Source organism: Homo sapiens (genome assembly GCF_000001405.40).
Source record: "Homo sapiens chromosome 16 unlocalized genomic scaffold, GRCh38.p14 Primary Assembly HSCHR16_RANDOM_CTG1".
Taxonomy (NCBI): Eukaryota; Metazoa; Chordata; class Mammalia; order Primates; family Hominidae; genus Homo; species Homo sapiens.
Genome location: NT_187383.1, coordinates 898,509 through 970,597, shown reverse-complemented (window position 1 = coordinate 970,597; position 72,089 = coordinate 898,509). Strand labels below are relative to the sequence as shown.

The 72,089-nt window shown below is 40.7% G+C and overlaps 1 protein-coding gene and 2 long non-coding RNA genes across 7 annotated transcripts; 2 read left to right on the top strand and 1 right to left on the bottom strand.

The window, feature by feature from the left end:
* Positions 1–15,948: 15,948 nt before the first annotated feature.
* On the top strand, positions 15,949–16,563 carry LOC105379537 (uncharacterized). The gene is made up of 3 exons (XR_951349.4): positions 15,949–16,110; positions 16,193–16,313; positions 16,417–16,563. It is a non-coding gene; the product is annotated as an uncharacterized LOC105379537 (long non-coding RNA).
* A 15,864-nt stretch (positions 16,564–32,427) lies between these two features.
* On the top strand, positions 32,428–36,737 carry LOC102723713 (TP53-target gene 3 protein). Of its 5 annotated transcripts, none has more exons than XM_017030127.2 (4): positions 32,428–34,523; positions 34,629–34,795; positions 35,202–35,491; positions 35,712–36,737. In XM_017030127.2, the coding sequence occupies exons 1-2, from the start codon at positions 34,162–34,164 to the stop codon at positions 34,663–34,665; spliced, it is 399 nt and encodes a 132-aa protein (XP_016885616.1). In that variant the 5' UTR covers positions 32,428–34,161; the 3' UTR covers positions 34,666–34,795; positions 35,202–35,491; positions 35,712–36,737. The 5 variants fall into 5 exon arrangements, with proteins under 5 accessions (XP_016885616.1, XP_016885615.1, XP_011544540.1 ...); XM_017030126.2 differs by having other exon boundaries at positions 35,704–36,737; XM_011546238.2 differs by lacking the exon at positions 35,202–35,491.
* A 22,489-nt stretch (positions 36,738–59,226) lies between these two features.
* Positions 59,227–61,300, bottom strand: LOC105379533 (translation initiation factor IF-2). The gene is made up of 4 exons (XR_005647092.1): positions 61,284–61,300; positions 60,395–60,471; positions 59,578–60,298; positions 59,227–59,539 (listed from the first exon to the last, which is right to left on the bottom strand). It is a non-coding gene; the product is annotated as a translation initiation factor IF-2 (long non-coding RNA).
* Between the last annotated feature and the right edge of the window lie 10,789 nt (positions 61,301–72,089).

Here is a 72,089-nt window from a genome sequence, read left to right as displayed (position 1 = left end):
TGAGCATATACGCAGCAATATTTACAAAAGACAAATACATGAATGCTCAGAGAAGCACCGTTCAAAATAACCACGAATTGAACATTATATTTGTATAATGGTATAGTATATAGCAATGAGAACTAACAAGTTACAACTATATGCAAAAAGATTGACAAATCTTATAAACTAAATATTGAATGAAAGAAGCAAGATACAGAACATATTCTATGATCTAATCCACTAAAAATTGTAAAACTAATCAGTTATGTTCCAAATTACCATAGGAGCTACCCTATGAAATAGTGTCTAGAAGAAGTAATAATATAAAATTTCATGATTTGAGTACTGGATACGCAGAAGGGCTAAGTTTGTTTAAAAACAAAAAAAGTATTGGGCTGTACAGTTAAGATTTGGGTATTTTACTGTTTGCACATATTTTCAGCCTTAGAAAATTATGTTAAAAAGTCTTTATGCTCTTTTTCTTAATATATTTACCATAGACAAATTTTCATTAAGCCACAGTATAAATAAAAAAGACCCACACCAGTATTTTTAACATGACGTGGATGAAGTGGTTCTGTCATCATTAAATGAGTACTTTCGGATCCAAGTCTGACATAAAAACTTACTTCCCTGAAGACTTTAATTTTGCATGCAAAATACACTGTTTCTAAATTAAATTTTTTTGTAACAAAGAGTTTTTGAGTTCCCCTCATGAAATTTTAATAAATCATTAATTTCTTCTTTTTCTCTTTAATGCACAAGCAATGGATAAAACATTTCAAAGATCCCTACAGATGTTTCTTCACTTGAAATATTGTTCACATTACAATGAGAAGGATGGAATAAAACATAAAAAAGATAGGCAGTTTTGTTTTGTTTTGTTTTGTTTTGTTTTTAAGATGGAGTCTTGCTCTGTCGCCCAGCCCGGAGTGCAGTGGCGCGATCTCGGCTCACTGCAAGCTCCGCCTCCCGGGTTCAAGCTATTCTCTTGCCTCAGCCTCCAAAATAGCTGGGACTACAGGCGTCTGCCACCACGCCCAGCTAAGTTTCTGTATTTTTAGTGGAGACGAGGTTTCACCGTGTTAGCCAGGATGATCTCGATCTTCTGACCTTGTGATCCGCCTGCCTTGGTCTCCCAAAGTGCTGGGATTACAGGCGTGAGCCACCGCGCCCAGCCAACAGGCAAATTTTTCGTTGGGGAAGTAGTAGACCAACCATCTGTGCTTATTTCTTCTAAACAGAGCTAAGAATGAGTGACAGCAGTTGAACGGGAATACTTGCTCCCCAAGCGCGACTTGTTTTTCATGAACAAGGAAAAAAGGCAAAAGCCCTGCTACATTTCCATTCACAAAATTGTTTTCAAATGATGATTAACAAGATCTTAGTTCCCTCTCTGTTGAACACATAACATATTAAAAGGCAGTGCTAATAAATCTATATACGGCACGTAAGGAGGAAGGAGGAAGTCATTTCTCCTGACCTGACCAACTTGTCTTATTTGAAACTGATACCAGGCCCTATTGGCTGACAGGAATTTCACTTTATTTGGAATACAACAGAATTTGGCTCAGATTCACACTAAAAGTATAGTATTTTGATGTCATTAACATTACTTTAATAAAGGTATTATCATGCTTTGTACAGCAACCAACACGAAAATGTTAACATACCACTGCAATAAATAGAATAAAAACATGTTCAGAAAGACTTAGAAACTCATTAAAGAATGGATATTAATCACTTTTCACCCTAACTCCTCATTTGGCGAGGTATGAATCTATGCATTCCAGTTTAGTCAGGTGGCAAGTAAGTAGTCCCATTGCATTTCATAAAATAAGCTGCTGTGTGAATTTGAAAGATAATATTTCCACATGAAAAACTAATGACTGCACATGTAAAATCAGTAGTGTTTAGGAAGCTGTCATTAAAAAAAAAAAAAAAAAACTACCTAATTAAAAAGTAGCACAAATGAACTTTTGCCTATGTAAAAAAATAGAACATTGCTTAGCCTTTTCTTAAATCTCTCCCCAATTCTTACCAAGAAAGGATAAATACCTTTATTATAGTCAAAGCTCTGTTTTTATGGTTTTAAATTTTTTAATCTAAAATTCAAAGCAAATAATAAATCCTTAATTTATAATTATCCCAATTGGATTCAAAGTGATGGTCCAAACATAAAATGATCAATCATAACTATAATCAATCAGATAATGCTATATGAGTTTGAAATGTTAATCTAACTTGCCTTTTCCAGGTATGCATTTTAAAATTAAACTCTTCTCAGTAAGATCAACGCTATCCTTCATGGATTTATGATGTTTGATAATCACCACGTTGTACTGATTTGCTGTCTCACTTCACTGTTTGATATCAACATATGAAAGTAAAAATGCTATTGAGGGGATAACTATTATCTGAGCACTAATAAATTAAATGCTATTTTAAGCCAACAACAAAATTGTGTAGGGTACAATTTTTATTTAACCAACTTTCCATTATAAACATTATAAAATTCTGAAAGATCCTAGAATCTTATATAGCTATTTTGTATTTTTTTAAATGTAATTGACACCAGCAAGAATTAAATTTCATATTTAAAAAGCTTCTGACTACATTACAACATACTTAAAAATGACTTGCAAGATATGATAATTCTAAGATTACCAACATATCATGCAAATGAAACACCCAGGTACTTCCTACCAACACATGATATAATAAAATCCAGAAGAACTTCTGAATTAGAGTGTAGTAGTTGCCTAGGACCATCATACCTAATTATCACACACTTGGTGGGTTAAGAGGACAGAAATATATTCTCTCATAGTTCTGAAGCCTGGACCTCTGAAACTAAGATGTTGGTGGGGCCATACTCCCTCTGAAGACCCTAGGGAGGAATTCTCCCTCGCTTCTTCCTGGCTTCCAGTGGCTCCTGGCAATCCTTGGCCTTCTTTGATTTATGACTGCATAACTCCAATTTCTGTCTCCATCTTCACATGACCTTCTCTGCGTGTGTCTTTTCTTGTATCTTATAAGGACATTTACATTGGATTTAGGGCCCACCTTCATCCAGGATGACCTCATCTCAATCATTGGGTTAATTATATCTGCAAAGACCCTACTTCCAAATAAAGTCGCATTCTAAAGTTACTAGTGGACATAAATTTTGGAGGTACGGTATTTAAATCACTACACAGAACATGTAAAGACAAAAATCTGGAAGCTACCTAAATGAAAATGGATATTCCCTTGAACTTCAACAAAATCATACTCTATTTTTCCGTGAGAAACATTCTATTACTATAAAACAATATTCATATTTCACAAGTACACCTCTTAAATTATAGCTTGGCCTTAAGAGAAATAATTAGCTTTGAAAATTATCAGTACGTGATATCTAGTATTTCCTGTATTTTTGATAACTTCTACCTCCTAGCAAAAATAAACAATGCAATGGACAATTTCTGTGTTCTAAATTCACACACACAAACAGGAAAGGCACTTTAAAAAATGATTTGTTCTCTTTGAAAGCAGAAGTCCAACCACCTGCTCTGAATCTAAAAGTTTCCTGAAAGCAATGAAGGGCTAGTTTATTATGAAGTTGTTGATAGCTGATTCTGTGGAGACTCACAAAGAAACAAAGAATAAATTTTAATCACACTGAATGCTAATGTGATAGTAAGGTTGTGATGATATTCAAATATGACTAATTTCATTAAATTAACTACACTCAGGCTTAGCTTTGTTGTCCAAATTTATTACAAATAGCTCAAAATAAATAATTCAACTCTTCTGTTTCTATTTATTTTTGTTGATCCTTAAGAGTAAAAAGGTATTTCAACTGAATTTTTTTTTTTTTAGAAATCAGTTCTCTTGTTTTATCACCATAAGACTGTAAACGGCCGAACAGGTCACTGCCTTCAACAAGAAATGCACCTAGAGCAGGAATATAGTACTTGGCACTCATCTCTAGACCTATAACCTAATAGATTTTTTTTTTTTGTCTTTGGTGACAGTAACGTAAATTTAGAGCTGGAAAGGACCTTAGAGGTCATCTAGTCCCACTCAAGTATCTTTTAAAACAAAATAAAGAAGTATGTTGGCCTGGTGCGGTGGCTCACACCTGTAATCCCAGCACTTTGGGAGGCCAAGGCAGGCAGATCACAAGGTCAGGAGATCGAGACCATCCTGGATAACACGGTGAAACCCCCTCTCTACTAAAAATACAAAAAATTAGCCGGACATGGTGGCAGGTGCCTGTAGTCCCAGCTACTCAGGAGGCTGAGGCAGGAGAATGGAGTGAACCCGGGAGGTGGAGCTTGCAGTGAGCCGAGATCCTGCCACTGCACTCCAGTCTGGGCAACAGAGGGAGACTCCGTCTTAAAAAAAAAGAAAAAAAAAAAAAGAAGCATGTTTATTTCATCATTTTGTACTTATACACTGTGTGTTTCCAGAAAAGCCTCTGAGACAGCTTAGAATGAAAGGCACAGACGCTATAAAACAAGGGCAAAATGACAGAATAATGAAGAGAAGGAGGTGACAATTACATGGGACAACCTAGGGAAGGAAACACTACCCTTCAGCCTAAAATTTAGTCCTAAGCCTCTTGTTCTTTAGGGCCAAAAGGAAAACCAGAATTCAAATAGGTGTCGTTAGTTAATAAAATAGTATCTGCATATGTCAGCAGCTATTTTTTGGTAACTCTAAACTCTTAAGCAAAATATATAAGTCTTTAAGCAACAGACAATGGACAATACAATAAAAATAATCTTCAATAGTAATTTCAAAACTTTTAAAGATGTAAGTACAAATGACCTTTTCTTACAGGATGCTTTTGAAAGCTGCCCGCATGATGGTATTTTAAATTACATGATGTTACATTGCCTCCATGATGGTATTTTATTGGGACCTGGTTATATGACTTGGTGAAGAATGTAACCTTTGAGAACTTAGAAGAGTGAATGGTTAATATTTCTCTGAATTTTTTTGTTTTTAATTGACATTTTATTTTATCCCTCATAGACAATATATGTTCTGGGAAATATACTGAAGTATAGTAAAAAAGAATCTCAGGGTTAAAGTGTTGAGGTAAATGAGAAAGCAGAGGTTGTGTCTGAAGAACCGTGTGGTCGCACTGCACCACACAGCAAACAAATATGCGTGAGCACAGGCCGGGCGCGGTGGCTCACGCCTGTAATCCCAGCACTTTGGGAGGCCGAGGAGGGCGGATCACGAGGTCAGGAGATCCAGACCATCCTGGCCAACAATGGTGAAACCCCGTCTCTGTTAAAAATACAAAAAATTAGCCAGGCGCAGTGGCGGGCGCCTGTAGTCCCAGCTACCGCAGGAGGGAGGCTGCCGCAGGAGAATGGCGTGAACCCGGGAGGCGGAGCTTGCAGCGAGCCGAGATAGTGCCACTGCACTGTACTCAGGCCTGGGCGAAAGAGCGAGACTCTGTCTCGAAAAAAAAAAAAAAAAAAAATGAGTGAGCACTTTACCAGCAAATAAACACCAATGAGAGAGGGAACAGCAGTCACAAGATGTGTTTTAACAGAGATAGTTAATTAAATATTTTCTAATACACTTATTGAACCTAGATTTAATGGAATTTTTTTCCTTTCCTGACTTTGGCAAATGTGTGTATTTTTATAGAGAACATGGTTTTACATATGCAATTTTCAGACTTTAAGTCAGGCCCATCACCAACGCTCTATGAGTTGAGTGGCCTTGATATGTGGTCCATGTATTTTTGAATCAGGGGTGGGAGGCTATCAAATGAGTCAAAAGCTGATTTTCCTAGCTTTCATTATGAACACCTCTCTGGCTGCTCTTCTTTTTGACTTTACCAAACAAATTAGTTAGTATTCCTAAATGCAAGGTATATTAACATAAGAACTAAATAAATTTTTAAAATAAACACACACACAGACACACACACACACACACAGCACTCTCCATATTTACTTCTACTTTGAATAGCAAACAAGCTGTGTTCCTGGGCCTGTGGAAGAAATATGAAGCTTGAAAAGATTTTTAAATAACTTTTTCTTAATGAAAATAACTCTGTAGTAATTACTGTTTTAAAAAGCCATTAGAATTTGAGCATAACACAGTTTCAATCTTGTCTCTATTCCAACTTAAAGTCCTGTCCAACAATCTCATTTTATGTTCTGTTGAATCACAAAATAAAAATTTGTATATTTTAAAGTATTTGATGGAGGAGGAGGAGGGAAGAAAGAAGAGGAGGAGGAGGAAGAGCATGCCAAATGCAGCTGGAGAAGGCCATGAAAAGAGAATTCTCACGCACATATGCCTGATAACAAGAACTATCACGAAAGACTGCAAAAACCACAATCTTGCCATTGCAACCTTGTAAAAAAACACTTCTGCAAGGACATATGTCCAGCAAATGCCTGTCCAACCTTGGACTGGCACCACCCTTGTTATTGATCCTTGTAATCAAGGATAACTATGTCAAAACAATTGTGTAATCCTCCACATTTTTTCTTTAAATACCTTTGTCTTCCTTTACCTCCCTGAATGCATACATAGTTGACTATGGCACATGTATTCCTACTGAAATACCCTATCCCCAACCCAGTGTTCTTTACAGAGTCTCTCTCTGTTCGTTATTTAGGTTGACACCTTGCACCTATTGATTGATAACATTTATTTTCCAGGATGCACTTATCATTGTTGTAATTAAGTATTAATTGTGCAATCATTTGCTTAATGCTCATAACTTCCTTCTTGACTGTACATTTGTTGAGGTCAAGTAGTATGTCTGTTTAAATCATTCCCTAGTTCCAGGGCTTGGCAAATTCCTTGGACCAGATGAGCTCAATACATATTTGTTATGTGAGTGAATATATGACTGATACTAAAGTAACTTAAAAAATAATTTATACCAATGATTTATCTCTCTCAGAGTTGGTCCTTATAAATGCTATATGAATCACTCCAAAACAGTACCGACTCTCGTAACAAATCCCATGAATGTGTAATTTCATTTTAATGCTGAATTGGCCCAATTTTAAACAGCATCTGGATGATCCTTTGTAATGGAGTCCCATCTAAGTTCCTATTAAAAAAGAAAGAAAAAAAAATCAGTAAAACAAAGCAAACAATGTAAACTTAAAACAACACTAATTAGTAAAACTGACACCCAATATGCAGACTAATCTAGAAGGAATTTTTACTAACTATAAGAACAATTAAGTTAAACTGGCCCATCCATATTTTGTTTTATGAAATGGAAGAATTTCCTCAATATAAAACTCATGTAAGACGGTAGTTGCCTCTTCCCAGCCTGTCCCTGAGTCAGACTCTCGGAGTGTCCCAGAAAATGGACACTTACTCCTTTACGGCTCCATTCTTACTTTTTGAGGGGACAGGTCCTAGCCACTCTCACATATCTTACATACTAAGCTCCTAGAAAGATAGAGGATACAATAAAAACCAACCAACCAACCAACCATGTGTCAGGTGCCTGTCAGGCCTGGGCACACAGTTCACTCAAGAAAAGCCCTGGGAGGGGAGGCAGCAGAATTGCCAGTCTAGCAATTTGTAACTCCAGTGGCCCAGGTCTTAGCCACATGACCTGGCTGGCATTGTTCTCTCCCTTCTTGCTTCCCTCCAAGCATGAACTCAGCCTCTTTTCTTTCCTTCCCTCCCTATGTTACATTGTTATTTCATACAATGGGATTTTAATAAGTTTGGGGAGCCAGTAGAGAGGGATTATAAAGCAAAACAGGAAACTACTGATAAGCAACTTGCATCATACCAACTGGCCATTGAAGATTATTTTTCGAGTAAAATACAGCCTTCCTTTAGAACCTCTACCCAGAAAGCAGTAACATCAATAATCTATAAAGTAGCACTCATTCTTGCCACCACCAGCACGCTGCATTATCCGTGCATGCTAGGTATTGTGTATGTCTTGTACGACAAGCCAAACAAAATACTAGAGGTCTCCACTTTAGCTTAGCTGAGCTATTCCAATAAATACTTGCTCACTACTGAGAGGAGCTGTGCATCCCCTGCAGATCAGAGAAAGGGCCTTAGCCAATTTCTCAAAGGTAGAAGAATCATTTAAAAAATGATCATTTCCTGTTAGATATTAATGATATGGTTTTGCTGTGTCCCTACCCAAATTTAATCTTGAATTGTAGTTCCCATGATCTCCATGTGTCCTGGGAGGGCCCAAGTGGAGGTAATTGAATCATCAGGCTGGGTTTTTCTATGTGCTGTTCTTGTGATAGTGAGTAAGTTTCACAAGATCTGATGGTTTTATACGGGGCAGAAAGGGAAGTTCCCCTGAACACACTCTTGCCTGCCACCATATGAGACATGCCTTTGCTCCTCCTTCGCCTTCGGCCGTGATTGTGAGACCTCCCCAGCTACCTGGAACTGTGCGTCCATTAAACCTCTTTTTCTTTGTAAATTACCCAGTCTCGGATATTTCTTCATAGCAGTATAAAAATACACTAAGACAATAATTGGTACTGGCAGAGTAGGGTACTGCTATTAAGATATCCAAAAATGTGGAAGCGACATTGGAGCTGGGTAACAAGCAGAGGTTGGAACAGTTTGGAAGGCTCAGAAGAAGACAGAAAAATGTGGGAAAGTTTGGAACTTCCTAGAGACTTGGAGGGCTCAGAAGACAGGACAATGTGGGAAATTTTTGAACTTCCTAGACATGTTGAATGGCTTTGACCCAAATGCTGATAGTGATATAAACCCTAATATCTGGGCCGGAGATGGAGATGAGGATCTTGTTGGGAACTAGAGCAAAGGTGACTCTTGTTAAGCTTTAGCAAAAAAGACTAGTGGCATTTTGCTTCTGCTCCAGAGATCTATGGAACTTTGAACTTGAGAGAGATGATTTAGGGTATCTGGTGAAAGAAATTTCTAAGTGGGAAAGTGTTCAAGAGGAAGTAGAGCATAAAAGTTTGGAAAATTTGCAGCCTGATAATGCAATAGAAAAGAAAAACCCTTGGCCGGGCGCAGTGGCTCACGCCTGTAATCCTAGCACTTTGGGAGGCTGAGGCGGGCGGATTGCCTGAGCTCAGGAGTTCGAGACCAGCTGGAGCAACATGGTGAAACCTCATCTTTACTAAAATGCAAACAATTAGCCAGGTGTGGTGACGTGCACCTGTAGTCCCAGCTACTCGAGAGGCTGAGGCAGGAGAATTGCTTGAACCCAGGAGGCAGAAGTTGCAGTGAGTCGAGATTGCGCCACTGCACTCCAGCCTGGGCAACAGAGTGAGACTCCGTCAACAAAAAAAAAAAAAAAAGAAAAGAAAAAAGAAAAACCGACTTTCATTAAAGCCTCCTGCAGAAATTCGCATAAGTAACGAGGAGCCAAATGTTAATCACCAAGACAATGGGGAAAATGTCTCCAGGACATGAAAGACCTTCACATCTTCACAGCAGCTCTTTCCACCACAGGCTCAAAAGCCTAGTATGGAAAAATCATTTCCTGGAGCAGGGCCAGGTCCCCCTGCTGTGTGCAGCCTAGAGACGTGATGCCCTGCATTCCAGCCACTCCAGCCATGGCTTGGGTGGGAGACACCATGGTACAGCTCAGGCCATGTCTTCGGAGGTTGCAAGTCGCAAGCCTTGGCAGCTTCCACAAGCTGTGGAGCCTGCAGATGCACAGAAGTCAAGAATTCAGGTTTGGGACCCTCCACCTACATTTCAGAGAATGTATGGAAACACCTGCATGTCCAGGCAGAAGTTTGCTTTGGCAGGGCGGGGGGCAGGGGCGGGCGCAGGGGCTCATGAACAACTTCTTTTAGGGTAGTAGAGGTGTGAAATGTGGGTTCTGTCCCCCATACAGAGTCCCTACTGGGGCACTGCCCAGAAGAGCTGTGAGAAGAGGGCCACCATCCTCCAGACCCCAGAATGGTAGTTACACCATCCTCCAGACCCCAGAATGGTAGATCCACCAACAGTTTACACTGTGTACCTGGAAAAGCCATACAAAATGCCAGCTAGTGAAAGCAGCCAAGAGGGAGGCTGTGCCCTACAAAGCCACAGAGGCAGAGCTGCCTAAGGCCATGGGAGACCACCATTTGTGTCAGTGTGACCTGCATGTGAGACATGGAGTCAAAGGAGATCATTTTGGAACTTTAATGTTTAATGACTGCCCTGTTGGATTTCAGACTTGCATGGAGCCTGTAGCCCCTTTGTTTTGACCAATGTCTCCCATTTGGAACAGGTGTAAATACATTGGGGGTACCCAATACCTGTACCCCCATTGTATGTAGGAAGTGACCAACTTGCTCTTAGTTTTACAGGCTCATAGGTGGAAGGGACTTGTCTCAGATGAGACTTTGGACTATGGACTTTTCAGTTAATGCTGAAATGAGTTAAAACTTTGGGGGACTGTTGGGAAGGCATGATTGATTTTGAAATGTGAGAACATGAGATTCAGGAGGTGCCAGGGGAAGAATGATATGGTTTGGCCATGTCCCTACCCAAATCTCATCTTGAATTGTAGCTCCCATAATCCCCATATGTCATGGAAGGGACCCAGTTGGAGGAACTTGAATCATGGGGATGGGTTTTTCCCTGTGCTGCTCTTGTGAAACAGAATAAGTCTCACAAGATCTGATGGTTTTATAAAGGGGAGCTCCCCTGCACATGCTCTCTCTCTTGCCTGCCACCATGTAAGACATGTCTTTGCTCCTCCTTTGCCTTCTGCCATGATTGTGAGGCTTCCCCAGCCATGTGGAACTGTGAGTCCATTAAACCTTTTTTTCTTTATAAATTACCCAGTTTCAGGTATTTCTTCATAGCAGTATGAAAGTGGACTAACACAATATCAAGCCCTGGTTTGGGGTAATAATCACTACCTTCTAGGTAACCAGAATGCAAAAAATATAACAGAAAAAAAATCCTAAAAATCATCCTGCATACAAGAAAAATGAAACCGCCATTCTCCATTCTCAATTAACCAGGGACACAATGCACTGCAGAAAGCCTCAGGGACCTCTGCCCAAGAAAGCCTGGGTGTTGTCCAAGGTTTGCCCCCACTGAGATGGGATAGAAGTCTCTGACTTCTGAACTGGACACAGGAGTTCTCAAAATCACCAGACAAGGCAGTGAGATGGCATGGTAAATGGTAAGGGAGGTCTCTTTGCAGTTGAGATAAGAGGAATGCTTTGGTCTCCTGCTCATCCCTGGGAATGGAATGTCTCAGTGTAAAGCCGACCATTCCTATTCATTCTATTCTGAGATAGGAGAAAACCACCCTGTGGCTAGAGGTGAGATATGCTGGCAGCAATACTGCTCTGTTACTCTTTGCTAAACTGAGATGTTTGTGTAAAGAGGAACATAAATCTAGCCTATGTGCACATCTGGGCACAGTACCTTTCCTTGAACTTATTCATGATACAGATTCCTTTGCTCACATATTTCCCTGCTGACCTTTCCCCACCTGTTGCCCTGCTACACTCCCATCACTAACATAGTAAAAATAATGATCAATAAATACTGAGGGAACTCAGAGGCCAGCGCTGGTGCGAGTCCTCTGTATGCTGAGCACCGGTCCCCTGGGTCCACTGTTCTTTCTCTATACTTTGTTTCAGTGTCTTATTTCTTTTCTCAGTCTCTCCTCCCACCTGACGAGAAATACCCACAGGTGTGGAGGGGCTGGCCCCCTTCGATGTCTATTATGGTGGAGTGTTTCCAGTTCTGTCTTTCCTAATACTGCCCAATAGAAACTTGACTCCTAGAGTTTGTGTAATTTTAATATATTTTAGCCATTTCCCTGTCAATTTTTATACCATACAATAACAAGGAATTTGACTAAATCTCTTAGGGTTTTTTAAAAAATTATATGAGAAGCTAAAAAATTTATTTTTACTAAGGTAAAAGAAAAAGGAATAATCACAACAATAGCCATAATTCTTCTGTCTATGAAGAGCCCTTCAGGTGGTGACATCAGAACTCACAACAACAGCATAAGGGAAGTAGAACAAATGCAGCCAAAGTCCCCCGTACACCTCCCTTTTCTCTTCTAACCACAGAATTCAATCGTGTATCCGTTTACTCTGGAATGAAAGTATCTGTAGAAACCATGAATGTTTCATCTGTTTTTCTTTTCTTTTCTTTTCTTTTTGAGACGGAGTCTTGCTCTGTTGCCAAGGCTGGAGTGCTGGTTGCTCTGTTGCTCTGTTACTCTGTTGCCCAGGCTGGAGTGCAGCTTACATCTTTGCTTCCTGGGTTTAAGTGATTCTCCTGCCTCAGTCTCCCGAGTATCTGTGACTCCAGGTGTGTGCCACTATGCCTGGCTAATTTTTTGTATTTTTAGTAGAGACCATGTTTCACTCTGTTAGCCGGGATGGCCTCAATCTCTTGACCTTGTGATCCACCCGCCTCGGCCTCCCAAAGTGCTAGGATTACAGGCATGAGCCACCGTATCCAGCCTCATCTGTTTTTCTAATGTGTAGTGTCCAGCCCTACGGGGTTTAGCAGGTGTTCTCCCTGTGTGCGGAGACGAGAGATTATAATAAATAAAGACACAAGACAAAGACATAAAGAGAAAGCAGCTGGGCCCAGGGGACCACTACCACCAAGACGCAGAGACCACTAGTGACCCCGAACAGCTGGACGGGCTGATATTTATTGCATACAAGACAAGGGGGCAGCGTAAGGAGGGTGAATCTTCTAAGTGATTGACAAGGTGAAGCAAGTCATGTGATCACAGGACAGGGGGCCCTTCCCTCTAAGGTAGCCGAAGCAGACAGAGAGAAGGCAGCATACGTCAGCGTTTCCTTCTATGCACTTATAAGAAAGAACAAAGACTTTAAGACTTCCTTCTACCATTATCTACTATAGACTTCAAAGAGGAACCAGGAGTATGGGAAGAACATGAAAGTGGACAAGGAGTGTGACCATTGAAGCACAGCACCACAGGGAGGGGTTTAGGCCTCTGGATGACTGTGGGAAGGCCTGGATAATTTATCCAACCTCTCACAAGAAGCTGGTGGAGTAGAGTGTTCCCTGACTCCTCCAAGGAAAGGAGACTCCCTTTCATGGTCTGCTAAGTAATGAGTGTCTTCCCAGACACTGGCATTACCACTTGACCAAGGAGCCCTCAAGCGGCCCTTATGGGGGCATGAGAGAAGGCTCACCTCTTGCCTTCTAGGTCACTTCTCACAATGTCCCTTCAGCACCTGACCCTATACCCGCCGGTTATTCCTAGGTTATATTAGCAATGCAATAAAGAGTAATATTAAAAGCTAATGATTAATAATGTTTATAATAATGATTGATAATTGCCCATGATCATCTCTATATCTAATTTGTATTATGACTATTCTATTCTAACAATTTTCTTTATTATACTGAAACAGTTTGTTTCAGTCTCTTGCCTTGGCACCTTGGTGACCTTTCGCCCACACTAATGGTCATATAATATAGTTTAGATGTCTCCTCCAAATCTCATATTGAATTTTAATCCCTAATGTTACAGGTGGGGCATGGTGGTAGATGGTTGAATCATGGGGATAGATTTCTCATGGCTCTGTGCTGTCCTTGTCATAGTGAGTACTCACGAGATCTGGTGGTTTAAAAGTGAAGCATATCCCTCCCTGATCTTTCCTGTTTCAACTCCTACCATGTGAGATTCCTGCAGCTCTTTCATTTTTCATCATGATTATAAGCTACTTTAGATGTTAATATTGTTACAAAATTTCACTGAATTTTCTTGTAAAATTACCTGACAAAGTTTATGTTATTATACCATTAATGTGATAAATAAATATATTATGACATTACAACATATTATGATATCATAATTCATATGTATTATGACATCACAATATATTATGACATCATAATGCACACACAACATGACATCATAATATATTATGGCATCATAATTTATACTACAACATCACAATATATCATGACATCATAATGCACATGTATTATGACATCAAAATTCATAGGCATTATCACGTCACAGTATATTGTGACATCATCATCAGTATGTGTTATGACATCACAATATATTATGACATTATACTTCATATGTATTATGGCATCACAGTACATTATGACATCGTACTTTGTATATAATATGATGTATCATGAATTATTATGTAATTGATATGTATTACATATCTATTAGATGGCTCTGGATGTCTTGGGCTCTGTGGGGCAGGCTGGGGGTCAGAGGAGACACACATGCTGCAGATGGGGAGACTGGGGCACAGGGTCCTGGGGTTCCAGGAGCAGTGAGGAGGCCAGGATTGGCCTGTGGGGACTTTGATGTTGGCTCTGGGTGAGGTGGCTACTGTAGGTGTGAGCACAGCAGTGCTTGGGGGCTCAGGTGGCTGCCAAGGGGCAGATGGATGGAGGGGACAAAAGCTACAGCCCAGCAGGAGGGCAGGGTGGCCATGAGGGTTGTAAAAGTGATGCCAACAGCATTTGTGGGGGATTGGCTGTGGGTGTGAAACAGCAGCAGCGGAACAATTCCGTCATTCTGGCCTGGAACAGTGGCAGGTGAACTCTGCCCAGTTGTGGAGGGGTCTGTCAGGAAGATGGGGCTTCTGGTTTCAGAGGAGCCCAGAGATGTGCTCAGGCAGATGAGGGTCCTCATGGGATAGGCATGGGAGAGGCAGCTGCAACTTGGGGACCACTGGTGGTGGGCTGAGCCCCTGAGACCTCTGGAGTGAGCAGGAAAGAAAGTGAGGAGGAGCCAGCCAGGGAGCCAGAGGCAGAGGGAAGAGAGGAAAGTAGACCCCGGGAGGAGCAGACAGGAAAGGATGAAAATTTCCCCTCACCTGCCTCAACAGCCTCTGCCCCTGCCCACACACCCTTGTGCACTCCCCCTGAGTCCCTGCTCACCTCTGCCTACCCAGCCATCCCAGGATGGTGTGGGCTCAAGCTCTGGGGGTAACTGAAGAGCCACTTTAAGAAGGCACAGTCTAGAAGTGAGCAGCATTGAGTCACTGTTGTCTCCCAGTCCTGGGAACATCCTGTGCCACAGTTTGCTGAGCTGTCTTAATCACCAGTGGGTCCCCATCTCCCACCCCTGGAATCCCAGAGGACAGCTCAGAGTTGTGATTGGTGCCTCTTCCCAGCGTCTCTCTACACAGCTCCCGGCTGTGCTTCAGCATCCTCCACCGAAAGGTGGGCCTGTCGCTGCATGTGAATGGCAAGGAGGTCACTGTGGGGAAGCGGCTGCCTCCTTTCTCTTTCCTGGGCCCCTGGTGCCTCTCTCCTGGGGGTAAGGCAGTTGAGCCTACCCACAAGTCCAGGCAGGAAGGCAGCCCCACCCCAGCACCCAGAAATTAGAAAAACTAGCTGAGGTGTGAGAGGGGGAATGGTGACAGCCCTGGAAGTCAGGATAAAAAAGAGACGAAGCCTCCAGGCCGCCATCCTCACCAGTGCCCGCCGGGCCCTGAAGCTCTGCAGGGGGTGGCTTATGGGCTCAGAGGCTTGTGGACCAAGGCTTCTCAGCTGCTTCTGAGGCTCCCAGCTCTGCAAGGGGCTGGGTTTCTTCTCCTGGTAAACTGCTCCCAATGCCTGTCCTGACTCACTCACTTAGCTGGGCTACCTGCTGGGCCTCCTTCCTGGTGGGCCCTCCCCATGTGCCTCCCTGTGCAGGTGGGGTATCCCCTTGAGACTCCATTATTCTTTGAGGCTTTCAGGCCAGGATGAAGAACCCCAGCCTCTCAGCAGGAGCAGCCACTTGGGGGAAGCAGAGGGAATAGAAAGGCACACATTGCCAGCTCTGAGCATGACTGGGTGGGGACATTGTGTTGAAGCTCCTGGGAGCCTCATTCAGCCCAAGTAGATGTCCTTGAAATGTCAACACTCTCCCTACACAGGAGAAAAACATGAGACTCGGAGTGGGCAGGGTGATCTTGAATCGGGGGTCTGGTCAGATGGGTCTCTGTTCCTCACCTCAGCTATGGCCTTCATGTGTGCTTCCACCAGCAGAGACCCCTTCCTGGACTTTGCCCCAGTGGATGGACAGGAAACTGCCAGCCATGCTGGCCACCACAACCAACTTTCACTGCCTGGCTCCTAGCAACCCCACTCTCTCCATCTCCTGGCTGAAGAACCACAAGAGGTCTAAGGAGAGCATCACATCAGGATATTGAGGTGGGCCTGGAAGTTGGTGGGAGTGTGGGCTGGATGTGGAAGGTGGGACCTGTCTTTTGCTTACCTGTCCTTCCACCTGGAGCTATGGCACCAGAAGTAGACCCTGATCATGGAGTGTGGTGCCCTCAGACTGCTTTCATCCCACCTCTGTGATGAAGAACAAGTGCAGCAGCCTTCAGCAGACATGCATGCTGGACAGCTGGGTGAGGACTGTGGCCTGTGGGCAGGGTGCAGGGAGCTAGGCAGCCTCTGAGCTCCCATCTATTCTCTCAATGTGCCCTCCTGACCAACTCTTTCTACCTGCAGGACTGCTGACCAACCAGATGCAGTAAGGTGAAATTCCACTGCAAAGTGTATGGCAACTTAGTATGTGGAGGTGAACAACAGCAAGGTGGGTGTCAATGGCATGCCCTATGTGACTGTGCTTAGGTTAGCTGCTGCTGCTTGTCAGGAGCATGGGGATGGCATGCCGATGCTCCACTTCACTAAACTCTACCATCATTATAGAAGTTTTGGAGTAGCCTATGAAAGACAGAATCATGTCATTATCCAAGAGACAAAATCCTCTAGAGTAAGCAGTTCTCCTGGATATAAACTTGGTGCTGGTTCATTTAGCATTTGCTACGAACCAATGTCTAAAATTAGAGGCAGTTTCTCCTAAAGTGAGATGACATGAGTCAGTTGATAAAAGTGTGAAGCACTCCTGTGAGTATTGTCCCTCATAATTCATTCAAAAACATTTGCTTCTGTCTTTGCAACTTCATGCTCTCTGAATTCCCACACTGAGTAAAAACCTCCTTGGTGGGCTTATAATCAATCTCACGTATTTAACAATTTGGATTTTATCTTACGTTCCGCTATAAAATATGGAACAAAATCGGTTTGATTTACAGTAGATGTAAAATAGAAAAATTAGGATGGGCTATTCTGGACATGTAGAATTAGTTCCTTTTATGAGTTTTCTACAAACCTGTATTTATTACACTAAAATAATGCTAAAATATATTTTGTTTTATTGTGTGGAGTTTAAATGGATACACTGGATAATGGAATAACATTAACTAAATAAACATTGATGCCTATTTTTTTCAGTGTTTTAAAATTTTTTAACAAAGATTTCTTTTTACGGTAAAATTGCACTTCATTAAATCTACTCCTAAATATTTCTTTCTTTTTCATACATACACAAATGGATTGTTTTTTTAATTTTATTTTCAGGTTGATCATTGTTAGTACATAAAAGTACAATTGAACTTTGCATATTGATTTTGTATCTTGTGACCTTGCTGAACTCATGTATTGGTTTTAGTGGGTTTTAATGAGTTTTTTATAAACTTTTATATTCACTTATGTCCTCTGCAATGATAGACAATTCTAACATCTTATTTTCCCACATTGATGATTTTGTTTTTTTCTCTCATGTAATTTCTTTGGATGTTAACATTTTTGCCTTGTTCTAAAATGTCAAGACACAACAACCAGTATTTTACTATTATGGCGTTAGGTGTAAGTTTTTCATTGATGCTCTTTAGCAGATTTAGGAAGTTTGCTTGTACCCTTCCTTTCCAGGGAGATTGTGAATGAATATTGGATTGGTCAAATGCTCCCTGTGTCTGTTGAAAGGCTCTTTCTGTTAATTTCCTTTATCCTATTACTTTGTGTAAGGCACTGATTGATTATCGGATAGATCAATATTGCATCTGTAAAATAATTCCATTTGGTCATGGTGTACATTCATTTTGATATATTCTTGATTCATTTCACTTTTTTGAGAATTTCTCTGTGTGTATTCATCAGGGAAATTCATCCATACACATATTTACTTCTGATGCTTTTGTCTGCCTTTAGTATCAGGGTAATACTGGCCTCACAGAACAAATTGGGAAGTGTTCCCAATAACTGTCCCGTATTTTCTGGAAGGCCTTGTAAAGAGTTGGCATTAATTCTTCATTAAATGTTTAGTAGAATTTACCAGTTAAGCCATGTGGCTCTGGGCTTCTCTTTTTGTGAAGATTTTTAATTAATTGAATCTCTTTACTTGTTATATGTGTATTCATATATTCTGTTCCTTCTTGGATTTGCTTTTATAATTGGTGCCTATTGAGGTATTTATTTCTAATTTGTAGTATTTCATGTGTTTAGGTTTTCTAGACAGTTGGCACAGAAGATTCAAGAAGTTTAATGTAGGAGAATGTTTAATGTAGGAGAATGAGGCTTTGGTGTCATCAATGAATGACTTAAGTTTCTTATGTTGTAAAGAAAGATATGACCGTAACTGCCATAGTTAATATTTATTGTGCAAGTCAAATAAGAAGGCAGGAGGAAAGGACATCCATCACTCAATCACACACCAGTGTACTCATTAAAGCCTTTGAGAAGGACCCTCAACATTTTCCAAGAGAATTCCTTTCCTGGAATCACCATTATAGAGAAACTGGCTAAACAGACAGGCATTTCAGAGTCCAAAATTTACATTTGGTTTCAGAACCAAAGACCTCAGCTCCCAGGCCACAGCAGAAGCGGGCTTGTGAATTCCCTGGCAGCGGGTCCAAGACCAAGACCTCATCTGACTGTTTGGCTGGAACAAAACATGTGCACTACCCCAGGCAGGTCTCATCTTCTTCCTGCCTCCTATTCTGTCAGCAGCCACCTGTCATTTGTACCAGCTCTTCCTTCACCTCCCACAACCTGTGATTTTTTGGATCCCTCTGCAGGCTGTGTGAGCCAGGCACCAAGGGTCACGATGCACATAGCACCCTGGCTGTGCAGATGGGAGAGTTCTCTCAACCTCTTCTGGCACTTAGGAGTCATATGTCAATGGTACCAACTCTAGGAGGGAGGCTCTCCCATACACAGACTTGTTTCTGGCCTCAGTCGAAAGGAAAACTTTAGGATGACAAGAAAAATAAGACACTGGCCTGGAAGTTCTGCCTTAAAGGGACAGCCACAGCCTGGTCATCCTTAGCCACAATTTTAGAGTCTGGGTCAACAGGACACATCCCACCTTCACAAGTGGTGGAGCTTAGGCAACGGGTCCCAGGATGCCATGATTCAATGGCAACCTGGAGCAGGAGCACCTTAGTAGCCCATGCACATAGGTCTACCTGTGGCAGAAACAGGCACAAGCCATGAAAGAGCCATCTATCTGCTGGAGCAACCACACCAGTCATCTGCATGATCTTCTACAAGTCCCAGAGTTTCAGGAAAAGGCACAATCTTTTCGGAATGCAGATCCACAAGAGGAGGGCCCTCCGTGGTCTGAATCACCACTCAGTGAGAAAGAATTTCAGGCTCTGCTTAACAGGCTGCAGAGCTCACCAGGGGATCAGCTTTAGCAGGCAGGCATCCTTCTCAGCACTGCCATCCAGGACTCTTTCCCTTGGACACAAACAGCAAAATGCCAGGAAGACGGGACCAGGAACACAGTGTGGTCAGAAGCAAGACTGATGCAAGAAGCAACCACTTGGAAATCCAAAGGGAGCATTTTGGCCCTCTCCTGTGGGCAGCCCTCAACTTTGGTGCTCACTTCCTAACCTCAGTGACGGTTTCTGAGCTTCATCCTGCCTCTGGAGTCCACATGGGCTCCAGGTGGTGAACAGTTTCACTGAATCCTGATGCAGCAAAGCAGCATTCTCATGACAAACAGGACCTCTTCACTTTGATCATAAGCTCCTGGGCCATCTGGACAATGCACAAACTGGAAACCCAGCACGGGGAGGAAAGTAGCTCTAAGGGGGACACATTCCCACTTCTTTCCCTTCTAGCAAGTTTGAAAGCTAATTGTAAATGCAGGTGGATATGTAGAAAATGAGGGCATGCTATAACATCTCATCACATGAGGTTGTGACCAGGAGTTTTTAATCCTAGCTCTGAGAGCTGCAAATGGGAATTGGAAGTTTTTCCACTAAGCATCTATCAATGACTGATTGTGCAAGCTTATCTTCATCATGCTGAGGAGTCTTCACTGAGAATTTTCCTATTGAACAAATAAACATAGAGATAGTGACAAGTAGGCCAGGCATAGAGGCTCACGCCAGTAATCCCAGCATTTTGTGAGACCAAGGTGGGCAAATCAGTTGAGGCCAGGAGTTCGAGACCAGCCTGGGCAACATGTCAAAACCCCGTCTCCACTAAAAACACAAAAAACAGCTGGGCATGGTTACTCATGCTGGTAATTCCAGCTATTCGGGTGGCTGAAGCCTGAGAATCTTCTGAACCCAGGAGGCAGAGGCTGCAGTGTGTTGATATTTTGCCACTGTACTCCAGCTTGGGCAACAGAGCAAGACTCTGTCTCAAAAAAAAAAAAAAAAGAAGCAAGTGAGTAAGAGAGAGAAAACTATAAAATCACTGAACAAAGTGTAAAGATGTTAATTTTCCCACAACGTTAGAAATTTTGTGTATATTTACATGCATATCTACACATAAAGCTGATCTCCTTATATGTTAAATCAGTTACATGTTCAGTGAAAAATACATTATTTTCTCTGTTTTAACACTGAAGAGGGGTGCACGTGGTCCAGACATGTCCTGTTGGAGTTGAATGGGGCATGTTCTGGGAAAAGGGGAAAGGCAGAGTAAGGGCCTGGTGCATTTAGGTGGGGTAAAGTGGGACCCTAATAGAGAGGCATCCAGGGTCTGGGCCCTAGCAACACTGAGGCTCACGGGGGCTTCTGCAGGTGAGGGAAATGGTGCAGGGTGCTGAAGGCTAAAATATCCTGTAACAGGCGAAGATCTGGCCAGATCGTCCTGCATCCCAGCATCATTGCCAGCCAGGCCTAACTTGACCCTATATTGAAGACACCTGGGATGGACAGGCGTGAGCCTCCAGGCTTCAAAGAGCCCCCAAATGAGATCCGCCCTGCGGCAAGGGTCCAGACCGTTACGGCCAGGCCAATTTAAAAGAGCCCCATCTCCTCTGTTCTCAGAGGCTTAAGCGGGTGGAGAACAGATAAGAAGTGAACTGAAGTCTCCTTGAAAAAAACAAAGTCCCATGGGGTTTGCCGCCCCCTCCCCCCACCCACCTAAAACTGGAACCAGTCAGCCACCTCTGTCTCTTCTCCATGCCAAGAACCTCTGTTCAGGGCTCCTGGCAAACCCCTCCTCCCTGCTGCCTCCCCGCCACAGTACGCTTGCCAGGAATGCCCGAGATCTGGCACCTGAGCATGTTGCGTGGCAGGCGGGGGAGCAAGCGGGACAAGGGCGGCGATGTGTCCTGCACAAAGGCCCAGGCTGCAGACCAACTCGCCTCGCAGCAGGTAGCAGCTGTGTGCCCCCTGCCAGGCCACTCCCCCTCCCGGAGCAGCAGCTCCCGCTGCCACTTCTGTTTGTTGAACACAGGATGTATGAATGACGGCTAGGGGGCCAAGGATGGGGATGGTGGCGACATCTGGTACTGTTGTAGTAAAACTCCAGCCAAGGAACACGAAGAGACCTTTGGAGACCAAAGAGAACTTTATTTAATTCAGGCACCTGAGCCAACAGCAGGCTCATGCCCAAAATGGCTGCCGACCCCTGCAAAGAAAGCAGGCTTGCTTAAGTGCCGTTTGAGGCGGGAAAACAAGGCAGGTTACAGGTTTCAGACAAAGACAGTAAATTATCCAACCCGTGACAATTCGGAGAGAACTTACAATTTAGTTATTTTGTCCAGTCAACTTTGAAGCTGAACAGAGCTGGGGTAAGGGAAAACACGAATTACAGGAATATGCGGGGGTCTGGAGGCAGGCAATAAGCTTGGAAGATTGAGATAAGCTCGCAGCTGCAACTTGTTAGCAATGCTGGAATGGACTGCTGGAATTTCTTAGCCTATGTATAACTTCTAAGTAACCTATGCTGAATGTTAACTATTACCTATGTTAGGTTTATTATTTTAAACTTTATTATTACTTATTTTATTTTATTTTCTTTCCACAGTATCTCTTACCATCCGGCCCAGGCAGCAGCCAGCCCTGCCTGGGCCGCGGCCGCCGGCCTCATGAGCCTGGCATTCCTGTCGCCCCCTCTCCCCATAGCTTGCCTCCTCCTTCTCACAGTCGGGCGCCCGGCTCCTCGAGACGCAGGACCACCTCAGATCTCCAGTCCTGCACCTGCCGGCTGAGCAAACGAGGAGACGGGGAGAAAAGCTGTCTGTCGTTCCTGAAGGAACAGGACCTCCGCACTCCAAGAAGGAATCGGGCGCCCAGTGGGGGCTGCAGGAGCAGAGGACGGTGGCGGCAGTAGCAGGAGAGGCAGGAGTAGGAGCAGTGGCTTCTCTGGAGGTGGCACTGTCTGCCCCCTTGAGCCTCTTCCTAACGCAGTCTTGATTCAAAATCCCTGCTCACCACGGATGCACAGTCACAGCTGAAGATTGTAGTTATCTAGGAGGATTCTTTCTTAGTTGTAAATCTATGTTTTATATAGGAGTTTTTTCGTTGTTTCTCTCATTCTTTCTTGAAATTTCATATTACTATTTTTTTTTTCTTTTTTGGTAAGTTCCTTGACATTCGTGTTTTGTGAGTTTGGTTTTACCTACGTATTATGATTTTGGATGTAAATCTGCAACTCTATGTACATGTTAAGTCAATGTGATGTTTAATCAAAATATGAATCAGCCATATCTACCACCAATAAAATCGTGTGTTTGTTTGCCTCTGTAAGTATAGTCTATTTCTTCTTAATTATCTTGCATATTTCTCTTCTTGGCTGGTGTCAAAAGTTGTTTTATCTTGTTCAGGACAGTAGTCATATAAGTAGTCTTAACTTACCCACGTATTTATTGAACAAATCTATATTTTCTTTGTGTGAGGAAAACACATTTATAATTTGAAGGTAATTTTCCAAAAAGTTTGTAACTCGGTATCTCTTTTATGTATCACTTTACAATATTTTAACTGTAATAAAACACAACAAAATTTACCAGTCTATACATTTGTAATTGCATAATTTATTAGTGGTACACATATCCACATTGTTATGCAACAGGCTTCTAGAGCTTTTCCATTGCAAAACTAAAACTCAATACCCATATACGTCAACTGCCCATTTTACCCTCTCCTGAGCCCTTAACATTTTACTTTCCATTTCTGTGAGTTGGACTACTTAAGATATCTCATAAGTGGAATCACACAATCACTGTCACTTTGTTTCCTGGCACATTTCACTTAACATCATGCCCTAAAGGTTTATTGTCATTGCAGCATGTGATAAGATTTCCTTTTAAAATCATATTTCATTGTATGTATATATCATATTTACTTATTTATCTGTCAAGGGACATTCAAGTAGCTTCTACCTTTTGGATTTTTAGAATAATTCTGTCATAAACATGGGTATGTAAATGTTTCTTTCAGGTCCCGCTTTGCACATTTAGATAGATATCTAGAAATGGTATTGCCAGACCACATCATAATTCCAATTTTAATAATCTGAGGAAACTCTGTACTATTTTTCATAATGGCTGCATGATTATTTTTTCCACCACCCAGTGCACAAATATACCAATTTCTCTACATCCTTGAAAACACTTGTTATTTTCTCTTATTTGATAGTGGCCATCCTAATGAATGTGAGGTAATATCTCACTGGGGTTTTGCTTTTCATTTCTCTAAAGATTCATGATTTGCAGCATCTTTTAAAATTCCTCTTGGCCGTTTGTATATCTCCTTTGTAGAAACATGTGGGTGTGAAGGATTACCTAGGTGCCGAGGCAAGAGACTGAAGGTAAAAACTGTTGCAGTATAATAAAGAAAACAGTTAGAATAAAGAATAGTTATAACACAAATTAGATATAGAGATGATCATGGACATTATCCATCATTAGTATAAACATTATTAATCACTAGCTTTTAATATTACTCTTTGTTGTATTACTCATATAACCAAGGAATAACTGGTGGGTATAGGGTCAGGTGCTGAAGGGACATTGTGAGAAGTGACCTAGAAGGCAAGAGGTGAGCCCTCTGTCACACTCACATAAGGGCCGCTTGAGGGCTCCTTGGTCGAGCGGTAATGCCAGTGCCTGGGAAGGCACCTGTTACTTAGCAGACCATGAAAGGGAGTCTCCTTTCCTTGGAGAAGTCAGGGAACACTCTGCTCCACCAGCTTCTTGTGGGAGGCTGGATATTATCCAGGCCTGCCCGTAGTCATCCGGAGGCATAAACCCCTCCTTGTGGTGCTGTGCTTCAGTGGTCACGCTCCTTGTCCACTTTCACGTTCCTCCCATTCTCCTGGTTCCTCTTTGAAGTTCTTAGTAGATAGCGGTAGAAGGAATAGTGAAAGTCTTAAAGTCTTTGATCTTTCTTATAAATGCATAGAAGAAAACACTGATGTATGCTGCCTTCCCTCTCTGCTTTGGCTGCCTAAAAGGGAAGGGCCTCCTGTCCCATGATCACATGACTTGCTTGACTTTATCAATCACCTGGACGACTCACCCTCCTTACCCTGCCCCCTTGTCTTGTATGCAATAAATATCAGCGTGCCCAGCCATTCGGGGCCACTACTGGTCTCTGCGTCTTGGTGGTAGTGGTCCCCCAGGCCCAGCTGTTTTCTCTTTATCAGAAAGCTTATTACATTTGAGGTAGTCCCATTTTCCTGCTTTTTTCTTGTTACTTCTGCTTTTAATGTCATGTTAAAAAAATTATCAAGACAAATGTCATGATTTTTACCTTATATTTTAAGACTTTTATAGCGATCTTACTTACATTTAAGTGTTTAAGATAGTTTTCTATATGGTGCAAGTGAAAAGTCCAATTTTATTTTCTTCCATTTTGATACTCAATTTTAGAACACTATTCTGTTCTTCCCTGTTGTTCGGTCATGGCAGCCTGATTGAAGATTATTTGATGATATTCATAAAGGTTTATTTCTGGGTTCTCTATTCTGTTCCATCATCTATTTGTCTTTCTGTTTGTATTGCTATAGCTTTATAATATATTTTGGAATCAGGAAGTGTGATACCTCTAACTTTGTTCTTCTCCACAGCTACTTTGGCTACTCATTGTCCCTTGAGATTCCATATGAATTTTAAGACTTAATATTTCTGAAACAAATGTAACATTGAGATTTTGATAGAAAATACTTTGAATTTGTGCTTCACTGTGAGTAGTATTGACATCTTAATAATATTAAATTTTCTGACCCTTGAACAAGAAGTCAAGAGTGTTCTGTTTTAAGTTTCACATATTTTTTCATTTGCCAGTTTCCTTCTGCTTGTGATTTGCAGCTGAGGTCTTTTTACGCTGCCCATGCTGGTCTCCAACTTTTGGGCTTAAGCTATTCTCCCTCCTCAGCCTCCTGATGTGTTTCAATTACATGGATGAGCCACTGCACCTGGCCTCTTTATTGTTTTTCTGATATTTTTAGGATTTGAAGGTAATTTTTGAAAAGATTGATAAATATGTATCTCTTTAGAAAGTTTTTCACTATTAATGTAGTCAAAACCACATAAAATTTACCATCTTAAATATTTTAAGTACATAGTTAAATAATATTAAATATATTCACATTGTTATGCAACATATCTCTAGAATGTTTTTATGTTGCAAAACTAAAATTCAATAGCCATGAAACAACAACTACCCTTTTATCTCCTCCCCTGAGGCTCTGACTGATACTATTCTACTTTCTGTTTCTAAGAGTTTAACTATTTTAGATATTTAACTGGAATCACACAGTGTCCTTTTATGACTCATTTATTTTATTTACATAATGTCCTCCAGATTTATCCTTAGTGTAAAAATAATCAGATCTCCTGCTTTTAAAAAACTGGATAATATTCCATTATTTGTATATTCCAATTTGTCTTTATTCACTGATTCATTGAGGGACATTTGGGTTGCTTCCACCTATCAGCTGTTGTGAATAATGTTGTGCAATGAATATGGATATACAAATAACTCTTCATTTGGCCATATATATGACAGTTTATTTCTGTGCTCTATTCTGTTCCATTTGTCTGTGTGTCTGCCTTTATGTCAGTACTAAATAGTTTGGTTACTGTAATCTTGTAATACATTATAAAGTCAAGGAGTGTGATGCCTCCAATATTATTTCTTTTTTTGAAGGTTGTTTGGCTCCTGAGAGTCACTTTAGATTCCATATAAGTGTTAGAAATGTTTTTTGTATTTCTGCCAAGTGAAATGACAGTTAAAATTTGATAGAGATCTCATTGAATCTGTAGATCATTTTGGGTAGTGTGGACATCTTCACAATATTGTCTTCCAACCCTTGAACGAGAGCATGCAGAAGAGTGTGTTGTTTAATTTCCACATATTTGTAGATTTTCCATATTTCTTCTGCTATTGATTTCTAATTTTATTCCCTTGTAATAAAAAATGATTGTAATATTTTAATCTTTTTTTTGAAACAGAGTTTTGCTCTGTTGCTCAGGCTGGAGCACAGCGGCTCAATCATGGCTAACCAGAGCCTCGATCTCCCAGGCTCAAGCAATCCTCCCCCGTCAGCCTCCTGAGTAGCTGGACGCACAGGCATGTGCCATTATGCCCAGCTAATTTTTAAATTTTATATTTTCTAAAGAGAGGGTCTCTTTATGTTGCCCAGGCTGGCGCCGAACTCCTAAACTCACTAATCCTCCCACCTCAGCCTCCCAAAATGCTGGAATTATAAGAATGAGCCACAATGCCTAGCCCATATTTTAACATTTTAAAATTTGGTAAAACTTGTTTTGTGTCCTAGTAGGTTATCTACTCAGGAGAATGTTTCATGACCTATTGGAAAAAGTGTGTATTCTGATATTGTTGTGTGAAGTGTTTTTTTTCTTTTTTTTCACTTCTATTTGTAGCCTACACAGACCTATTGGACTGAACAAAGCAGGGTGAATGCAGGAATAAAAGACAAGAGACAAAGGGGTATATTTGGAAAAAGGGGTCAGGGGCACCTTGCCTCTAGTGAACAAGGTACCTGAGCTTTACACAGCCCTCCATATTTATTAGGTAAGAGAGATAGTGAGAAGCGGGGGGTGGTTTTCCACCAGCAGCTTGATTCACAGCTGACTCGAGAGACTACATTCTTAGAACAATAGGCACTGGATTTCTCAGTAGATAACTTCAAGGAGCCTGGTGCCAGGGAATGAGGCCCTCAGCAAACCTTTTGGTGGCAGGGCAGTGTGAGTTTGCCCACATCCTGCATTCATGATAAACAGTTTGCTGTTTGATCATATAGCCTCCAGTGGAATGCTGAGTTGGTCATGTCCCATGGGCCTTCAGCTTCCTGAATCTATTCACTGTGATGAGTGTTTTCTATATGTCTGTTCGGTTTACAGAGTTTGCTACTGATAGTCGGATAATTATGTCTCTTACTATTTTTGCATAGCTATTTCTTTCTTCATCTGGGTCGATCTTAGCTTTATACATTTGGAAACCCCGATGTGAAGTGTACATATATTTATTATTAACACAGCTTCCCCAGTGAATCAACACTTGTATCATTATATACTATCTTTATTTGTCCTTTAATTCAGTTTTGACTTAATGTGTATTTTGCATAATTATGACCCCTCTTGCTCTCATTTGATTGCAATCTTCCTAGAAGATATTTTTCATACTTGCACTTTTAGCCTATCTGTGTGCTTAGATCTAAAGTGAGTTTCTTATAGACAGCAGAAAACAAATCGTTTTTTCTTTCAATCTCTTTAGCCAATTTACACATTTCTGTTGGAAATTTTACTCTATGTATATATTCATTTTAATTGTGAAAAGAATGGACTACTTCCATTTTGTTAATAGTTCTATTTGTTTCTTGTAGGTATTTTCTCCTCTTTTCTGCTCTTACTGCCTTCCTTTTTATTTAATTGATTTTTATAGTGACATATTTCTATTTAATTTGCCAAGGCCAAGTTGCAAGATAAAAAGTTTGCCTTTAATCTAGTCTCTCCACATCAGATCAAGCCTATGGACAGATCTAAAAACATGAGGTTTCCCTCTTCGGGGGCCCCACTTTTTGGACTGCTGTATGATCTCTGGAGGATTGATGAGTCCACACCAAGCAAAAGTGGACAGCAGTGTTCTACCTGTGAACACTTGTTTCTTGTAGGCCCTACTGTCTCTCAGGGCACCACCTCTCTTATCCTTTAAACAGGAGTGATATTGGCAGAGAAGGGGCATTCACTCCTATCTGGCAGAAAAGGAGGATTCAGGCCCTTTAACTTCCCTAAGGTCAGAAAAGTCAGAGCCCTCAGAGATGCACTTGCAATGTGGCAGCCACTGGGCACAGGGGCTACTGAGCAACTGTATTGTGCCCAGCATGAACTAAGATATGCTGGGGAGAAATACAAGAAAATATTTAAATATTTAGTTACATATACATATGTGCATAAAAATATATAATGCTGGGTTAAAGAAACATATGTCTATGTGTGTGTACGTATATATGTACACATATATATGTTTCTTTAATTATTTCATTCTGATTATATGTTAAAATATTTTGGATATATTGAGCTATGTTGTTAACATCAATTTCACTCATTTTTCTTTTTCTTTATGCTGCTACTAGTAAATTCTAATTGTCACATGTGGCTCACATTTTACTTCTATTGCACATTGGTGCAATAGAGGATTGCCTAATTTCAAAGCTCAGTTTGCCTCAAAAGCCAAGAGGCCAGAAAGATTGTAAAATCTAAAAATTAAAAATAATTGTAATTGGTTGGGCATGGTGGCTCATGCCTGTTATGCTAGCACTTTGGGAGGCCGAGGCAGGCGGATCACTTGACCTCGGTTCGAAACCAGCCTGGTCAACATGGTGAAACCATGTCTCTACTAAAAATACAAAAATTAGCTGGGCAACATGGTGGATGCCTGTATCCCAGCTACCTGGGAGGCTGAGGCAGAAGAATCACTTGAACCTGGCAGGCGGAGGTTGCAGTGAGCCAATATCTCATCACTGTACTCGAGCCTGGGTGACAGAGTGAGACTCTGTCTCAAAAAAATGTAAATAAAAATAAAAATAATTGTTATTATTTTGTTTCTATTTTGAATAATACACACACACACCCCTCCCCCTTCACACACACACAAATAAGGCAGAGAAAGAAAGAGAGAATCTTGTTCTGTCACCCAGGCTGCAGTGCAGTGGCCTGATCTCAGCTCACTGCAGCCTCTACCTCCCAGGCTTAAGTGACCCTCCCACCTCTGCCTCCCAAGTAGCTGGGACCACAGACACGTGTGACCATGCCTGGCTAATTTTTTCATTTTTTTGTAGAAAAGTTTTGATGTGGGGCCCTCACATTCTGTTGCCCAGGCTGGTCCCAAACGCCTGGATTCAAGAGCTCCTGTCCCCTCAGCCTACCAAAGTGCTGGTATTAAAGGTGAGATCCACTATGCCTGGCCACATATATACAACTTATAAATAAAAATAACCTTATATACAAGGTTAAATGCAAATATCCCACAGTGAAGGCCGGGCTTCAGCATAAGGAGGAAGTCCTGCCTGAAAAAGGCTGCGGCTTGGAACATTTTACCCTGTTGTCATCTGGCTATGAGTTGGCTCACATCTTCTCTCATTCAGAACCTGAAGGGGTGGGGCCTGGGGCCGTATTATCCAATCACTAGTGCTGGGGTAAAAACTGTCTTAAAACTATTCTTTTAATGCTTAGCAATACTAATTTTTAGTGAGAAACTTAAGATTACTTAATTTAACATAACCAGACTTTAAGATTTTAAATTACTAAAAAAAAAAAAAAAGAAACTTAAAACGATGACAGAGTTACTTCCTCTAATGTTTTTTGGTGAGGGTTTCAAATACCTATGTCATATATTGAAACCTACAGTTCTATAAGCCCTACCCTTAAATCAAAACAACCCTGATGCTATTGTGAACAGGTACTTAGCATAAATCCTACCCTTAGGCAAATTTATATAGTGATTTCAATTGTCCTTCACATTCCCTTTCCTGTGATAAGTGTCTGGGTTTAGGGGGTCACAGTGTGAGGTTCCACCATCTTCAGCTATCTGAGACATAGCTTCTATTAATAAATGTTCCTCTTAAATGTTTCTTTCTGAGAAACTTGATTTGTCAGCCTCATTCTTCAAACTCTCAGCTCCTTTGGCCTTTAAAGGTAGGTATATATATATATATATATATATATATATATATATACTCACAAGAAAACACCCTCATATATATAGTCTGTCAATTTCTCAAACATTGTTATGTGGTTCATGACTGTAATGTGTGCCACATGTAGTTTTGTACATGAATAGTATATTTTTTATAGCTACTTTCTATTACACATCACTAAAATACATGTTCAGTAAGTGCTCACTTAACATCATTGATAGGTCCCTGGAAACTGACTTTAAGTGAAACAAAATACTATATGCCATGGAAAATTAACTCTTGTTTATATCAATTAGCCAATGGTAAAATTGGTTTTATTATATAGTACATTGTTTTACTTAAAGTCACAGTTTCTGAGAATCTATCAAAAAAGGGAGAACATACTGTCATTAGTATTACAGTATATGGTACATTATAGCATTACACTATTATAGTATGTTATTGTAGTCTTAGCAATTGGTAGTATAATGTGTTTCAGTTTCTCCCAAGGTCACAGAATTATCCAGACCAACCAATAACAACTTCCTGTGGGAACCAGGTGCATCTCACCCTCTTGATACTACAAAGCCTTCCCCAACACCCCCTGTTTGTTCTCTCTGCTCCCAAGTGCAATCCCTGTGTGGGTCTGTATACCTTATATAATTTCCTTCTTCCATGATTATATGTAACGAATAACTGCTGTCAATCTCATTTGTCCAATGATTGGTGCCATGGTTTTAACTGTTCCAGTAGTACAAGGGTGGTAATTTATCCCTCACCAATGGGGTAAAGGGGAGGCTAATCAAACAATTCACAATACAAACTGGATTAACCAACTATGACTGAGGACATCGGCTCAACTTTAACTGCTTTTGGCCTACTGATTTCATGATACATTAAAAGTCACCTCAGTCAGAGCCACCAGTTTCTGGTGGGCTTTTGCTTTGGTCTAAATAGCCATTTGTGGCCTTTATCATGAGTTGCCTTCCCTGACCACATTAAAGCACACTCATCACCTAGACATATATGGTCAGTTGACTCTGCTGCAGCCTGATGTGTCATCATATTTAGCCTTTGTTTGGCATGCAGCTTGCAAGACACTTGCCTTTCAAGGCAGTGAAAACACAGAACCTTAATCAGTGAGTACTTCAGTCCTGATTACCAAGAGTCAGGCTATATCCCTGTGGTCACTTCATCTGGTCTGCTTACCATTACTAAATGCCCGGGTAGTCATATGAACATTGCTTATTATTGCACACTCTCAGGAAAGGCCCAGGGATGGTTTTTTGTAAAATTGCAAAAAACAAAAAGGACTTTTACTTTGGAGAGAATTATGCACGTCACTCAGTTGCTCTAACAAGTGCTACCGTCATGGGAGCAAGAACAGTGACCTTGTCTTTCCTGAGCTGCCGCTTCCTTTGCTCCTGTCACATGCACTCTCACGATGAGGGGCTCATTCCTTGTGCCTTATGGTTCAGGCACTGATGAGAAATAAAAAAGAGAAAGATAACTTAATATTAGTCCCTCCCAAAACTTACTGGGTAATTCTCTCATCCTAAATCCCCTACTCATCGTGTAGGCTTTTAGCACTGCTGCTTACCAGTATGCTAAAGGTGCAGACTTAGGATCAGAAGTTTGATGAACTCAAACAAAAAGACCACAATGCATATGGGTGCTAATCCCAGTGAAATGGAGTGGCAGTAAACACCTTCAACCAAAGAGAAAACAGATCACAAATAAACAAATAATGACACAACTCAAGAAACTAGAGGAGGAAGAACTTATCCCAACGTTCCCAGATAATAAAATTAGTAAAAAAAATCGGAGCAGAAATGAATACACTGAAGATTAGAAAAACAATAGAAAATGTAGAAAAATTGTAAGAGCTTGTTTTATGAAAACATGAAGTTGACATATCTTTAGCTAGACTAAGAAATAAATGCTTAAATAAATAAAATCAGAATTAAAGGGAATACATTACAACTGGTAAAACAGAAATAAAAAAAGGTCATAAGACTGCTATGTACACAGACTCCTATGTACAATGATATCCCACCAAATGGGATAAGGGAGAAGACATGAATATATTTCTAGACAAGTACCACCCACGAAGACTGAAGCATAAAGAAATAGAAAATATGAATAGATCAGTAATGGGTAAGGAGTTTAGATCTGATGACTTTGTTGCTGAATTTTACTAAACATTTAAAAAGAACCAAATCTTTGAAAAAATTGAAGGAGGAGGAATACTTCCAAACTCATTTTATGAAGCCAGCATTACACTGATACAAAAACCAGAGATGGACATTACAAGAAAAACAATTACAGGCCAATATCCCTGATGAACATAGATGAAAAATCATCCACAACGTAGTTGCAAATGAAATTCAAAAGCACTTTAAAAGGATCATTTATTATGATCAAGTTGGATTTATTCCTGGGATGCAATAATATTTTAATATGTGGAAATCAATAAATGCCATACTCCTTATTTACACAACAAAAAGATTAAAAATCATGACTTTTTTATGCATGCCTAAAATTATTTTGACAAAATTTAAAATCCATTCCAAATAAAATCTATAACAAATTAGGTATAGAAAGAATATACCTCAAAATAAAGAGATATGTTCTTTATAAGCTATAGGACAATCCCATGGTTAACATTATTGTCAATGGTGAAATTTTGGAATTATTTTTAAGATTTATTATAAGAAAAAGATGCCCACTCTCACTACTTCTTTCAACACCGTATTGGAAATCCTGCTCAGAATCTAAGACAAGAGAAAAAAGAGCATTTAAATAAGAAACAACAAGTTCTTCTATTCATGGAGATTAACGCTCAGGTTTTTGCAGATTAGATTTAACAGCATGAAATCTGGTACCATCCAGGAATCAAAGGATATAGGACTTTAGGGCATCAATTATTAAGAGGCTATAGGAAAGCAGAAATGCTCCTGGATGTTTCCATTGTCCACACACAAAATTTCAACAGACCAGCCCCAGGAAGTAAAGGCACATTCCTGACTACTGTTAGTTGATGAGCTTTTCACCAAAAGCAGAGATGTGAGACCTGGCAGGTTTCAAAGACCCCTCAAGTGCTCCATACCTTGAAATTCACTTCCACAAAGCTAGAACACCATCTGTTCCTGAGGGATCAGGTTATCGTCTGTTTCTTTTAGGCACTGGCCAGTCAGGCTTTAGTGGACACGAAGCCACAGATTTTTAGTGTAAAATGCCTAATCTATCATAATCTTTAGGTAGATATTTGGAGGCCTGCACACTTAAATGGGTTGGTGAAATGTCATACCAGACACATGGCTGGGAATTGGGTTTTTCTCCTCCGCTCTTAGCAGCACCTTTGTAACCCAGTGATTACCCCCCTCATGGCTCCACGGCCACATCCGCAAAAAGGGTACTGGTGAACGTGACATTTTCACGAAGCCACAGCCCATGGTCACTCCCTGCAAAGCTCTGAACTTGCGCATTCCCAGGCCAGGCCGTGGTTGTCTTTCCAAGGCGGCTCAGCTTGTGCTTTGCTTGGAGAGAGCGGAGGGCAGCAGCACAGTGACAGCGTCTGGGACCTCAGACCAGTTTCCACAGCCACTTATGAAAGCAGACGGCTCCATGGGCTGGAGGAGGTGGGACGCTCTGGAAAGAACTCGGGTGCAAGTGGGAAAGAAAATCGAGCTGAGCAGCGGGAAGTCGAAGTCGCGTGAGTGAGGACCAGACACTCTCGATTTAGGCAAAGGCGGGGTGCACTTCCCAACAACACATCCTCCTCACTGGCGAGACCAGGCCTGCCCTTCAAGTTCCTCTCCTGATTTAATCCCCTTGGCGAGGGTTTGGCATGAAATCAATGGCCAGCAAGCTTGGTAAACGAAGCCGCCTACACCGCCCTCCCCCTCCCTGCACGGCCGCGCCCCGCCTCCGCTCCTGTCTCAATCTGGGATTGTCCTCCTGTAGCCCCACCATCCACCGTGGGGAACGGTGGAGAGACTACAACTCCCAGTATGCACCGCGATGCGCGCCTCACCCTGCATCTCCCAGCCCGCAGCCAGCTGGCATCCTAGACCCTCTGCCCTGCGACCAACAGCCGGGAGCGGACCAGACACCAGAACTCCCGGAACGGTTGAAGACGGTTCCGCTCCCTGTCCCGCCTTTCGCAGCCCAGCAGTTTCGCCCTGCGGAGAGGAGCCTTGCTGTTTCCAAATCTCTCCTGCTGAAGAGACATTGGAGCTAGGGCGGCTAGTTTCACCTGGTAATTGTGACACCCTGTCTCCTCGAGCTGCAGGCTTTTATGCTTGTCATGTTCGAAGTTTGATACCTTGCAGATCAACAAAGGGTCGGTGGCCTCTCACTGCCTCCGCCGCAGGGTTGTCAAGGTAACGCTCCTCAGACAAGGGTGGGGCGCGGCCCGCCCCTTTTCTCACCCCGCCTCCTCCTCAGCCCCACCCTCCTTCGCTCCTCCTCTTGTCACTCCCTTTCAGACATGCGCAGTGCGGCCCGTCCCTAGGGCTGGGTTAAGGGCCGCGGATGTGGCAGTTCTCAGGCCTCTTGGGATCGCCTCAAGAAGCCCCCTCACGAGTGTCTCGATTTCCTGTCAGCCAACAAAGGGCCGTTCGCCTTTCATGGCCTCCACAGCAGCGTTGCCGTGGTAACGATCCTCCGCCGGACGTTGGCCGCACCGCGCCCCTATTCTTGCCCATCTCCCGCTCCGCCCCGTCCCTTCTCGCTCCTCCCTCTTGTCACACCCGTTCAGACATGGGTAGTGTAGCCCGTCCCTAGCGGCGGGATAAAAGTCCTGCCCTTTCACACATGCGCAGTGCACCCATTCCTAGGGGTGGGGCTAAGGGGCCTGCCCTTTCGGAAATGCGCAGTGCAGCCCGTCCCTAGGTGTAGGGTAATGGCGGCCGACCTGGCAGGTCTCAGGCTCCTTGGGATCCCCTCGAGAAGCCCGTTCATGAGTGTCTGAAACTGTCACTTGACTGCCAGAAGTGAAAACATCGTGTCCCTAGTCACCTGCCATTTGCCTTTTCAAAACCATTTCCTCTGTTCTCTAGGCTGTCACAAATCCTCTGCACCCCAGGAGTGCCGCTTGGACCCCCGGGCTCGCTGCGTGGTCCATATCTAGGTCGGGCCTCTCACGGAGACTTTCCCACCAGTGTAATAAAGAGGAGAAAACGTCACAGCGGAAGGGCCTGACCCTGCTGCATCCACTAAGGAAACAGCTACGGGGATGGGACCCTGGAAGCTGCTGTGGGAGCCTCATCCACCGCTTCTCTGACCCCACCCAGGCTGCTTCCCAGGCCTCAGGGTCTTAGTGTGGACCTCCGGGCCGTGATTAATGCAGGTCAGCAGGACCAGAGCGCCCCTTGGTCCCTCCCAACACATGAGGGTAGTTTGTGTGGTGAGGTCAGGGATAGTGTCTGCGCTTCTACCCTGAATAGGGCTCCCTTGGAAAATACTTTAATATCTCTTTTTAAATACCCCCTTGGACCACTTTTAATAGTTTTCTGATAGAACTAAACAGTGATCATTCTCTTAATTCATGTTTCCATTAAGTTTTTCAGGTTAAGTACTGCACGACTACTCGCTTCTGAAACTGATAGACACTGCCTCAGCTCCGTGCAGGGCAGACGCACAAGAGCAGAATCTCCGTGGGACATCTCTCTGGAGCATCAATATTACTGCAGTATTTGGAAGAAACAAATTTAAATAAGTTCTAAGGTGAAGAATGGAACATTTAAGACAAGTCTGGAAAGTCATCTGCCTTTAATAACTGTCGTTTGTCCTTAACGTCAGACTTTCTCCAAGACCAAAACTCTAAGAACTTATTTCCATTCTTACAAATAGTAAAAATGATAAATCATATCAAGTCAATTGAAAGTCCTGCCTGCTGCTTTCCTAAATCACAATATGGCCTTGGTATGGTTTTATTTGTACTTTTGTGGGGGATTCGTGGATCTTTAGATTAAAAAAAAAAAATAGGTTTTTGAACAATTTTTGCAAGTTTGCAGCTGTTAGTTATTGATTTATTTTTGCAACCCATCTAATTCTTCTGTCTCTCTCCTCTCCTCAGGCTCAATAATTCCATGGGTCTCTAAGGCTGTGTTTATTTTCTTTAAATTTTGTTGATTTACTTTTATACTCCATTTGATTTTTTCTATCTCTCACCTTTTCTCAGACTCAGTCATCCCACAGGTCTGTAAGGCTCTGTTCATTTTCTTTAAACTTTTTTTTTTCCTCTCCTCAGATTGGATAAATTATATTGCTATGTCTCTGTTTCTGAACTATAGAAAAGCTCAAAATTACTATTTTTATTTCTCATTTTTTATATGGCTATTTTTTCTCTGCTGATGTTTCACATCTATTCATTTATGAGAATATTTTCCTTTGCCCTCATGAGCGTGTTTATAATAGCTGCCTTCAAATTCTTGTCTGCCGTTTACATCTTGGACATCTTGGAGATGGCTACTGCCTGCTTTTTATCTTGTGTATTTATTACATTTTCACGTGTCTTCACGCATCTCTTGAATTGGAAATTGTGCCCTGGAGACTGTATACAAGACTGGATTAAAAAGACTGGATTCTGTTTTGTCCCTGTGAAGAGTGTTGTTTTTAAAAGATGGTGTTAAATGGGCTGGATTCTATCTTCAATACTTATCTCTCCTATGGAAGTCATAGCCAAAATATGCATTCAGTTTTTATATACACATATTTCATGTATGTATTGTATATAGAAATGTTTCTATAATGATATATAATAATTTACCCAGGATTCATCATTTTTCTGTGTGAGAGTGTTAGTTCAGTTAGCTACTTCATCATTAGTGGAAGCCAGAACCTCAGTTTTGATTTTTGAGTGTAATATAAAAAATTACACAGTATGGATACTTTTACATCAATTTTTAATGCAATATTATATTTGTGATATTTATGCTGTTACAGATATCTACAGTTTGTTCATTTAAAAAAGTCCTTTTTTACATTGTGGTAAAATATACATAAAATTAACCATTTTAACAATTTTTAAAAGTGCAGGACAGAGGAATTAATCATACTCACATTGTTCTACAACCATCATCCACATTCATAGGGAAATTTGTTCATTTTGCAAAACTCAAACTCTGTTCCCGTTACCTTCCTTTTGGCCTCTAGGAACTACTCTTCTACTTTGAGTTTCTATGAATGGAACTACTGTAAGTACCTCATATGAGTGGAATCATACAATGTAGTAAAGAAGTCACGAGGAAGAATAATACACACTGTATAACATGCTTATTAATTTAAATAAACAGAGATCAGTAGTACATGGTGATTATAGAGAAAGACAGATAAAAAAGAAAAAGCAGTTAGAAGGGTGTGTAAAATTTATCACTATGGTGTCTCAAGTTTTAGAGCAGTGAGGCCCCGGCCCCAGACACATTACTGGTCATGGTGAAGCTGGGAGCCCAGTGCAGCTGTCTGACTCCCAAAGCCAACACTCAGGCCAAATGTCACTGAGCCCTGAGGCACTCTGCCCCTGCCAGCCCAGGCACTCAATGGCCCTGAGATTCACCATGGCCTGTTCTTGGTCTTGAGGGTGTTGCTGGCCTGCTGGAATAGGGGCCCGTCTGACAAAACAAGTAGGAGGAGCTTCAGAAAATAGTGGCAGCTGTGAGGCTACCAGGAGCCACACCTCAGGCTTCCCACTGCCTGCCCAGGGTCCCCATGCAGCAGGCCTAATGTTGACCAGGGAGCTATGGCCCCAGGTTCTCTGAAGCTGGCCACAAGATAGAGTCTTCTCCTAGTCTTTGCTAATCTGCTAGGCTCTCATCTTTTATTCTGACTGTGCAGCTTCATGCACTGGAACCAAACCCCAAATTCCTCCTCAGTCAGAAGATGACAATTATCTCTTGTCACTGAAGCAGCTGCATTTCCTGGAGGACTTTGATCTGGAGACAGAAGGAAGGGCAGGATTCTGACAGGTCCTGGGTGGAAGATGACAAAGGGAACTTGTGGGGGTGTGAAGGGGTAGGGACAATTTCTAGGGCCTTTCTTTTAAGGGGTCCTACCCTCCCCTCCAATCCCATGTAGCCCCAACCTGTTCTCAAGAGTTGGATATAAACAGTCCCTCCTCTAGGAGTTTATCATTGATTCTATTCCCCTAATCAAACCCTCCATTGGGATGGGTCTCCTGCTTCTCTGTGTATCAAACCTTCCCAATAAATCTAAGATGCAGAGGATGGAGCCAAGGAGTGTCTTCCTCAGGGTGGTGTCTGACTTTCACATCCCCACCCTCCCTCAAAGCGACAGCGCCAGCTGCTCACCTTCTTCCTTTATTAGTGTTGATTATATGTTCTTAGGAGGTAGACAGCCAAGATTCATGAGAAAGGCTTCCTGACACAGGACTAGACCTCATCCCTTATACTTCCTATGCTGCACCACCACCAGGGCCACCAGGGTCAGAGCATGTGCATAAAACAGGACTTAGACCTGCATCAGGTTCTGGGCTCCACAGAAGGGACACTGAGGCTCAGTGACCTTTCTCCCTGATTCTCTGTGATGATAGACAGGGAGACAAAGGCCTTGGAAACAAAGAAGTTACTCAACAATTTAGGACCTGCCTGTCTTAGGAGGGGCCCAATTTCTCTCTTCTGCAATGGGTACCAGCTAAGGCAGAGGCTGAGACTTAGCTCTGCAGCTTTACTACTCAAGGAACAGGAAATGGTGTCTTTGCTGGAGGCTCCGTCACTCATAGATAAGACGGAACTGACACTGCCATTTACAGGGGCATCTGGTAGGCTCTCAGGAAAGGGGTTTGCTGAGTGCTGCAGTCTCAGGATTCAGTCCAGGACTCTGTCCTCGCAAGCTTCAGGATCCTGGTCCCCACCCTGCCTGCCTGCCCCAGTCTCACTCACATCTATATAATCCTCTATGGCAATTTCCAGCATCTGCAGGTTGTTGAGAAGTGTGCCCGGGGTGGGGGGTGGGGGGGAGGGGAGTGGGGGCACAGCAGCCTGTGTTATCAAGGTGGTAGCAGTGATGAGCACCAATTCTCAGCTAACTGCACAAGACCTCTCCTTTGAACTCTCACCAACCTATTTCTCCTTGACCCCCGTACCCAAGTCTCTCACTCAGAGCATCCAAGGACCTTTCACCTCCTTGCCCAAAATCTTTCCCTCCTCTTTCCACAGCTGACCTCCAAAGATGCTAAGCACTTCTTAGTTACCTCTATGGTGTGATTTTAATAAATCACAAAGTCAGATCGTCCCCACCCTCACTCTTCGTCTAATCTACTCTGAGCCTAGCTCTCCCAGGCCCTTTCTCTAGTCTCTCTAATGAAGGCATTCCAAGCATTGTGGCCACAGGAGGGCAGGGCTGGAGGAGGAAGACACCCTGGTCTCTTGATGTGGAGAACTCCAGCTGGGAGGGAGGAGCCCTGTCCTTGACTCTCTGGAGCCCCTCCCTACCATAGGCCAATTCACCTGCTGCTGCAGCCCCATCTGGACTCTTTAAAAAGGTTCCTACCTAGTAGAGTCAGAAACAGGGTCAGTGAGACTGTGCCTGTCTCACAGTTACACTCCAGCCCCAGCGACCTCAGATCTTGGATAACTGCCTGAGTCAGCCGGTGTAATGCTCCCACCAGCTCCAGTGAGTCCTGATTCTAGATTTACTCCCAGCTTTAACACTCACTGTGTGTGTAACCTTGGGCATGCAGCCAGGCCTTCCTGAAACTGTTTTTTCATCTAGGAAGTGTGATGAGAACAACACCTTCCTCACAGTACCTCCTGAGGACTCAGTTGCATGTGGCTATCACCATTGTTCTCACCATCATCCCTCTCAGGAAGAGGTGGGCACAAGAATTCTGAAGTTTCCTTCATCCTTTGCCCCTTATCATGACCCTGTGAGGCCTGCACAACAGGCTTTCTGCATTTTCCAGTTGAGGAGACAGGCCCAAAGAGGGTGTTGACTTGCCCAGGAGCCCACAGGAGAGGCTGTCTTCTCCTCCCACCTGAAGAGTCTGCCCTACCTGGCTTCACACCACACACCAGCACCATCACTGACCAGGGTCCCATCCTCTGGACTCTGGGATAGATGTTCACATCCCAATCCAGGCCCAGCTGTGGTGGAAAGAAACCTGGTATCTTGGGAGGCCTGGTTGAGCAGTGCCAGCTTGTCCCAGCTTCACTGGAATTGCTATCCCACAAATTGGGTTTGAGGCTATGAAGAAGACTTCACCTCTTCGATGATCCACCGAGAGAGATTCCCACACAGAGCTCTCTCTTTATCCACTCCCTGCAGTTGGCCTGCCAGTGAAATCACACCTGTGCAGTAGTCAGGCCTCCTGGCCCACCCGCCAGCTGCCAGCCTCCAGTGTCTCTGATACCCATGGGTAATCATGCCTTCCTTGGCAAGGCTGCTGAGATTCAGAAGGACCTAAACAGATCTTTGGCTCAGATGGGTTGCTTCAGCCTTGTGTCCTTGGCCATCTTCCCTTGCCTTCCGAAGGGCCCTGCCAGCCTCACTGTACCAAGCCCTGACCCTAGCGGTCTCTCCGTGGGGACCACATCTCACCCACCCTCCATTGCCAGGGCTCCTGCTCAGCTCTTCTCACTTTCCCAGGACAAGCCTGGCTTCACAGACACATCTAGATCCAGCGCTTTTCTCTTCGTGGTGTTCAAAGAAAGAGTATTATTTTTTCTCTAACTTGACCTATAACCTACTTATTTTGAAGATATCCAGGCTGCAGGAGATCTCTACCCATCTACCCAGAAGGCATCAGCCCTTGCTTCAGTACCTTCTCATTCCACTCTGTCACTAAATGTTTATGACCTCAAGAAAATTTGAAGAAGCATAAGCAAGTGCAATTCCATTGGTACCAGGGCTGTAAGGGTGGGGCCAGATGGGTGAACCTCACTGGGGATAAATAGAAATTGTGTACAAGATGGACATTTCAAGGTTGGTTTCAAGAAACACAGGGAAAGCTAACTTTCATAGGTGACAGTATGCACAAGTTAAGCTTCCTAACAGCCACAAGTTCACAGGTTCTTCTATCTAAATGTGGCAATGTGTGACGATGTCTGAATGGCCATAATACACATACATAGAGTAATTTATAGCATTCATTTTTGTATTAGAAATTGTGCATTTCAGCCACAAGTTTTTTGTACATGATGGATAGTCCCACATTGCTTGAAGATTGGAAGAGAGAGCACTTTATGAAATGTCCTTTTGGACACATTTTCATTGACGTTTCTATGTCCCAAGAGGCAATGAGACAAGTCATGATAAACTGGTCGTGTCTTCTGGGGTTACACCTGAACTTCTTGGTGTCAGGACCGAGGAAATCAAGGACACAGATATGCCAAAGGTGAGGTTAGAGCAAAAGTTTAATGGGTGAGAAAAAGAGAACAGCTCTCTGCTGCAGAGAGGGATCCAGAAAAAAAGAGTTGCCATTCTGCAGTGAAATACAAGTGTTTTTATAGATGAGCTAGTGGGAGGGGGTATGTTATCCACATAGGGCATGAAAAACTGGTTAGGACCAGGTGTGTCATCTGCTTAGAGCATGAATCTCTGGCAGCTCACACCCCAACCTTTTATTATGCAGGCAGATTCTCAGCCTGAGCTACTCCAAGTTGCTTATCTCTTTTCTACTGTGCATATGCTACAAAGAGGGGTGGGGCCCCCCATGTTGGATATGTCTGGCCCAAGGTGGTCATTTCTACCCATGCAGCTGCAGGCATCCCTGCCCACACAAGCTTCCAGCTTCCTTTTGTATGATTGCAGCCCAATTTTCCAGGCTGCTCTTTGTTAAAGAGAAGTGAATTCCTGGGTTGCTTTCTGTTAGAAGGGATGTTCTGTTGAGAACTCTTTGCTCTATCTGCCTAGCTAGTTTCTTTCTACATCTGCTCTCAATGACAATTATTCAGTTTTAATGGGGTCCTGGGGGTGGGAACAGATAAATTTGAGACCACAAAGTACCTTAGAATAAGAATTCACCCTTTAGTCAGCTTTAGTGTGAGTTGCACATCTATTATAATATTGGCTTCATGCACTACTGAATATAACAAGAAGGGAAAATGTGTATCTTTTAAAAATCTAGATGACAAATGGACTTTCCACAGATTCTTTGTGTGTTCCTGATTTAGAATTTGTTCATTCCACTGTAGTTTGTTTTCATTGAAATCACCAACTGATGAGGAAGCCTAGGCTGGCAAGCAGGACACGGTGGATTATTTGCAGGAAAGATGTTTTTGTGGGGACCCTAAAGGGTCAGGCACTGCAGCCCACAGGAAAGCCTCAGCCATGATTCTCTGTGGCGCTGCTCTGGTGGGGTAAGGCAGCCATGCAAAGCTCTGATTCCCTGTCCTGAAGGGTGACATTGGCCGGGCAAGCCCCAGCCTTCAGGAAAAAAGGACAGACAAGGGAGTGCTTCACGTTCCGGCCTTGTTCCGGCCTTGTCATGAGCTCCACCGGCAGCCTGCAGTGGGGCACAGCTTCTAGGTGCCTGGTCAGCTCTGGTCCTTCAGGAGGTGAAAATGACTTTTCTCCTGGATTCTCTGCCCTGTTGGCTGGGCCTGGGAAGGACTCAAGGTCTGCATGGCAGTTTCTGAGTCTCCAGCACCCAGCTGTCTCATTGTGATGATGACAGGGAGAATGGCCAGAAGTACCGGGGTGGGGAAAACGAAGAGCCAGCAGGAGAAGGCGAGCTTCCAGAAGCCCCACCACAAATGCTTAGTGCCTGGGTAGGCACGGGGATCGCTGGGTTTTGCCTGGGAGCAAGTCCATAGGCCCTGCTGGAGATTGCCAAGATAACCACCCCCTGCCAGAGGTCACCAGGGATTGCCTGAAAACCTTCGGAAATGATGCATGCCCCTATTGCTCAAAAACTGGAAGAAGCTGCAGCCTCAGCAGGTTATCCAGGCCACTGAGTGGGGCAGCGGGCCTACACTGAGTGGACTCCTGCATTGGCAGTAGGCAGCTCTCCTGACCCATCCACCAGCTGTCTGCTTCCAGTGAGCAAGATCTTCAAGGCTGATCAGACCTCCAGTTGGCAGGGCTGATGAGATTCAGTGCGACTTGGTCAGATCTTTGGCCCAGATGAGCCACTTGAGTTTCAGTGTCCTGGGCCAACTTTCCTGGCCTTCAGAGGGCCCCTGCCAGCCTGAGTGAGCCAGGCTTGGCTGCATCTTCCTGGGAGCCCCATCTCACCTGCCCTCCATCCCCAGGACTCCTGCTCAGCAGGACAAGCCTGGCTCCAACAGACATCTCTAGATGCTGTTTCTCTTTGTGGTGAGCAAAGAAACAGAATGAGTTCCATTTTTTAATTTTTTTCTAATTTTACCTATAACTTATTTATTGTAAAAAGGTTTGGGCTGCAGGAGACCTGACCCACCCACGCAGGAGGCCTCAGTAGCCTCCCAATCCACCCTGTTACTAAATATTTCCACTCCTAACAATATAGGGGGAAGCAGGAACAAGTGCAGTTTCACTGCACCAGTGCTGTGAGGATGGGGCCAGAAGGGTCCTACCCAGTAGGATTCAATAGGAATTATATAGAAATAAACATCTCAATGTTTGTTTGGACGGATTGACATGGAGAAATTTAATTTTGATAGGTTCTAGTACACAGAAGTTAAGCTTCCTAACAGCCATGAGTTTACAGCTTCCTCTTTCTGAATTTGGCAGTGTTTTTGATGTCCAAATTGCCACGATGTCCACACATATTTACAATAGTTTATATTATTCATTTTGTATTACTAATTGTGCACTTTGGCCAACAGTGTTTCATACATCATGGTTGGTTTCCAACCTCGCTTGAAAATTGGAAGTGACAGCCCTTTATGGAATGTTGCTTTTGACACTCTTCCATTTAAGGCTCTGTGTCCCCACAGTGCTACGAAGACAAATAGTCATCACTCTTCCATTTTGAGGGGGCCAGGGTAAGCAGATGCAATTTGAGAATACAAAGTACCTTGGAAACAGAATCATCTTTCAATCAGTTTTAGTGTGAATTTCATTTACATTAGAATAGTCTGTTCATGCACTCATAAGATTTCAGGGAGGGACAATTGTCACCTTTGAAGAATCAAAGTGACCAATGGGCTTCCCTCAGTATTTTGTTTATTTGTTTCTGGAACTTAGTCATGCCATTGTAGATCGTTTCTTTTGGAATCACTGGGTGATGAGAAACCCCAGGCTGGAGAGCTGGACACCGTGGAGTCCCTGCGGGAGAAGTGTTATTAGGGTGGCCTAACTTGGAAGGCACTACAGCCTGTGGGAAAGCAGCATCCAAGATTCTCTCTGGCGTGGCCGGGTGCTGGGTGAGGTAGCCAGCCCAACAGCTTATTCTGTATCTGGAATGGTGTCTCCCAGCCTGGGCATGGCTTCAGTTTCCAGGAAACAGGCACGGGCCAGGGAGCACCTTACCTGTTTACTGCTGCGATGTGTGGGGCCTGTATCCGCCACTGGGCACGCCACCTCTTCAAGTGGGGTCCTGTGCATTCCTTTTGGAGGCTTCAAAAGACTTTCCTCTCTGACTCCCGGCGTCTTCACCTGGACACTGTAGGATCCCAGATCTGTGTGTTTCCCAAGTGTCTATAGCGCCAGGTGCCCCATTGTGACAGGGAAGATGACCAAATTAAGTGATTAGGGCCGTTTGAAAAAAAAGCAGGAGAGATGCTGTATGGAGGAGGCCTGACATGACTGCCTCTAGCCTGCGGCTGCTTGTGCTATGCGCAGGCAGGACTGGTCTCTTCCAGGGTGATGTGATCCGCTGTGCTGAAGATTCTCACCATTTCCTTCCTTTCCCCATCGGGGCACCTGGGTAACCAGCTGAAGCAGTAGTTCCCCATCCGGAACAAAGACTGCAGACCCTCGCATGGGCTCCAGCCTGCAGGACACAAGCGTGAGCCTTGGAGGACCCCACATACCTAGGTGGTTGTGGGCTAGACCTGTGGCCTTCACTGGGTTCTTGACTCATTCCTGGAGTGTGAGGGTTTTGTTCTTTTTTAACTGGAGGTGGCAGATGACTGTCCTTCTGGACTTCCTATATGCTCACCTGACCCCTGCGGGACCTGAGATCATTGGGGTTCCCAGGTCTTTATGGTATCACGCCCCCATTGTGACAACAAGAAGGATGACCAAAAGTATGCCGGTGGTTGAGGAAGATAAAAAAGAGGAGTGGAGTTGCAGGGAGGAGGCTCGACAAGATCACCTCCAGCCTGGGGCAGCTGGATTGGCGAGTCAGGGGCTGGCTCCTGCCTGGGCAAGACAATAAGCCATGATGAACAATGCCATTATCCTCCTTTTCAGTTGGGGGTACCTGGGCATATCTGAAAACCTTGAAAAAGTGTTTGCATTTTCAGAGCTTAAGAAAAGGAAGAAGCAGCAGCTACAGTGGGTTTTTCATGCCTTCCAGTGGCATTGAAGAACCTGCACTGAATGCCACCTGGAAAACAGCCTGGACCTGCACCTTTGGGCCGGGGCACCCGTGGGAGCTCAGCCCTTGCTGCCTCAACCCTTTTTGGATTCTTTTCTCCCCAGACTGTCCCAGAGTTCAGGTCTTCTCGTCTCTTGTCTGTCCAGTGAAGGTACAAGGGTGGAAAGGTGAGGGTGTGGAGTCAGGAGCTTTGTTCCACTGCTGGGCATAGTGAGAAGTCAAAAGAGAGGTTATGATCTCGTTGTGCTTGAAGGGGAGAGGCCAAAGCCTAAGACATTCTGCCTTTTTAGGGGAATTACCTTTCAAGGCTTATTTGGTCTTCACTAGCCTTTACATCTGAGGATGAAGGAGTTGAGGCTCTGTTACATGGATGTCTAAAGAGATCATAACTCTCACATTGAATGACACAGAGACTGATAGCTCTAGCACAGTACCTAGGTAATGTGACTCTCTTTTGCTACGTGTGCCCTTCCTACATAAGGAAATGTGACATACCACTGGGCCAAGCACCCAGGAAATGTGACTCTCCCGCCTGTGCCCTGCCTGTATTGGGCAATGTTGTGACACATCTCAGAGCTGAGCACCTAGGTGATGTAACTCCTTTTTTGGGAGCTGTCAATGGAAGGGATTGTGACATATGTTTGGCCAATCACCCAGATGATGTGACTCTCTTGCCTATAACTCAAATTGGGGAGAAATTATATCTTGACAATATTGAGATTTTATGTTCATGCACATTAAATGTCTTTCTATTTATTAAGATCTTCTGTGATCTTTCATGGCTCTTTCATTAGAAATTTGTAGTTTTCATTGTATATAGATCTGTGTGTCACAAAGGTCTATATGACAAAACTGAGACAAAGACAAACTGACGGATTCTTCCAGTTTTTGTGGATGGCTCTGGGCTGGGGCATTCCTTTAACACACATGCATACTGTTGAAAACTTTGCTTCAGTCTTCACTTTCTGCTGAGCTGAGCCTGAAGGTCAGCCAGTGCTGAAAATGAGGGTCTTCTTGGGTCTTTAAGAAAATGTGTTTTTCGTGGTTATGCACAGAGTGCTTTGTCAATTTGCCAGCATACCTGGGTGCTTTTTAATAGCCTAATTTGTAAAACAAAACAAAATCTCACGTTAGCTTTTTATTCTTGGCTTTATGTGACCTATTGCATGTGTCATCTGTAATCTGTTCTCCAGGGGGCTGCTGGCTTTCAGTTTCCTTAAAATACTCCCAAGTAACTCGTGCCAATTTTTTAAACTGATTTTTTTCTGACTTAGAGAAAAAAGAGAGCCTTGTTTCAGACCTTTGGATAGCCCTAATACAGATTTTAATGTAACAACACAATACTTTGCAAGTAAGACCTCCTCTTTTCCCTCTGGAACCACTGAGCAGAGGCCCATACTGGCAACTCAGGATGTTGTTTTTAAGACTGCCATCAAGTAAGGGAAGGATTTGGGCAAGGACGTGTAAAAAGTCCACGAGGCTTTTCTCCTGTTCTTCATTGTTTTTCTTGATTTTGTATTTACATGGTTGCTGTACAACTTGATGGTTTTCAACAGGTTTTACAACATCGTTTCTGACAGTTCTGCTTGTTTTTCCCTGTTTCTGTGGAGGAGCAGGTGTTTGGAGCTGTACATTCTTGCCATTTTGCTGATTTTACTCTCTCTGGGCTCTCAGTTGTACTTCGTTGATCTAAATGACTTTCCTTGTGTCGTTACTACACCATCTTGATTAAGGTTGCTTTGAGGCAAATTTTGAAGTTGTAATTTGTGAGTCCTCTTATTTGGCATCTTTTTAAAGATTTTTAAAGATATTCTTAGTCCCTTTTAATTTTATATGAATTTCAGCATCAATGCTTCAGTTTTTACATGGTAGTCACCTTGAATTCTAATTGTACTGAATCTAATTGTACTGGATGTAGACTGTTTGGGGAGTTATTGTCATCATAATGTATTAAACCTACTGATTCATAAACATGGAATGGTTTCTCATTTATTTAGATCTTCAACCTCTTTCGATAAGGTTTGTAGTTTTCAGATTACAAGTTTCTTTCACATTTTTAAAAATTTATTTCTATGTATTTATTATTTAATTGCTATTGTAAATGGATTTGTTTTTGCCTCAACTGCATTATTAGATATTTCGTTGCAAGTGTATAGAAGTATAATTGATTTTTGTATAATAATTTTGTACCTCTGACTTTGGTGAATACATGATCTTGGTTGCTTCCAAGTTTTGTGAAAACTACAATTAATATTACTGTAAACTTTTTTGTGCAGGTTTTTGTGTGGACTTACATTTTCAATTCATTTGAGTAAGCTAACCTTTAGGAATTTGTTTGGAGTTCAGAAGACACCACCCTGCCACATAGGATCGAGTTAAGAAAAACTCATTTTGTGCAAATCAAGTTTATGTGGGCCTATGATGAGGTTCATGGAAAAGCACTGTGTATAGTTGTGTGAATTTGAGCCCAGTGATTTATTATGTATTAATCTTGCCCTGTGTAGCAGATGTTCTAGGAGGTGCTGCAATGACTAAAACAAAACAAATAATTCTGCCCACTTGAAGCTGATATTCTAGGAAAGAATAAATATATAATACAAGTAAAATAAACAATGTGTAAGATAGTGGTTACTGCTAATGTGGGAGGAGAGTGTGGTAAAGAGAGCAGAGGTCTAAACTGGGTGTCTCTCTGAGCATTTATTTGTGTGTTTCAGCTGCTAACTCTGACAGTTAGCAAGCTTGTGTGTCTTTGTCTGCATGTATCCACCTTTACGTGCAGTGAAAAGTCTGCTTTTGTATTTATGCCTGGGTGCTATGTGTGTATTTGCTTTGAAATCACTAATACTTTTATGTTCTTGCCTAATTTCCTAGCTAACAGCTTTTTTTTACCATGTTGAATAGATGTCGTGAGAACAGACATCTTTGTCTTATTTCTGATCTTAGGTAGAAAGCATTTTGTCTTTTAACATCAAGTATGATGTTAGCTGTGGGGTTTTTATAGATGTCTTACAATATCTTTTCTATTTCCAGTTTATTTAATGTTTTTATCATGAAGAGTGTTGAAGATTTTCAAACCTTTTTACTTTGTATTTTCCCTATATTAATACCTTGCCAGATGTATTATTAGAGTATTGTTATGGAGTATGTTCTATTATTCAGAGTTGTCCTGTTACTCTATTGATAGTGTCCTCTGAGAGACAAATTCACTATTGATGAAGTCATGTATCTATTTTGTTGTTGACTGAGCTTGCATCATATGCAAGAAATTATTCCCACATCTAATGGTATGAATATTTTGCCCTATCTTTTTTTTAATAGTTGTTCAGGTTTAAGTTTTTCTTTTAGGTTTTCGATGCACTTCGATTTCATTTTGTATACAGTGTAAGGTATAAGTCCAATTTTATACTTCATTATGTGAATATCTAGTTTTCCAAGCAAATTTTTTTTTTCTGAAGACTTTCTTTTCCCACTGAATAACCCTGGCAACTTGTTAAACTATTTTATCATATATGTGAGGATACCTTTCTGGGCTCTATTTTATTTCATTTGTTTGTAGTCTCTATCCCAGTACCACACTGTTTTGAGTAACATGACTGTGAGTAACTTTTGACGTTAGGAAATTTCTCATTATGAAATTAGAGCTTTGAACATTTTTTTCTCTTTTTTTTGCGATCGTTTTGACTATTCTTGGTTCCTTGAGATTTCACTTGAATTTTAGAATGTTAGTTTCTGTTTCCATTTAAAAAAAGTTATTGGGCTTTTGATTGGGATTGCACTGCATTTATAGATAATTTTAGGAGAAATTGCCACATTAGTACTTTTAAGAGAGTTTCCAAGATGGCTTACTGGATGCAGCCAGGAAGTGTTGCTCCCAAAGAGAAAGACCACAATTTTGACTACATCAACATAGTTTGAATAGATATTTGGAGAGAAAATGCATAGTGTGGATGGAGAAAAGGTGCGTTTTCTAAGACTGAAGAGCAAGGAAGCTGGGGTGCCCTTATGGGGTGCCTGAACGCTATGACTGCTTTTTGGCCCTGAGTGGCATCTGGGGAAGAAGTGAGTAAAGGGACTGGGAGGCTGCTCACTCTCGCTGCAGACCACTGGGATCCTGGCTGCAGGAAGCTCCACACCCCCATGGACATGTGAGTTGGCAAGGAGCTCTCCCTGGAGAGTAGATGGAGATGGAGCTGTAGCAGGCACAGAGCCAGGACTTTTTATCATGGGTCAGATCTGGTGGAGCTCAACCATAAAGTCCCACCTCCGTGGCTGCCTATCTCTCTCAGAGGCTTTGGCCCCAGCTAAACTGCAGGGAGAAAGCAAGGCCTGCTTACCCGCAGGATTGGGACATGTCTATCCTGTAGGCATGCCTGTCCACCAGCCTCTTACATGGCCCCTGCCTGGCTTCCTGGGAGAAGCATGTATACATTGTAGTTTCTGCTACCCAACCTGGATGCTTGGCTCCACCTGAATGCATTCTGGCGGCCCAGAAATCCCTCAGATCCCTCACCACACTTGGAACCTGGCCCTAAGCATCAGGAAGAGGGAGTCATAAGCAAGTCGTGGCACTCCAGTGCTGTGGCCTGTGGTTCAGGAGTGCCAAGCTGGGATCTGTGCTGGGCAGTTGAATTGGGGAGGAACCCACACTCTTCAGAAACTGAGAGGCCAGATTCACACAGGTTCACAGGCTGGCGTGGGCCCTAGGCACACCTCCTTCCACAGGGCTGTTATGGTAAAGATGCAGGGTATTTTTCTAGAAGACATCTCCCTGAGGGAGCCCCACAGCTTGAAACACCTAACAACAATGACAATAATGATAATGATAGTAATAGGCCGGGCGTGGTGGCTCACGCCTGTAATCCCAGCACTTTGGGAGGAGGAGGCGGGCGGATCACGAGGTCAGGAGATCGAGACCATCCTGGATAACACGGTGAAACCCCGTCTCTACTAAAAATACAAAAAAATAGTCGGGTGTGGTGGCGGGCGCCTGTAGTCCCAGCTAGCCGGGAGGCTGAGGCAGGAGAATGGCATCAACCGAGGAGGCGGAGCTTGCAGTGAGCCGAGATCCTGCCACTGCACTCCAGTCTCTGGGCGACAGAGCGAGACTCCGTCTCAAAAAAAAAAAAAAAAAAAAGGAGATAATGATAGTAATAATAATGGGCATAGTGCCAGTGATTGAAAGTGAGTCTCTCAAGACTCATGAACAGACCTGTACCACAGAACATAGTTGCAAATAAAGAAGATACACAAAGGAACTGCATGGTAAAGAACCTATCTACATCCCACTGCTCTCAAGTGCTATCTACTGGATCGCAGTAGAGATTACACCACCAAAAATCACTTTACTAATTCTTCCCCTGTGAAACCAAGAGCAAGAATTCAACAACAAAGACACTGTACAGAGTCCTAGTCCTCTGAAAACCTTCAAAAAAAGAAAGCCAATAGACTATACTCAATTTATACCCCAATTAGAGGTATACCAGTTCTCTCAGATGAGAAAGAATTGGCTCAAAATCTCTGGCAATGCAAAAAGCCAGAGTGTCTCCTTCAAGAGAGCCCACTAGTGCCCCAGTGATGGTTTTTAACAGTCTGAATTGTCTAAAATGACAGACATGGAAAAAAGAGCAGGGAAACTCATTTAAATTGAGAAGAAAGTTGAAACTTAACCCAAGGAAGCCAAGCAATCCGGTTAAATGATTCAAAACCTGAAAGATAAAATAGCAATCTTAAAAAATATCTAAACTAAAAAATTCTTGAGCTGAAAGATTTACTGTGAGGATTTTATAATAAAATCAGAAGTATTTCCAGCAGAATAGACTAAACTGAGAAAAGAATCTCAGAGCTCACTGTTTTATTGAATCAACATAGTCAGACAAAAATAAAGATAAAAGAATTAAGAAAAATCAACATCCCCATTGAGAAATATGAGATTACTTAGAGAACAAATCTACAATTTATCAACATTTCTGAGAGAGAAGGAAAGAGAATAGGCAAGTTGGAAAATATGTATGAAGATATAGTTCATGAAAGTACCTCTAATCTCACTAGCGAGGTTGCCATTCAAATCCAAGAGAACCCCAGTCAGCCCCTAGTCAGATACAATAATATATGACAGTCTGTATTAGTCAGTTCTCACATTGCTATAAAGAAATACTTGACACTGGGTAATTTATAATGAAAAGAAGTTTGGTTGGCTCACAGTTCTGCAGGCTGCAGCGGAAGCATGCAGCATCAGCTTGGCTTATGGGGAGCCCTCAGGAAACTAACAACCATGGCAGAAGGAAGAGGGGGGCAAGGCATCTTACATGGAAGAACAGGAGCAACACAGAGAGCGAGGAGGTGCTACCCATTCTTAAACAGCCAGATCTCATGAGAACGTTATCGCGAGACAGCACAAGGGGCTGGTGTTAAACCATTCACAAGGATCTATCCCCATTATCCAATCACCTCTCAGCAGGCCCCACCTCCAACATTGAAGATTACAGTTCCACATGTGATTGGGGCAGAATCACAGATCCAAACCATATTGCTATTTCCATGTCACATAGTCATCAGATTCACCAAAGTCAGTGCAAAAAAAAATTTAAGATCAGTTAGAGAGAAAGGGCAGGTTACTCACAGAGTGAATTCCATCAGACTAGCAGCAGACCTCTCAGCAGACTCCTTGCAACCAGAAGAGGTTAGGGGCCTATCTGCAGAGTTTTTAAAGGAAAAAAAAATTAACCAATAATTTTATATCCCTCTAAACTAAGCTTCATAGGTGAAAGAGGAAAAAAAAATTCCTTTGACAAGCAAATGCTGACGTGATACATTTAAACTAGACCAGCCTTACAAGAGGTCTTTAAGGTAGTGCTAAACATGGATTCAAGTGAATGATATCTGCTACCAAAAAAGCTCACTTAAGCACATAGCCCACAGGCACTATAAAGCAATAATGCAATCAACTCTACATAACAACCAGCTAACAACATGATGGTGAATTCAAAATCACACATATCAATACTCACCTAACATGTAAGTAAGCTAAACACCACAGTTAAAAGACACAAAGTGGCATCCTGGATAAAAAGACAGTACCCATCCATCTGTTGCTTTCAAGACACACCCTTTGCCTCAGAGTAAAAGGGTGGAGCGTATTCTACCATGCAAACGAAACAAAAACAAGCAGCAGTCACTATTCTTATATTAGATAAAACAAATTTAAACCAAAAAAAAAAAACACTAAGAGGGACAAGAAGAGCATTTTGATAAAGGGTGCAATCTAACAAGAAGCCTTAACTATCTTAAATATATATGTGATTACCACTGGAGCATCCAAATTCATAAAATGACTTCTTCTTTGCCTACCAATGAAAAGAAGAATAACAAGGGCATATTGATAAAGGACAAAATCCTGTGAGAAGCCTTAAATATCTTAAATATATATACACTTAATATTGGAGCACCCAGATTTACAAAATGACTTTTTCTTTCCCCACAAAAAGGCTTAGACAACATCACAATAGTAGTAAGAGTCTTCAACACCCTACTTACAGCATTAGACATATCACTGAGGCCAAAAAAAAAAAAAAAAAAAACTAACAGGAAAACTCTGGAGTTAAACTCCACACTTGACCAATTGGACCTAATAGACATCTATTGAAAACTCCATCGAACAACCACAGAATGTACATTTTTCTCATCTGCACAAAAAAAAATTCTAAGATCAACCACGTGCTCAGTGATAAATAAAGCCTGAATAGATTAAGGAAAAATGAAATCTCACCAAGCACACTGTTGGAGCACAGTACAATAAAAAATACAAATGCATACCAAGATCTCTCAAAACTACAGAAATACATGAAAATTAAACAACTTACTCCTGAATAAATCCTTTGTAAACATCAAAGTAAGGCAGAAATATAAAAATTACTTGAAATTGATAGAAATAGGAACACAACTTACCAAAATTTCTAAGATGCAGCCAAAGCAGTGTTAAGAGAAAACTTTATAGCCCTAAATGCCTTTATCAAGAAGTTAGAAATGTCTCAAATTAACGATGTAACTTTGCACCTAAAGGAACTTGAAAAAAAGAACCAACCAACCCCAAAGCTAGCATGAGAGAAGACATAACAGCAATTAGAGAAGAATTTAATGAAGTTGAGATGCAAAAATGTATACAACAGTCCAAGAAAACAAAAAATTGGTTCTTCAAAAAAAATTGATAAGCTCCTAGCCAAATTAACAAATATAAAAAAGAAAGAGAAGATCCAAATAAGCACAATAAAAATGACAGGTTATATTAGAATGGATCAGATAGAGATACAAAAGATCCTCAGCGAGTACTATGAACAGCTCTGCACGCAAATTAGAAAATCTGGAGAAAATGAATAAATTCCAGGAAGCACACAGTCTCCCAAGATGGAATCAGAAAGAGATCAAAACTCTAAGTAGACTAATATCAACTTCTGACATTGAGTCAGTACTAAAGAACCTACCAACAACAACAACAACAACAAAAAGGCCTGAAACAGGTAGATTGGCTGCTGAGTTTTACCAGACATACTAAGAAGAAATGATATCAATCCTACTAAAATTATTTCAAAATATCGAGGCGGTGGGGCTCCTTCCTAACTCATTCTTTGAAACCAGCAGTAGCATGATATGAAAATCTGGCAGAGACACTGTGAAAAAACAAAACTTCAGACCAAGATCCCTCATGAACAGAAAATGTAAAAATCCTCAACAAAATACTAGCAAACCAAATTCAGCACCACATCAGAAAGGTAATACACCATGGTCAAGTAGGCTTTATTCCTGGGATGCAAGCTGGTTCAACATATGCAAACCAATAAATGTGATTCACCAGCTAAATAGAATCAAAAGTAAAAACCATATGATTTTCTAAACAGATACACAAAGGTCTTCTTAATAAAATCCAACACTACTTCATGGTAAAAATCCTCAATAGACTAGGCATCCAAGGAACATACCTTAAAATAATAAGAGTCATCTATGGGAAACCCACAGTCAACATCATACTCAATAGGTTAAAAACTTAAAACTATTTCTATGAGAACTGAAACAAGACAAGGATGCTCACTCACAGCACTCCTATTCAGCTTAGTACTGGAAGTCCTATGCAGAGCAATCAGGCAAGAGAAAGAAAAAGTAACGAAACAGGAAAAGAAGTCAAACTATCTCTCTTCGCTGAAAATATGATCCTATGCCTAGAAAATCCTAGAGATTCTGCCAGAAGGCTCCTAGAATTAATAACTTTAGTATAGTCTCAGGATACAAAATCAGTGTAAACAGTACTGATTATGGTGAAATAAGTAGCATTTCCATACACCAACAATGTCCAGGCCAAGAGTGAAATCAAGAACACAATTCCACTTAAAATAGCCACAAAAAAGAGAAATACCTAGGAATACAGATAACCAAGGAAATGAAAGATCTCTTCAAGGAGAACTACAAAACACTGCTGAAAGTCACACACCTACAACCATATGATATTTGACAAGGCTGGCAAGAACAAGCAATGGGGAAAGGACTCCCTAGTCAATACATTCTGGGATAACTGGCTTGCCATAGGCAGAAGATTGAACCTAGACCTTTACCTTGCAACATGCCCCAAAATTAAATTTAAATGGATTAAAAATTTAAGTGTAAGACCTCAAACTATAAAAATTCTGGAAGATAACCTAGGAAATACTTTTTTGACATCAGCCTTGGCAAGTCGTTTTTGGCTAAGTCCCCAAAAGCAATTGCAACCAAAACAAAAATAGACAAGTAGGACTTAATTTGACTAAATAGCTTCTGCACAGCAAAATAAACTATCAACAGGGGAAAGAGGCATCCTCCAGAATGGGAGGAGATATTCACAAACTATGAGTCTAACAAAAGCCTAATATCCAGACTCTATAGGGAACTCAAATCAACAAGCCAAAAAAAAAAAACCATTAAAAAATAAAAAATGGGCAAATGAGATGAACAGATATGCCTGAACAGAAGATATACAAGTGGCCAACAAACATGAAAAATTGCTCAGCATCAGTAATTATCAGATAAATGCAAATCAGAACCACAATGAGGTACCATCTCATGTTAGTCAGAATGGCTATTACTAAAAAGTCAATAAATAACATGTTGGCAAGGCTGTGCAGAAAAGGAAACACTTTACGTCACTGGCAGGATTGTAAATTAGTTCAGCAATCATGGAGAGCAGTCTCGAGATTTCTGAAAGAACTTAAAACAGAACTACCAATTTACCCAGCAATCCTACAACTGGGTATATACCCAAAAGAAAATAAATCATTCTACCAAAAAGACATATGCACTTGAATGCATCACTGTGCTATTCACAATAGCAAAGATGTGGGATCAATCCAGACGCCCATCAATGGTATATTGGATAAAGAAAACCTGATATGTATACACCATGGAATACTACACAGCTGTGAAATATAATGAAATCATGTCCTTGGTATGAACATAGGTGGAACCAGAGGCCATAATTTCAAGCAAATTAATGCAGAAACAGAAAGCCAAATACTGCATGTTCTTACTTATAAGAGCTAAACATTGAGCATATATGGACATAAATATGGGAACAGTAAACACGGTGGACTACTAAAGTGTGCAGAGGGGAGGACAAGTTAATATACTACATATTGGTTGCTGTGCTCACTACCTATGTGCTCCAAACCTGAGCATTATACAATATTCCTACATAACAAATCTGTGCCTGTAACCCCTGAATCTAAAATAAAAGTTGAAATTTTTTAAAAAGTCTTTTCACCTATGAACAGAAGATACTGTTCCATTTATTTGTACCTTTGATTTCTTACAGCAGCATTTTGAAAGTTTTTATTGTACAAATAGTTTGTCATCCTGGTTAAATTGATTCCAGAGCATTTTATTCTTTTTAATACTGTTGTTCATGGTATTGTTTTCTTAATTTCCTTTTCAGATTAATCATTATTGGTGTGCATCAATGCAACTGAGTTTTGTAAGTTAATTTTGTATCCTGCAACATTACTTAATTTGTTTAAACTGTTTTGAGGTGTTTTTCTGTTTGTACAATCTTCAGAATTGTGTGCATACATGATTACTGTGAACAGAGATATTTCTATTTTATTCTTTTTAACATACGCATTTTTGTCTTTATTTTATTTTTGTTATTGCTTAAGCTAAAGTTTTATATACTCTGTTGAGTGGAAGTGGTAAAAAAGAGGAACTATTTTTAGTTCCTGATATTAAGGGAAAACATTTTTTGTATTTCACTGTTGATTATGTTGTGTGTTTGTACCATGAATGAGTAATATCTTGTAGAATGCTTTTTCTGTGTAAATTGAGATATTGTGGTGTTTAACAGTACTAATGCGGTATATTATGATTATTTGTTTATTTATTTATTATTTATTTATTTTTAGAGACAGGATATTATGATGTTGTTTAGACTGCTCTTGAACTCCTGGACTGAAGTGAACCTATCACCTTAGCATCCTGGGTAACTGGGATTACAGGCACAAGCCACTGTGCCTGGCTACATTTATTGATATTTATATGTTAAAGCATCTTTGCACTTCAGTAATAACTCTCAATTAGTCTTGGTAGATAACCCTCTTATTATTCTGCTAAATATATTTTGCTAATATTTATTTTATAGTTTTTATATTATTTATAAAGAACATTTTTCTTCAACTTTCTTTTCTTGTAGTGCTTTTGTTCATTTTTTATGTCACTGTAATTTTGGCCTACCTCATAGAATAAATTTGGAAGTGTTTCTGCATCTTCAGGTTTTTGCAAGAGTTTGAGGATAATTGGTAATTAATTCTTAAAATGTTTGATAGATTCAGCAGCATAACAGTTTTGTACTTTTTTTTTCTGGAGGGGTGATTTTTGCATCAATCTGCAACTATAGGTCTGTTCAGATTTTCTATTTGTTCATGACTCAGTGTCAGTACATTGTGTATTTCTACATATACATGTGTCGACTTTATCAACATTATTCAATTTCCTTGTGGTCTCTTAGAGACTTATTTAACAAGATCTGAGGCATACAGTTCTTTCAGTTGTATTCTGCTACCATGTATTTATTCTGCTGTTGATGTAGTGGTTATGTGAGAGCTTAGGCAAAGCACTCTATTGACTTATGCATTAGCCTCATTAAAACAAATCAAAACAAAACAGTGTATCCCTAGGCTGTGAATTTCATGAGGACTTCTCACTCTTTACCTCTCTTAACTGGATCAAGAAGGTTAGAGGGGGATGGAATTGGGCATTTCTCTTACTCCAGGAAGTCTGGCTCTGGTAAAATCTCAGTTGGTTAGGCTTTTGATACATAGTTTATATTGAAGATAGGAATGTTAAAAAGAAAATTTTCTGGGAATAGTTAAAAATGGCTACATTTCCCTTCCTCCTACTGGAATCAAGAAGCATTTTTTCTATCATCTTCCCTGTAAAAGCCATGTCATGTTTCTGAAAGTAAAGTTCATAAATTTGTATACCCTGAAAATGTTAATTCTCAAACTTTTAGCCATTCATCAACAATGGTTTGTTTTCTTACAACTGTATTTGTTCCCATAGGGGTTTCTTGTGGTTTACTAACCAAGTAAGTTATAATTCTCTGGATGTGTGTGTCCTTCTGTCCAATTTGGGATGGTGATTTGCCCTGTGAACTTATTTTTCTGATAGATGTTAGGAGAATTGCTGGCCTATGTTTCCCTTTTTACTTTCGCTGATGCGAATGTCACCTTCTACGTCCTTACTTGCCAGGCTGACCAAAAGGAACTATCTTCACTTTTTGATGGTTGTCTCTATTTTTAATCCTAAACCGTGTGTGTGTGTGTGTGTGTGTGTGTGTGTGTGTGTGTGTGTGTGTATAAAATAATACAGTAAGAGGAAACCTGGGTGGTCCCTTTTCTGGTACCAGCAGCAGATTGAAACCATTCAAACCCCTGTCCATGGGAATAAATTCTCACCCTAGCATGCCACCTACCCTCAATAAAAATCCAGGCCTGGCTCCTTTTCTTGCACATTCAAGCCATGTCAGATCACCTTGAAAGGCCTTCCTACTTACCTCACAAATGTAATTTATGTGAGTAGTAATTTCTTACCCTCTTAAAGCCACATCTTTGCAAGTGACTAACAATTGGTGCCATGAGCAGACTGTTCAGACATTGCCCACCAACCTGAGGATCTGTCTTCTCTTGCTAAGTTGCTCTGCTGCTTAATGTCTGGCATGTACTTTGACCTGCTGCTTCCGGAGGAGTTAGTGCTTTGAGCTGTGCCGCTCTGTTTATTGTTCTGCCAAATTTGTGAACTAAAAACTCAGACTTCCACATTACAGGGGGAAATGACACAAATCGTGGGGTTTGATTCAAACATAATAAATCTTTAAATTTTTATCATGCAATATAGTCACAAACGAATGAATAAAACATTTATCATAAGTTTTAGTGATAATAATGAAAACATTCTTAGAATCATCAAGATTTATTACATATATTTATAATATATATAATTAATATATAATATATAAATATATTTTATTATATATATTTATAATATATAATATATTATATAATATATTATATAATATAAATATATATAATAAAATATATATTATATATATTAATTATATTTATATATATAATTATATATATAAATATATATATTTATAATATTTTATATATATATATTTTTTGCCCCCGCCGCCGCATATTTTTGCCCCCGACGCCGAGGCTTTTTGCGGCTTTTTGCCCCCGCCGCCGCCCCTTTTTGCCGCCGCAGATTTTTGCTCCCGCCACCGCGGCTTCTTGCCCCCGCCGCCGCGGCTTTTTGCGGCTTTTTGCCCCTGCGGCATTTTGCTCCCGCCGCCGCCGGTTTTTGCCGCCGTGGCTTTTTGCCCCCGCCACCGAGGCTTTTTGTCCCCGCCGCCCCAGCTTTTTGCCCCCGCCGCCGCCGCTTTTTGCCACCGCTGCCGCGGCTCTGAGGGCGGGAGCAGCACACTCGGCTGCCGGCTCTACCGGCGTCCTTGTTCAGGCGGCGCCGGGGGGCGCTCCTGGTCCAGCTCTCCCGGCTCGGGGGTTCCTTGCCTAGGCGCCCGCGCCCCGGGCTCCCCGCCTTGGCCGCTGCGGCCTGCATAGAGCGGCGCTGCGCGTAGCGGCCAGGGGAGAGAAGAAGGAGGGCGGTGGCGGGGGTGATGTGGCGGCCTCTTTGGGAGGCGCAGGGGCCGCAGCCAGCCAGACGCTGCAGCAGTGTGGGCAGCTCCAGAAGCTTGTGGGCAGCTCCAGAAGCTTATCCGCATCTCCATTGGCAGCCTGCGCCGGTTGCGCAACAAGTGCGCTGTGTCCAAGGACCTCACCCAGCAGGAGATACGGACCCTGGAGGTAAGGGGGTCGTGGACCCAGGCTGGGCTCGAGGAGCGGCCCAGACACCTCCCTCCGTGCCCAAGTTCACTCCTGGCCGAGTTGCATCCTTGAGCCCCAGTCGCCCCGTTGGAGGCTTCCCCTCCCTCCTGCACTCGCTGATGCGGCAGCCGGAGGACCCGGGACCAGCCCTCACCTTGGGCAGGATCTGTGGGGCGGGTGCGTCGTGGGAACTGGCAGGGAGGCTTGAGGGGCCCATGGGCGAGGTGGGCTGCGAGCGGACATCCCCTTACCCCCTGAATTTCCATCTGGTCCAGCCCTCTCATCTTGTGGGTGAGGAAACCGAAGGCCTGAGGGAGAACTGACTTGCCTGGAACCCCTGTTAAGGAGAATTAACAAAGTGTGGTTATTAAAGGAGCACTGAGTTGGGAGTGAGACCTGGAGGCCCACACCCTTGGTTAAGACATAATACCACCTTGAGTCTGGCCTGTTGACTGAGGGTGAGCCACTCCATCCTCATCTGATTGTGGGGTCTTGACCTCAAGGGGTTGCCTGAAGGAAGAAGCACATGGGTTTGCTTTCCTAGCTCTGTCCAGTACCTTAGGGACCCTGAGGACTGGAGAGATTCTTGGAGAGCCATCTGGTGTATATCATGGGTGGGCCTTTTTTGAAGGTCAGTCTGCCCAGTGGGCTGGCTCAGCCCCAATGAACTGTCTTGAATCTTTGGAGTTGTCTGGGTACTTTTAAGGGCTTCTCATCCTTGCACCAAAAGATCCCCTGGAAATTAGGTGGGAAAACCTTAACTTTTGTGGGGCCTTGTGTTTGTCTTAAAAGTTCATGCACATGGCCAGATGTGGTGGCTCACACCTGTTATCCTGTCCTGGATCCCTTGAGTCAAGGAGTTTGAGACTAACCTGGACAATATAGTGAGACCCTGTCTCTACAAAAAATAAAATATTAGCCAGGGGTGGTTGTGCACATCTGTAGTCCCAGCTACTACTGTGGCTGAGGTGGGAGGAGCACTTGAGCCTGCACTGAGCTGTGATCTCACCAGTGTACTCCAGCCTGGGCCACAGAGCAAGACCCTGACTCAAAAAAAAAAAACCAACAAGAAAAATACTTGAAGATTTTTGCATTCTGTCCCACTACCCATTGGTTGTCATGTGAAGATAATGTCAGAAATTCTTTACAATTGCTTCCAGAAGGAGTAGCCTTTTGATCTAGTGCACAGGTGTCTTTTGGCTTCTCAGGGTCACATTGGAAGAAGAATGCTCCTGGGCCACATATAAAATACACTAATGCTAACGATAGCTGATGAGCTTAAAAAAAAAAAAAGGTTTGTGCATAATTTTCATGATACCCACCACCACAGATAGGTGGAAAAGTCCTTGTAGTCAAAGGGTTGGACGCGGCTGACCTAGTGTCTTGTCATCCGTTTTGGCTTCCTCCCTGATTCCAGAATGCAGGTATAGATGTAGAGACGTGCTCTCAGGACAGCTGTTGAGATAAAAAATTCTTTGTCATTTATTCCCAAGCACAGCTGTTTGTCATTTGCATTGAAAAAGTCTCCATTCAAACTGCTGTCACATATAAAATCTATTTATGTAAGTCTGTATTTTTCTGTAGTCTTGGCCTTTTGGGCAGTAGTGTGTTTTAACCGAGCAAACTGTCCTTCCAAATAATGAAGTCGAAGTCAGCCTACCTGCTTGCCATTTTTCTTCCCCTTCCATTTTTCTAACTTCAGGATAATTGTAAGAATGAATTAAACTTTATGTTGAAGGCCGGGCACAGTGTCTCAGGCCTGTAATCCCAGCACTTTGGGAGGCGGAGAGGGATGTATCACTTGAGCTCAGGAGTTGAAGACCAGCCTGGGCAACATACTGAGACTCCGTCTTGTATAATTAAATTAAAATGTTTAAAAAGAAGAGAAAAAGACCTGTGTTTAAATTTTAAAAAAGGGGAAATTGTAATGCAAAATGTGGACTATGCCAGCTATGATTGGGAAAAATAATTTTTCCTACAGCATTATCTGTAGACTTGTATTAGCAGCATACTGGTCATAAGCGTTTTGCTTTCCTCAAACATGATGAGGTAAGCTACTTTAAAGTGTGGTAGGGCTGTCTTCCACGTGGCTCCTGGTGGTGTTGAGTCCCAATTTAGCCAATTAATTTGGGTTTAGTTTTGATGTGGATAAGGGAGACCAGCTTCATTCATGGTGCACACACAGTTTTGCCAATAAGGGAAAAAAAAAGCAACCTGAATGTTCCTACTCATTAGATTCTATCTGGAGAGCTCCTACCCCACCCCCACCAAGGCCCAGACCCTTAAAAAGACTCAGTGCAGCCTTTCTGTATCTCATACTGTATTCTGCAAGATGCTCCTGTGAAAGAAAGTTGTGCTGCATCAGCCGTCTCCCTCCTGAAGATCCCTGCGGATGAGGATTTGTGTTTTAAAGGTTCTGAGAAGTCCTGCAATGACAGTCCTCAAACGTATTTGTCCAGGGGATCTTTTCTTCCACTGAACGTAGTTGGGGAGACACGGCCTTAAGCCTTGAGCAGAGAAAGAGACAAGAAGCTGTTGGCTCACTTACAACCAAGTGTTGTGTTTATGTGTTAGGTTTTCATGAAAGTGAGGTGCTGTTTGAGGTTCTAAATCAAATTGGGTGGTTGAGGAGAGCCTGGTATCCCTGTAGACTTAGCCAGCCATGAGAGGTTGCCTTTTGTTGAAGGAGGTATTTTACAAAGGGAAGTAGGATGTCTCCTGGGCATCACATTAGCACTTAAATATATGTATCACTGAAATGAAATGAAATGATGAAATGAAATGATGAAATGGTGAAATGAAATAATGAAATGAAAGGAAATGATGAAATGAAGAAATGAACTGATGAAATGAAATGATAAAATGATAAAATGAAATGAAATGATGAGATGAAGTGAAATGGTGAAATGATGAAATTAAATGATGAAATGATGAAATGATGAAATGATGAAATGGAATGATGAAATGATGAAATGGTGAAATGAGATGATGAAATGAAATGACGAAGTGAAATGATGAAATGAAATGAAATGATAAAATGATGAAATGAAATGAAAAGATGAAATGATGAAGAAATATGAAATGAAATGAAATGAGGAAATGAAGTGAAATGATGAAATGATGAAATAATAAAATGAAATGAAATGATGAATTGATGAAATGAAATGATGAAATGAAATGAAATGATGAGATGAAAAGATGAAATGAAATGATTAAATGAAATGATGAGATGGAAAGATGAAACGAAATGATGAGATGAAATGATGAGATGAAATGATGAAGTGAGGAGATGAAGTGAAATGATGAAATGAAATGATGAAATGATGAAGTGAAATGATGACATGAAATGATGAAATGAAATAATGAAAGGATGAAATGATGAGATGAAATGATGAAAGGAAATGAAATGATGAAATGAGGAAATGAAATGAAATGATGAAGTGAAATGATGAAATAATGAAACTAAATGAAAAGATGAAATGATGAAATGAAATGATGAAATGATATGAAATGATGAAATAAAGTGAAATGATGAAATGATGAAATGAAATTAAAAGAAATGATAAAATGAAATGATGAAATTATATGAAATAATGAAATGATGAAGTGAAGTGAAATGATGAAATGATGAAATGATGAAATAATGAAATGAAATGAAATGATAAATTGATGAATTGATAAAATGAAATGAAATGAAATGACGAGATGAAAAGATGAAATGAAATGATGAAATGAAATGACGAGATGAAAAGATGAAATGATGAGATGAAATGAAATGACTAGATGAAATCATGAGATGAAATGGTGTAATGATGAGATGAAGTGAAATGATGAGATGAAATGAAATCATGAGATGAAATGATGAAATGATGAAATGAATGAAATGAAATGAGATGAAATGATGAGATGAAATGATGAGATGAAATGATGAAATGAAAGGAAATGATGAAATGATGAAACAAAATGAAATGAAGAAATGAAATGATGAAATGAAATGATAAAATGATGAAATGAGATGAAAAGTAATGGTGAAATGAGGAAATGAAATGAAATGATGAGATGAAATGAAATGAAATGATGAAATGATGAAATGGAATGATAAAATGATGAAGTGATGAAATGGTGCAATGAAATGAGGAAATGAAATGAAATGAAGAAATGAAATGATGAAGTGAAATGATGAAATGAAATGAAATGATGAAATGATGAAATGAAATGAAAAGATGAAATGAAATGAAGAAATGATACGAAATGATGAAATGAAATGAAGTGAAATGAAATGATGAAATGATGAAATGATGAAATGAAATGATGAGATGAAAAGATAAAATGAAATAAAATGATTAAGTGAAATGACGAGATGAAAAGATGAAATGAAATGATATGAAATGAAATGATGAGATGAAATGAAATCATGAGATAAAATGATGAAATGATGAGATGAAGTGAAATGATGAAATGAAATGATGAGATGAAATGATGAGATGAAATAATGAAATGAAAGAATGAAATGAAAGGATGAAATGATGAGATGAAATGAAAGGATGAAATGAAATGATGAAATGAGGAAATGAAATGATGAAACGAAATGATGAAGTGGAATGATGAAATTATGAAATGAAATTAAAAGATGAAATGATGAAATGATATGAAATGAAATGAAATGATGAAATGAAGTGAAATGATGAAATTAAATGATGAAATGAAATGATGAAATAAATGAACTGAAATGATGATGAAATGAAATGATGAAATGAAATGACGAGATGAAAAGATGAACTGAAATGAAATGATGAAATGACGAGATGAAAACATGAAATGATGGGATGTAATGAAATGATGAGATGAAATCATGAGATGAAATGATGAGATGAAGTGAAATGATGAGATGAAATGAAATCATGAGATGAAATGATGAAATGATGAAATGCAATGATGAAATGAAAGAATGAAATGAAATGATGAAATGATGAAATGACATGAAAAGATGAAATGATGAAATGAAATGATATGAAATGATGAAATAAAGTGAAATGATGAAATGAAATTAAAAGAAATGATAAAATGAAATGATGAAATTATATGAAATGATGAAATGAAGTGAAATGACGAAATGATGAAATAATGAAATGAAATGATGAAATGATGAATTGATGAAATGATGAAATGAAGTGAAATGACGAGATGAAAAGATGAAACGGTGAAATGAAATGAAGAGATGAAAAGATGAAATGAAATGATGAGATGAAATGAAATGACTACATGAAATGAAATCATGAGATGAAATGGTGTAATGATGAGATGAAGTGAAATGATGAGATGAAATGAAATCATGAGATGAAATGATGAAATGAATGAAATGAAATGATGAGATGAAATGATGAGATGAAATGATGATGAGATGAAATGATGAAATGAAATGATGAGATGAAATGATGAGATGAAATGATGAAATGAAATGATGAAATGAAAGGAAATGATGAAATGATGAAACGAAATGATGAAATGAATAAATGAAATGATGAAATGAAATGATAAAATGAAATGATGAGATGAAATGTAATGGTGAAATGAGGAAATGAAATGATGAAATGAAATGATGAGATGAAATGAAATGATGAAATGATGAAATGGAATGATGAAATGAAATGATGAAATGATGAAGTGATGAAATGGTGCAATGAAATGAGGAAATGAAATGAAGAAATGATGAAGTGAAATGATGAAATGAAATGAAATGATGAAAAGATGAAATGATGAAACGAAATGATATAAAATGATGAAATGAAATGATGAGATGAAGTGAAATGATGAAATGATGAAATAATGAAATGAAATGATGAAATGATGAATCGATGAAATGAAATGATGAAATGATGAGATGAAAAGATAAAATGAAATAAAATGATTAAATGAAATGATGAGATGAAAAGATGAAATGATGAGATGAAATCATGAGATGAAATGAAATCATGAGATAAAATGATGAAATGATGAGATGAAGTGAAATGATGAAATGAAATGATGAGATGAAATGATGAAATGAAAGAATGAAATGAAAGGATGAAATGAGATGAAATGAAAGGATGAAATGAAATGAAATGATGAAATGAAATGAAATGAAATGATGAAGTGGAATGATGAAGTGGAATGATGAAGTGGAATGATGAAATTATGAAATGAAAAAAGATGAAATGATGAAATGAAATGATGAAATTATATGAAATGATGAAATGAAGTGAAATGATGAAATTAAATGATGAAACGAAATGATGAAATAAATGAACTGAAATGATGAATTGATGAAATGAAATGATGAAATGATGAGATGAAAAGATGAAATGATGAAATGACAAGATGAAAAGATGAAATGATGAGATGAAATGATGAGATGAAATGAAATCATGAGATGAAATGAAATGAAGTGAAATGATGAGATGAAATGAAATCATGAGATGAAATGATGAAATGATGAAATGAAAGAATGAAATGAAATGATGAAATGAGATGAAATGAAATGAAATAATGAGATGAAATGATGAAATGAAATGATGAAATGATGAAATTAAAGGATGAAATGAAATGACATGATGAAATGAAATGATGAAATGATGATGAAATGAAATGAAATGATGAAATAGATGAACCAAAAATACTTATTGATTTTTTTCTTGGCATCCTTCTAAGAGTATTTTAGTGAGTTTAATTTCTAAAAATAAATTGCTATTCAATGGCTATACAGATGGCCTTTGCACCACAAGGGTTTGAACTGTGCAGGTCCACTTAGCAAAACCAAGAATTCTACATCCTTCTCCACACCCTGCCCATGAAAAGGATGAGGATGAAGACCTGTTTGATCATCTACTTCCATTTAATAACGAGTAAGTATATTTTCCTTATGATTTTCTTTTTCTTTTCTCTGGCATGTTTGTTAAGAATACAGTATATAAGACATATAACATATTAAATATGTGTTAATTGGCTGCTTGTGTTATTTGCAAGGCTTAGTATAGGCTATTAGTAGTTATTTTGGGGGGAGTCAAAGTTATAGTGGATTTTCTACTGTGCAGGGGGCCAGCACCCCAACCTCCGTGTTGCTTAAGGGTCAGCTGTACATGTTATTTCCTTTCCTGTAAGAGAAAAATGATGAGAAGGTATTTTCTCCAATAAGTGTACTCAAAATGTAGCAGACTTGAAATGTGTTGGCGCCACCATTTTGCATCTCACTTTGAAAACTTATTATTAAAAATCGTACTAAACCCTACCTTACTTTTCCAACCTTAGAAAAAAATGTTACAAAGAAAAGGGGTGAAACCATACTAGTTTGCACTGAAATTTGAAATTATCTTTTAAAAATATATTTTTACTTTAATTACTTCCAAAATAGAGATCAGTTGCATATAAATGGCAGGTCACCTTCATCCACCCTATGACTGCACTTAGATTCATGAGGAATTGTGCCATGTACAAAGGGCAGAGAAGAGGAATAGAGTGCTCTGCGTCTTGAAATATAAACATGCACATAGCCACATGCTTTGATTCTGTTGTCACTGTGTACCTACTACTAGGAAGAGGGCATGTTTGTGTATTTTTATGCCAATTATTATCCAAGTTGTTAATGATTTAGGCTTTCAGAACCATATAAAAATTTTTTTCCTTTCAGATATAGGCTATCTTGCATTGTTCTTCTGATCATATGAGGGATAAATTTGCCTAAATATTCTTCAGACCATAGTATTATGTCCACATAAATGCCAGTAGCAAGAGTAGAATCAACCACAACTGCCTTTGTAATTATTTAAAGCATGTGTGCCTATAAGTAATTGGCATTTTATATAATCAAGAATCTTTGATATAATAATCTCTCAAGCATTTGAAACATGGCTCACATATATTAATTTTATATGCAAATATATATATAATAGCATTGTATATGAAACAAAATTTTGGACTTTACAACAGTTTCTTAGAATCTTGACTTAAATGTCTACAGTAATATTTCACTTAAAAAAATTTAGCACACTGTCACCATGATAAAAAAATTACTATAAAATTATTTTAAATTTTTTTCCACCCTAACATTTAGAATATTCTCACAATTGTGGTTAAAACCTATTGTGATTGCTCTTAGAATTTAGATAAAAAATGTTCCAGAAAGTTTGAAGAGAAGCACTTTAGTCAATTTTTAGTTGTTCAAGCATGAAGAAACGGCATTTCATTGACTTTTTAAAAACCATTCAGATTCTCTCTTTGAATTCAAGTGTTTCAAGGATATTTTATTTTAAAATACCAAAATAGGAATAGAATATGAAGGGCTGGTTATGAGAAATATAATACACTTTTATGAGAGGATGAGATTACAATAACAGATGGCAGCATCTGCTCATTGGAAGGCAAAGGGGAAACTGGCACTTCACATGGCTGGAGCATGAGGGGTGGGGGCAGATGCTACACACTTTAAAACATGATCTCATGATAACTTGCTATTGCCATGAAAACACCAAGGGGGATGGTGTTAAACCATGAGAAACTGTCCCCACGACCCAATCGCCTCCCACGAGGCCCCATCTTCAACATTGGGGATTACAATTGAACATGAGATCTGGGTAGAGACAGAGATCCAAACCATATGACTCTGTGAGCATTAAATATATGCAGAAAAAAGAATCTGACAGATTCAACATCTATTAGTGATGAAAACTCTCAACAAATTAGGTATATAAAGAATGTGCAACTACACAATAAAAGCCACATATGACAGAGTCACAGCTAGCATCATAATCAACAGAGAAAGAAGATCCAGAACAAGACAAGGATGCCCTCTCACCACTTCTATTCAGTATAGTACTGGAGGTCTTAGAACAGTTAGGCAACAGAAACAAAAGGCATCCAAATTGGAAAGAAAAACGTTGAGTTGTTCATTTGCAGATGACATGATTTTTTTTTCTTGAGACAGTCTCTGCCACCCAGACTGGAATGCAGTGGCATGATCACGGCTAACTGCAGCCCACACCTCCCTGCCTCAAGTGATCCTCCTGCCTCAGCCTCCTGAGTAGTTGGAACTACAGGCATATGCCATGACACATGGCTTTTATTTATTTATTTTTTTTTTGAGACGTGATGTATGTTGCCCAGGCTGGTCTCAGACTCCCAAGCTCAAGCTCCATGAGACTGATCTGGGCAATGATATTTTGGATTTTACCCTAAAAGCACACACAACAAAAGCAAAAATAGACAAATGATATTACAGCAAACTAAGAAGCTTCTGCACAGCAAAGGATACAATGAACAGAGTGGAGAAAACCTACAGAATGGGAGAAAATATCTGCAAACCACACATCTGATAAGAAGCTACTATCCAAAAAATATAAAGAATTCAAACAACTCAATAGCAAGAAACAAAGAAATTTGAGGCCAGGCGCGGTGGCTCAGACCTGTAATCTCAGCACTTTGGGAGGCCGAGGCAGGTGAATCATGAGGTCAACAGATCGAGACCATACTGGCCAACATAGTGAAATCCCTTCTCTACTAAAAACACAAAAATTAGCTGGGCATGGGGGCGCACACCTGTAGTCCCAGCTACTTTGGAGGCTGAAGCAGAAGAATCGCTTGAACCCTGGAGGCAGAGGTCACCGTGAGCCAAGATAGCACCACTGCACTCCAGCCTGGCAACAGAGACTCCGTCTCACCAAAAAAAAAAAAAAAAAAAAAAAAAAAGGAAAATGGGCAAAGGACTTGAATAGTCATTTCTCAAAAGAAGACATACAAATGACCAACTGGAGTCTGAAAAAATGCTCAAATCACTAATCAGGGAAATGCAAATCAAAACCACAAGATATTTCCTCACACATTTAAGAATGGCTATTACCAAAAGCAAGAGATAAGTGTTGGTGATGCTGTGGCGTAAAGGGCAGCTTGTACGTTTTTGGGATTCTGATTAGTATAGCCATTATGGAATCAGTATGGAGGTTCCTCAGAAAATTAAAAATAGAACTACCACATGATCCAGCAATTTAATTCTGGGTATATATCCAAAAGAAGTGAAATTGGCACTCCCAAGTTCATTTCACTATTATTCACGATAGCCAAGATATGGAGTCAACCTAAGTGCCCATCAACAGATGAATGGATTAAAAATGTGGTAAATATACAGAAAGGAGTACTATTCAGCCATAGAATGAGGGAAATCCTGTCATTCGTGACAACAGGGATGAACCTGCAGGCCGTTATGCTAAGTGAAATAAGCCAGACGCACAAATACCACATATTCTCACTTATATGTGGAAGCTAAAATGATAGAACTTAAACAGAGAGTAGAATCATGGTGACCAGAGGCTGGGGTGGTTGAGATCTGGGAAGGCTGCATATATGTTAATCAAAGGATATAAAATTTCAGTCAGAAGGAATAAATTCAGTAGATCTAACCTACTACATGGTGAATTACACTTAATAACTTATTGTACTGTTGAGAAATGCTAAGAGAGTAGGTGTTAAGTGTTTTAACCACAAAAATGATCAAAATATGTGACAATACATATGTTAATTAGCTGGATTTAGTCATTCCACAATGTATATATACTTCAAAACATCATGTTCTACATGGTAAATACATACAATTTTAATCTTCTTTTGCATTAGAAAGAAAGGAGTATTTCCTCATTTTTCTTCCCAGCCTACTGAAAGATGGGATGGGTAACAATCTGAGTTGTAAAAAAAAAGCTCCATTATATAGATAGGGCACCAAATGTTTGCTTTGCCTTTCCTCTCAGCCCTGGCCCATAGGAAGCCAGTTAGTAACAGTGTCTATCTGCAGTTCCTGATGTAGGGAGATTAAAATATTTCAGTCTTTCAAGTTTCATCGGAATTCATTTTCTAAATTTTAGCTGAGGTTGAAATTCTTCCACAAAGATTAAAGACCCTAAAGAAATCAAGCCCCATGATTTTATTTTACACAATGTAACATTTTGATGAAATTTCCTATATAATAAATGTCATAGTATATGGGTAGGTGATTGGATGGTTTCAATTATCACTATTAACTGTTGTTCATCAAGTCCTACTAATATTTCCCTTATGTTTAATGCATTTAAAGAAAAATAACTTTGTTCTGAGCAGAAGACAGCTTTGCTTCACTACTTAAAATTAAGCTGCATCATTGTTACCTATATAGATTTTGTTCACTGTGTTCAGGCATAGTATCATATAAAATTATATTTGAGCCATTATATAAAATAAGACATTATTGTTCATCTAATAGCAAATCTCAATTAGTCCAAGAAAATAACAGAAACATATTGTTGGATTATATATATCTTCTAGAAAATGCTTATACCACAATATTCTGAATGAGCTAAAATAATAGATACATAACTCTATACAATGCCCAGATAATCTTGTTTTGACTTCCTAATTTATTTGCTTTCATATTCCTTGAATTTATTGCTCTTTAAATATACCCTGGAATAACTACAGTACATTTCATTTTCATTTTTAAAGAGGAACTTATACTTTTTGTGCTATAAAATCCAGTAACATCCAATTTCCAAGCTATGGCATTTATATGAGTAATTTTTGATATTTAATCAGATTTGACATTTAAGAGTTTCTTAATTTTATGAGCATGGAAGTGACAGAAATCATTTGTATTAATTCTGATATTAAGTTCTTACAGATATTCCTTCAATGTTATTAAATCTAAAAAGTGCTTATTTAAAAATCTGAGACTATGTGCAAAAATAGCTAAAATCTCTTATACAGTTATTAATATTTTATTAGACAATGGTATGTTTGAAATAATACTGTAATACATTATTTCACTGTATACATTAAAATTTAAGTGTATTTATTTGTCTTTTTTCTGCTATAGAACTTAACTGCAAGAAAAAATATTTGCTTTCTTTTTTAAGTTCTGGAAATGCTTTAATTGGACCTTTAATGTTAAATATCCATTTCAGTGAACAGCTTCCATAGTACTGGACATAATATACATTTTTAAAAACTTACTTTTTAAAAATTTAACTTTTAAGTTCAGGGGTATATGATGTGCAGCTTTGTTATATAGGTAAATTGTGTCATGGGGGTTTGTTGTACAGATTATTTCATCACCCAGGTATTAAGCCTAGTGCCCA

Coding starts and splice junctions, on each gene's coding strand:
- LOC102723713 (XM_011546238.2), top strand. CDS start 34,162: ATGCGCGCCTCACCCTGCATCTCCCAGCCCGCAGCCAGCTGGCATCCT. Junction 34,524..34,628: donor TCCGCCGCAGGGTTGTCAAG/GTAACGCTCCTC, acceptor ACTCCCTTTCAG/ACATGCGCAGTGCGGCCCGT.